Here is a 72,089-nt window from a genome sequence, read left to right as displayed (position 1 = left end):
TAACGAAGAAGAAATATATAAAGCCACAAAGCTTCCAAATTAGACCATTTTCTATTTTTTGTGTTTTTAATTATTTTTATAGAAGGAGTTCAATTTGTAAGACTAAGTATAGAAAATTACTTTTAATCTACTTTTATTTAATTTTTAAATTAATATTTTAGATTAATGATAATATGTTAATATTTTAGATTAATATATGTATCGTGTTTCTCTTTCATAAAATAATTTTATGAAAATGTGTCTTGTAAATGACAAGTAATGAATTTTATTTCTCTTTCTTCTCCTCATTAATCAAATACTTAATATATGCTAGAAATTAAGATAAAAGAATTGAAAATATCATTCTTTCTCATTAACACATGTAACGGTTGTAAAAATAAAAATTAAAGACAATAAAAAAAATAAAATGTCGTCGCTATTATTTAATAAATAATTAAATTTACTTAAGTACTTAGTAACAATTTTTAATTACTATTTAAAAAAGTTGTAGTTTATGACATAAATTATGTTGAACAATCCAAATCAGATTACGTATAAAATCACATATTCATGGGCTAAATAATCTTATGTAGATAATATAGGTACAGTAATAAAACCTAAAAACATAAAAAAAAATTAAATAATTATTTTTTTATCTTGCATGTCTTATGTTGGTGAATATGTTTCTCACATGAAAATTAAATAATTCTTTATCTTGCAAGGCCTACATTGGTGACTATTTTGTATATTCCTGATATATTTTTCTTTCAACTGGTGACTTGATACACACACACACACACACACACACATATATATATATATATATATATATATATATATATATATATATATATATATATATATAATTTTTCAAATATACTCTTAAATCTACCATTTTAATATATATGTATATCTCTAAAAATAAAATGCAATTATTCATTTGTTTGTTCTAATGTGAAATATTAATACTTATTTTTAATATTTAACTATAAGATAAATAAATTGTCAACAACATTAAAATTTTGTTACATCTCAATTGCTCACTTTTGAAATTGGATAAATTATAAAATAACAAACTTATATGTCTTATGTGATTTCTCAACCAAATAAACTAGCATTTTGGCTTGTTGTCCAATGTTTCATTCTATTTCTATCCATAACATACAATTATATATATTTATAACGAGAAGAGATAAAAATTAATTATAATACATATTAATCGATACTATTTCGACAAAATGTTATTGTCATTAGAAAGAAAGAAAACATGTTTAATTATTCTTAATTAATCTATATTTTTAATTTAAAATTAAATAAATGACTTAAATTAAGAGCGTTTCTTTATACACCTTTGGAGACCATTTTCTATTTCTAGAACATTATTTTTAAACTCTCATATATGTATATATATTATTCATTTAATAATTTTATTTCATAATAAGCAATTTTTAAATTAGTCTTAAATTGAAAATGTTTTTGAAAATAAATAGTATAATTTTTAAAGTAATAAAGTAAAATTAAAATTTGTTTGGATTTTGTGAGCATAGACATAATCCTGACGTGTGAATTATTAATACAGTGGAGACAGCCGGCATCGGTGGCACACAATACGTGCTCCCCTTCCAAGCCTCCTTCAACCGCGTCAAACAGAACCACATGCATCATTCCTCTATATAAACTCACTCTCCTTCTTCACCTTTCACACTCTCTTTTCTCTTCACAAATAAAAAAAGGTAATTTCTAGCAGTACTCAGATCAATTCAATCACAGATTCGATTCGATTCCATTTTTCTTTTCCTTTCTGTTCCAGATTCACCATCATTCATATGTCTACTGTTTCCTTCTCTATAATTCTATTAAAACTTAATTTCATAATCACTCTTTCCACCGATTTAATTTCTCGCATCTGCATGCAATGGAAGAATTTCTCAAGCTTCTATGTTTTTTATTTCAGTTAATTGGATCTGCCACAGGAGCAACAAATGGCCGGACAGACATACGAGGAAGCCATTGCAGCGTTGACCAAGCTTATAAGGTTGATTAGGGAACCGTGTTTCAGTTCTCTTACTTTCTCTCTCGCCACCGCTTCCTCCGTTATGTTTTAATCAATTGATTACCGTTAAAAAAAAAACGCAACATCATTCTATCGTTTGGCGTCGGTTTCCCCGCCGTTACTGAACGAAAACGCGTTTGTTTTTTGTTTGGACGATGAGGTGGTCACAGTGGGCCCACCCTGACGCGTTAGTTGTGACTTTTCTTCTTTCTGTTTTGGCAGCGAGAAAACCGACCTGGGTGCCGTTGCCGCCGCAAAAATAAAGCAGTTGACGACGGAGCTGAAGAGCGACGCGTCGAAGCCATTTAACCCGGACGAGAGGATCCGAACCGGATTCGATCACTTCAAGAACTTGAAATTCCAGTGAGTTATATTATTGTACATATTACTATTTCGTTTAATTAATATTCAGAAAAAAATTAAAATTTTGTGAAATACCCTCAGTGCCCCTTGTGGGACTTCCAACTCCATGGATGAAGAAGTGAAAGGTTATTAAGTTTTGTGCACTTATCTTATCAGCATAAGTTTCTGTTTCAATCCAATTCATTCGGTGTGGGTCCCACCTCGGTTACAACCTCAGAATGCCGAGAGACACGTCTTGATGGGGTTTTTCCCCCCCCCTTAATATAGGTGTGATAAGTGACAATAGAAGTTGACCCGTAATTATTATAAAATGACATATCACATGGAGAGCATCTATTCATCCTTCAACGTGCTTTTTGATATAATTAAATCTGGCCAATTATAATATCTTAACTAAATTATAAGTGTTACTTTATTTTTTTCTATGATAGCTAATATATATATTTTTCTTTGCTGAGGTATTTTTAATCGAAGAAATGTAAAATATAATATATTTATTTTAAGTGTTTGCAAACATTTAATCAATGTTAGTAATAGTTAAATAATCACTCTTCTAAATTGAGGGCACATCTGATGTTATTAATAAATTTAACTTTTTAATTATATTGATTTAATTAATTGAATTTGGGAACTATTGGTAAAATTGTTTCGTATGCTTAAATTACGTAACATAAATGATGTGTTTTTTTTTAGAAAAAAAAATCATATTTATATATTTTTCTTAATTTTCGTGAAATTTTTTGAGTTGCATTCATTTTAAGAAGAAAATGATACATTTTATTTAATAAATTTTCAAACCACTGTCGTGTAAATGGTCAACAAATCAAATAAAAAAATATGTTTCAATGATTGCGAGTCATTGACTTGTGTAAAAGAGAATTAAATTAAATTTAGCACCTACTTGGAAAATCAATTATTGAGGTTGTAACAATTTTTAAATTTATCATATATCTGTATCAGGTCGACAAGATATATCTGTATCATTGAACATGATAGTTTTTTTATTTTTAATAAAGGTCAATTATTACTTAAAAAATATGTACTTACTCTAATTAGAGATAGCGCAAAAATGAAGGGTGCTATCCTGTTCCATTAGAAAAGTTGATTTTGTTTTTTGTTTCCTCAAACTTCTTTGCTGGTAAATTAGTCAATTTAGACATTTCATTTTGTCTTTTAAATTTAACTAGTAAGAAATACACTTTTACTATTATTATTATTATTATTATTATTATTATTGCATTGACTAAATAATTGAATATTATCATTTCAGGAAGAATCCAGAATTATATGGTGAACTTGCCAAAGGCCAGAGTCCTAAGGTCAGCCACGTTATTTGACTCAGCCATAACTTGGTTTTCATAATTGTCCATTGGGCGGACCGTAGGGTCAAAAATACACTTTCCCTAAACTGTTTAAAATAAAAACAAGCTTTATGTTCATAATATATTTTATTTTAGTTTAGTTTATTAAGGTTGTAATACTAAACTGTGTAGAATAAAAAAAAAAAACTTGTAGAATACAAAAGTAAACTGAGGACAATTTTAAAACTTTAATTACTTAAAAAAGAAAGTTTAATTATGAAGTACGTTGTTTTTTTCTCTCTCTAATTTGCCGTCAATAGTACGCATGCGTGAACAGCTATTCTACTATGATGCAATCACATTTATCTAATTATTTTTATATATGTAGTTTTCGATATTCATAACACAGTTTCCATTGATCTTCTATTACGCATTGACATGATGTTCTTTTTTAAAAAAATAGTGTTTGACTTATTAATTAAGTTTTGTAAATTAATTATGTTTTGTAAATTACTTATTATTGTGATGTTGCATTTCCCACACTTGCAGTTTCTGGTGTTTGCTTGCTCAGACTCAAGAGTTTGCCCTTCCCATATTCTGGATTTCCAACCGGGTGAAGCGTTTGTTGTCCGAAATATAGCCAACATGGTTCCTCCCTATGACAAGGTTTTCTTTGTCTATTAAGTGTTTGATTTATGTCGCGTAACAACAAAAGAATTCAAATGTACAGTGAAGGAATGTCATAAACATAAACCTTATACTTCAATCCTGAAGTTTGACTTGCCTTTTGTTTCAGACCAAGTATTCAGGAACAGGGGCGGCCATTGAATATGCAGTGCTGCATTTAAAGGTAAATAGCCATTCACTTTTTCTATAATAAATTAGTGGGTCGTGCATGTGAAAAGTAGAACGTTTGGTGGTGGAAAATGGCCTTTGCTTCATTATTTATTGGGAGCCACATGCATCTTGTTTTCCCTCTATCACATGAAAGAACTGTTATATGTTAAGAAAATGATCCAGAAAACATTTTTGGATAAGCATAATGAAGTGTTATTTAATATATTGTCTAGTTGATAGATACTGGTAAGACTTGTATTATCAACCTGTAATATATTCTTATGTTATGACAATTTATATGATACTTAATTACTTTCACGTATTCATCAATCTTCCTTTCTCTCTGGAACAGTGTGGAAAAAGATTGTGATGTAAAACATTCTTTATTTAATGTATGCTTTGTATAATACAGTATTGGAAGGTGCTTTATTACAAAATTTGCAAGTCTGGTTTTGTTTAATGGGTCTCATTATTTTATAAACATGAACCAATAATAAAAACACTATTAGGGAATCTGAAAGTCGCACACTCTTATATATTGTTTTGTAGTGTGTAACCCTTTCCAAATTAGGTGGTTCTGGTGAAATTTCAACACCAGTAGCTACCACCCACCACACCTTCCATTCAGAATGATGGAGAAAATAAAAGAGAAAAGAGAATAGTGGTAGTGGAGCCCAAATGGATGAACAAAATGTGCTCCTTTAAAACTAGAATAGTTGTTTCTTTCCTACTGGTGGCTCTAAAGGGAATGTGTTACAGGTGGAGAATATTGTGGTCATTGGACACAGCTGCTGTGGAGGTATAAAGGGCCTCATGTCCATCCCAGATGATGGGACCACTGCAAGGTATACCCTATTATTGCTTCATCTCATAAAACAAGGATTAAATAATTTTGCCAAAAGGATGATTACTCAAAGTACTTATTATGTTATGAGTTTATCTTATATATATATATATTTATAACCACAACACAATAATACATGTCCTTGAGAAAAAGTACGTTTCAAAAGTTTAATCTGTTCTGATAACTTTACAGAACTTCCAACTAACTTGGTGGTCAGTGACACTTTTGCTCAGTCCTAAAATGCTAAGTAGAGTCATTAGTCACATGACAGTCTCCAAAAGTAAATTAAAAGTTCTAATTCCCAGCTGATGTCCTCTTATATACTGAAAGTTCATGAGAAAGGATACATGTTTATATCAGAAAATTGATCATATAAAAGGCTTTTTGGGCATATTCTTGATTTGCATTCCTTGATGAATTTTGTTTTCCATGAATGAATTTAACTTTCCACTTAAATCCTCGTTGACTAAACTTCCTTAATGACCTTGTAAATCATTGCTTTCATCAGTGAATTCATAGAGAATTGGGTCCAAATTTGCACCCCGGCAAAGTCCAAGGTTAAAACTGAAGCAGGCACACTAGAATTCTCGGAGCAGTGTACCAACTGCGAGAAGGCAAGCAAAATTTATTTGGGGGCATAATGTTTTTTTCCAAGTAATGTTATACATAGTGGAACAGAAGGCCTTAACCGTATTGGCACTGAAATTTTGTCTGTGATGCAGGAAGCTGTAAATGTATCAGTTGGGAACCTTTTGACTTATCCATTTGTGAGAGATGGTGTTGTGAATAAAACGCTTGCTTTGAAAGGTGCACATTACAATTTCGTTAAGGGTACCTTTGAGCTGTGGGATCTGGACTTCAAAATCTCTAACTCTGTGTCTGTTTAAGATCGGTGAAGCACTAAACCAAAGTGTTCTTAACCCTGTATGCTTGTTGTTCATGTACATGATCTTCCCTTTGCAAGTGTTTCATATAAGAATCCCCTTTCCTCAAATCCCCAGAAAAAAGAGACGAACACTGCTCAAATAATGGTCTTAGTCTTGAGACCAATCCATAAGTTATTTTTTTCATCGTTTTGGTTACATTAGGCGAACTTCAGAACTTATCTAGCTACTAAAATCAAGCAATGGATTTGATTTAGTAGAAGATGTGTTCAGAATTTAAATGTGAAAATTCATAAACTGATTATAAGATTTTAGTTTAAAGATACTGTCAGATGTATGTTTGATTTTAATTGATGTTGTGTTTTCACTATAAAGTAGAGCCATTAAAAGAATCTAATTCAGTTAATTAAATAAGATCGATGAATTATTGTAAATATTTTATATGTATTTAATACCTACGAATAAAAAAAAACAAAAGTCGTAAAGTCTCCAATATAAATGGTCTTGAAAATGATTTTGAATGGACAATGTTAAATTTAAAATAAATATAAAAGGAACTGCATTCATTCTACGTGATAAGAAAGATATTATTATTTTTTTAAAAAAAGTCAAAATTAATCAGGTGATTAAAATTTGATTAGTAAAAAAACATTACAATTAATGTTTAGCCCGTGCAAGTTTGCTTTGCACTGGATAAAAAAAAGAGTCATTTTCTTAAAATGCAATGCTCTTTAAAATTTTAAGGGAATGAATTCTCCGTTAATAATTTTGCATTAATAGATTGATATAAAAATAGATAGACAAGATAAATAGCGTTAAATATTCTGTTAATGATAATTATATTAATTTTTTAAATGTTTTTGGAACAGTGGGAAAATAAACCAAAGAATAAAAGTTTAAGGATTTTATTACAAATGTTAAAGGAGATAGGTAAAATATGAGTCCAAATTGCGAAAACAAGAAAACTTAGAAACTTAAAATAACAATATGAAGCGTAAAAAGATCATGTTAAAAATTTGAGCAAAAGAAGAAAAATGTTAAATGAGAAAATCAATGCATTCTTGAAATTATATATATATATATATATATATATATATATATATATATATATATATATATATATATATATATATATATATATATAAAGGGGGAAATTAGTGTTCGTGACACTCCAAGTTTTTTATCTAGATTAGAAATTTAAATATACAAAGATTATAAACGAAGCAAGAATATTTTTAAAATCAAATTAATCATCAGAAAACAAAATTATCTTTAAAAATCAGGTTCTTTCTCATTCTGAAAAATGATTTTTGAAATCTGAGAATTCGAAAATTACGATTAAAAAATTCTGAACTTCTTGAAGAATATTTATTTTAATAACTACAATTTATTTTATCTGTAACTATATTTATAACTATATACATATGTTGATTTTTCAATTTTATTCTTTTAAGTATGATCCAGACCGACCTATCACCCGATCGACCATTCAGGTCGACCTATCACTTGATCGACCACCCAGGTCGACTTACTACCTTGTTGACCATCCACGCCGACCAACCACCAGGTCAACCACTCAGGCCGACCAACCATCCAGGACCGACCAACCACCAGTCCGACCATTACAAAGATAATAGCTCATTAAAGTCCTAATGAAGATTAAGGGGCGATTGGGCCGTCATTAGGCCGACGAGAGGTAAAAGCCCATTACAACCAGTATAAATAAGAGTCCCATGTATAATTTCTGGACGAGGCAGCACATTATGCACATCACATGCATCACTTGTTGTGATAGTCGTTCGGTCACTTTACTAACTTGAGTGTCAGAGTGCCTTTAAGAGGTACCTGCCTATTCAGCTTGGAGAAGGAGGAGGGAGAACGAACAACTTGGAGTGCGAGGAAAACTAGGGAGGTCGTCCGCCCGCTTGGAGGAAAGCCCACCCGATCTTAGCGAGAACGAGCAACGTACGCCCACTTGGAGCAAAGCCTGTCCGTCCGTCCGCTTGGAGCAAAGCCCACCCAGCCTTCAGCCTGAAGCGCTTCGAACAGAGTCTGTCCATTTGGTCTTCAACGTCCATCCAGTCTTAAGTACAACTAGGAGTGTTTTAGCAAGGGACCTCCAAATCCTACCGGAACAACTACTTTTAAAAATTTTTAAAATTTAGATTTATATATATTTAAGATATGATACATACATATGATAATGTTTGTTATTAAAAGAATTTTCTTTAATGAAGTTCCTCTTTAATTGATTATTTAATAAATTTATAAAAGGGATTTAATGAGAGATTATGATGTTAAGCCTTACAAAGAATAATGGAATATTAAGGTGCTTATAAACATTTAAGCATTTTGTAGGAGTATTTTTGTTTGTTATTTGTTGTAAAATTAATCTTAGAGTAGAATGATGGATTATATATATATATATATATATATATATATATATATATATATATATATATATATATATATATATATATATGCTTTTTCTATTCTAACCTATCTTTAAATTCACATATTTATGAAGATAAAAGTAAAATCCATAAATGATAAAGATCAATGAAGTTTTAACTATCTCATAAACTTTAAGGTTTTCACTTCACTTTCTCTTAAGAAATTCTATTATATTTGTTTCGGTGGGGATTTTGTAGGACTGAGAGACTAACCTTGCTGTCGTATCTTTGCCGCCTTTGGACGTCTATGCCGCTCGCTTTCCTTCAATATGAACTGCTCGCTTGTCCTTCGATGGGTTGCTCGCGCTCCTTCAGTTCACACCGTTCATTCTCCTTCACCAGTAGAAGGGGATGTACCTGTAGAAGGCACTCCGACGCTCAAGTTAGGCGTATGTTATAAAGCCTTAGCTCTCAAGAAAGTGATTTTGTTATCACTGTGGAGTATTTTCGAGTGTGAGTAGAACGTAAGTGGAACGTACCTGGCTTTTAGCCTTGACCATGTATTTATAGGTTATCACAAGCCTAATAAAATATAAACAGACTTACGTTAAACAGATTTACCTTAAAATCCGGTCGGTTGCTCATAAACAGCTTTATGAATATCTTTAATCAGATATCCTTGATTATTTTATCCTCTGCTGGATTATTAGCCCAATAACTTAAATGTTGACCCAATTGTGGTCCAACACCTTTTAACCTAGTTTGACCTGGTTGATGAGCGTTGTGGCCCAACATCATTTAACCTGGTTTGTTGACGAGCGCTGCTATAGTAGAGTTGACGAGCGCTGCTACAATAGATAGACCGGTCGGTCTTGGATGCTAACCGTTCGACCTAGATATCATACTATACAATATTGAATTTTAAAATTTTAAAATTTTTGTTTAGAAATTCTATTATATGATTTTATCCTTAAAAGTTTTCACGTTAGTGCTATTTCATTTTTGTTATCTTTATCCCTTTTATTTGCTTTCTATTTAAGAGTAAGTTTGTCGAGTCAACAAGAGCTAGAAAGATAAAAATAATAACTCATATTAATTATTTCTTTTATAAATAATATGAAAAAAAAGTGATACATAAAATAGAGAAAGGAAAAATTAGCAAACGCAAAATGTTTAGTGTGATAAATTCTCAATATGAAGTGTGGTGTAAAACCTCTTTTTCAAGTTAGTTTCTTTGCACAAATTTATACAAAATATATTGGTTGCTTTTTTTTCACTCTTTCTTGGTAGCTTCTTTTATTTTCTTACTAAAGTCACTCAAAGCTCTTTCTTTCTATCTCCCTTTGAAGTCATGACGATAAGGATGACGTCTTTTAAGGGTGTACTTGCTTCTAAGGATGAATTTGTGGAATGACGAGTAGATGAATTTGAAGGGATAGAAATAGAAAAGTGGGGTTATTTACTTTAAGAGATGAATATGTGATAGTGAAGAGATTTCAAAGTAAACTTTATGAATGATATAATGGATGTGAAAGATAAAAAAGAATATTTTAATAGATAAAATTGTTAGATTAAAATTTTATCCTTTAGGTTAAAGTTAATATAAAATAAATTGTGATCAATTTTCTCCTTCAAATCCATCAACACAAATCACTTGTGATCTTTGGAAAAAATGTGTTTTGCCCATCCTTATCCATCCTCTTTAATCCTCTCAAACAATAAATACCCAGAAGAAAACACAACAATAAAGAAACACATGGTTTTCTACATATAAGATATTTGTCATTATATCTTACTCATGCTTCTCCGTATGACTTTCTCTAATGATAATCGCTTTATCCTTAATGCATATCGTATTTAATGATATCAAACTTCAATATGTCTTAACCTTGAATGAAAGGTCAAGTTCTTGCTAAGATGAATTGCACTTTGACTATCACAATACAAAACATATTTTTCTTATGATAATCATAATTTTTGTGCGAATTTCTTCATCCACAATAACGCTTTATCAACTTTTGTAATATCGATATATTATGCATATGGAGAAGATAAATCAACACATTTTTCTAGTCTAAATTGCCATGACATGGTTCCCCCTTGCAAAGATCATACAATCCATTTTTGAAGAGGTTTATATCCTACATAAATTATAATCCATTTTTCCTTTTTACTATTTTTTTTTCTTTCCTTCAATTTTTTTTTTCAATTCCCTCCAAGATTTTACACTTATTGAAACTTTCCCCCAAATCAAAATCCTAAAACTTTCTCTCAAATCAAAACCCTAAGCATCAGTTCATCATTACCAAAGTCTTGTAAACACGACCTCCCCTACCTACTCCTTCCCTACTGCCATGACAAGTGCATCGACACCTGGCTCTAGTCCAACCTCTCTTGTCCGTTCTGCCACTCTTTGTTATACTCATTGGCAAGTGTATCAAGGTGTGCAAGTAATATAAAATGGTAAGACCAAGTGTCGTTTCCCAAGAAACTCATGTAATTTTAAGGAATTGTAATAAATACAAGAATATGTGCAAGTAAATACATGAATAAATAATTAAAGGTGGACTTTGATAGTTGGAGGTACTTAAAAGAATGGCAAGGTGAAGAAAGGAATTGAATGACATGATAACAGTAGAATTTACTAGCTTCACTCTCATGCACACATAAACTCATCTCCTCTCCATCTAATACTAATGTCAACCCACTAAAACATTCTAGCCCTAATCCCTTAGGTGGAAAAGCCTATGTTTTTTCACTAAGCATCAATCTCTTGATCATTCAATAGGCAAACCCACATTAAAATCTAGGGTTTAAGACAACTAACAAGTCATGTTCCATCCCTGGATACAAGTCCCCACTAGATGCCTTGTTTCAAGCCTAGGGTTTATTAAATTCTTCCTAAAATCTACCAAATCTGCAAATCAAGCCATGAACATTCTCATTACATGCAAACATTAAGAATAGAAACAAGAAACTAGCAGTTAAATAGAAAGACCATATATATATATATATATATATATATATATATATATATATATATACATATTCAAATCATTTATACAGTACAAGAGAGTTCAATGCCTACAAAATACTCTTAAAAAGATGGGTTTGACTCTCCATGGAAATGGAGCCTCAAGCTTATAAAATGGAAGATGAAAGAAGGAGACACAAGAAGGAAGTAGAGGATGTTCCCACAAGCCCCAAGAAGCCTCCATGAGCTCCAAGTGGTGAAATCATGCCTCCAATCCACTAAAGACCCAATTTCCTTCGAGAGAACTTGATTAAATAGGCAGATTTTGACACATCAGCATGCCACCACTCAATGCTAGGGCTCTAGCGCTCAACGCCAGCCTTCGTGGCAGCCTTGGATGCTCTCTTCCAAAGTGGGGCTAAAAGGTGGGAAGTGGCGCTTAGCGCTATAAGCCTTGAAAGCTCTTTGTAATGGCTTCGCTCAACGTAAGAGGTGGCGCTCAACGTCATTTAGGCTTCTAAATTTCCACCTTTTTACTGATCTTCTTGCTTCTCTGCATCATCGGGGTTCTTCAATGTAACATAGAGTCTTTCTAACACCAAAATAGATATCAAAAGAGGGAATTAAAGTCATATTTACACAAGTATAGCCTAAAATATAGATAAACACAAAAACAAGATAAAAGAGAGGATTTAAGCAAGTAACAAGCTAAAGAAGAGTTGATTTTGTCACTAAAATGATGCTCAAATAATGATAAGAATTAACGTTATCACTCTCTCATATTCGTTGCTCTCCCATCTCTTGGTCATATTCCATTGGTTCGTTCAATTATGTGGTGGACGATGAGTATGAGATTCCGTTCAGCCACACTCGCTGGAGGAGCGAGGATGATGCGAAGGAGTGTTTGGCTATCAAGGGTGAGATTTCATCTACTCACAAAGTATGGCCAACGAGGTCATTGACGTTAGGAGCTAGCTTAAGGTCTATATGGATATGTTTTTGGCTTCTATTTCGTTACGAAAGAGAAACAATGGCTCCAAGACTAGACAACATCTACCATAGTAGCCAAAATGCGGAACTTGAAGCCAATAGATACCATCCTTCTTCTTTGAGCCTTCTTTTTTACCCCTTCAAACAACAAACCATCCATATTACTTTAGGCTTGGGATTTACCCAGTGGAGGAGGATGCCAAGAAACCATACTTGACAGTTTGCAACTCCCAAAAGCCTCAAGTGGTGGAAGAAGGCATTACTTACTTCAAAAAATGGGTGCCACCAAGGGGCTTCCACTCAACAGAATCTGGAGCAACAACAATTGAATAATAGCAGTGGCATGAGAAAGGGTCATGGTGCTTTTGGGAATGCTGGTCTTGATTGTGGGGAGTTACAGTCTTTGAGTTTGTCTATGAGTTATGGTTCTCAATCTAGTTGTGTCATAGTTCTAACTTAAATCTCATCTTCCAAAACTGAACAGGTAGTTGGGGATGCCAAAATGAGAGGCTCTATTAAGCTTGGGCAGAAGCAACCTGTGCATAGGAAATCTGTTGACACATTTAACTAAAGAACTTCTCAAAATAGAGGTGTGAAAAAGTTGGTTTATTTCACCTAAACCCTCTATCTGTTTAAGAATTTATTTCTCCATCATGGCAAAAATTTGAACTTTTATGTAAATTAACAAAACTATTGTTGCTAGGCTGAATCTTATTCTTCGATTTTCCATATAATTGTCATTACCTGATCTTTCACTTTAGTTCCACTTTTTAATCATTTTGTACTTTATTTATTTAGTCAACTTCATGGTGGTTCTACTTTCTTGAATTAACTTATTGTTTTGTTTGCCTTATATTTAAGTCAATTATTTTGTGGTGATGTATTTGATATTTTTGCATTAGGAATTGATGGACTAGAAGATATGAAGCACATTTGTAGGATAAAAGTTGTAAGTAGGAAAGGAATATTAGGAAAAGACAACATTAATAATCTAAAAGCCTTCTTGTAGATATTTCCCTTCCTGTAAATAACATGATTTGGAGATAAAAAAATTCATTATTCACTAGAATTTGAATGTAGGGTGATCAAGGAGGCAAACAAACCATGGAAGAGGAACTCGTAGGGGAAATAAATGACAACACAACAGCAAAAAAATACATGTGATGTTCTTCCATTTGTTAGAATGTGAGTTTAATACACATATGTTGTTGTTAACTTTCTAGTGTTGAGTGCATGCAATGTTATTATTAATGTACCTGAAGACTATTTCTAGCAAGACTTTGTTATACTAATCTCTTTATTTCTTTCTCACAGAGTTTACTTTCCTAATGTTATGTCAAAATTCAGTTATCTCCTCTTTTATTGAAAAGAAATTTGCTTGTGAGAGGATTGAACTTGTGTGTAAAAGTTTAGATGAATGATGCCACATGTGGCAACCCTTTACATTTTCTTTTCTTAGCTTTAACTTTCTTTGTTTGTTTCATTCACATTACATATCATACTAATTATTATCTCAGTTACAAATCACATATTTTTTTTCTATTTCATAATGTATGAAGCATTGTGTAAATAATGTATCTTTTTATTACTTGTTTGCTGGCTTTGTTGCAGGCTTGCATTAGAAGATGCTCTAAAAAAATTAGTGGATTTCACAAACACTGTTGGAAGTACCTACCAAATAGTAAAAGTACCGGAAAGCTCAACAAACTCAATGAGTTCAAAATATATTGGTTTGAAAGTTAAAGCTAAAGCATGACAATGTTTTCTAATGACTTTGTTTAGGTCATCAACAACCCATGTGTTTTTAATTAGCTACTTGTTTTCGACCATGCTAGATTTTTTAGTCAATCTTGCAATGTTCTTTAGACATTATGTATTTTTTTTTATATTTATATTGTAATTTTCAATTAATATACTTTAGCTTAAATCATCAATAAAATTATTTTTAGTTAATTTTTGTGTACTGATACCATAGGTCATCATAAACCTTTGCAAAAAGGTTGTGGCGACTCTAACAGTGGAGGTTTAAAAAACCCTTGCAAATTAATTTGGAGAGGATAAAAACCCTCACAAATTGGAATAAAAACCTTCATAGAATATCAATTTTTTTTGTAGTGGAACAATCAATATGTCATCAATGTGAGTTATTTTTTAGTGCCATGGCTAAGTTATTCTCTTATGGTTTCAATTTTGAACACCCATTTATTTTCCAATGCTCTTGTTTGATGAATCTTAATGGGTTCTTTGAGAGGATTATCCTTGAAACATAATTAATGAGACATGTGTTTAACCCACATAAGTAAGTGACTCCATCTCTAACCCAAAATCCCAAGACAATCACTATTATGGTTCAATTTTAGCAAAACCAAAGCATAAAATGACATAGTGACATTTTCGCAATTTTTGTGAACATATGCCTTGGTTAAAAAAACCCAAAACAATATGTAGTTTTGGCCTCACTTAAAAAATAAGGGATTCCTAAAGGGTTCCAGATAAGCACAAATTTTCAAAAAAAATGCGTGAACAAGGCCTATGTCTTTTTTTATTTACTGAATCATTGTCTTATGGTCCTAAGAAACTGACAACCGCACTGAAACTAACATTTTAAACTAAAGGGACTTTAAACAAGCCTTTGCAACTCCTTGCCTAAAGTCTATTTTATTTTATTTATTGTCTAAATGATACCTATGGCCTCAGTGTTTATGAGAACCGGTGCCATAGAGACTTTATGTTTCGGTTTCACAAAGAACCTAGACTAAAACTTTGAACTAAATTTCAAAATTGTCACTGAAATTCTTAATTTTTTCAGCAGACTTTAGGCAGCAGTTGTTAGTAAAATTAATGCCATATACCTATGATTGCTTTGGTTATTATAATAATCGAGGCAATATGTAATTCTAGGGTTAAAAATTCGTGAAAAGGCAAAGACACATCTACACTTTTCTTCTTCATTGCTTCGATGTGAACTAGCGTCGTTATGCTTGTGCTTTGTCATTTCTCCGAACGTCGTGGTCATTGCATCAAACACCATTGTCACTGGTTTGTCGTCCTCATTGGTCCAAAGTTGTCTTGCACCTCTTTCTTTGTTTGTGACTACAACTCTTCGCCCGTACGTGGTGAGTTTTAGTTCCTTCGTTTGTGACCTTTTTTGTGCATTTTTTAGTTTGCTTTGGTTCTTAAGACTAGTATGTTGTTTGTATTTGTGTACTAGTATTCTATTTTTGTGGTGGGATTTTGTATTGTTCCAAAACATGGTTTGTTGCACTGTTCTTCATTGTTGTGCGCCTTTCACACTCATAGGTTCCTATTATTATGTTTAAAATTTACTTTTTAATATGAGCATGTAATTTATATAATATTATAGTAGGTTGTTCTTTTTTTGCATGTTGGATATGTGATTAATTGTATGCTTAAATATATTGTTGTATTGAATTAGCCTTAGTTTCCGATTTGAGATTTAATACAAAAGTTATTTACTCTCTCCTATTTTGTTGAAGAAATGTATTTTTTAAATGAATATAAAAGGATACGATACAAATAATTTAAAAGTATTGAATCTTGAATTGTTCGGTTGGATAGTTTAAGAAAAGTACACTAGTGCAATAACATGAAATGACACCGGTTATTATTGTTTATAGACACCGGTTCTACGACCGAGGCGTATACGAACGAGGTAAAAAGAGGTAGGTTTTATGCCTCGGTTATGAACCGAGGCGTAAAGGGATAAGATTACGTCTCGAGTCACTGTAACCGATCTCATAAGGTTTTGGTTTTTTTTTTATTAATCCCCTGCTATACTCTCCCACCGTTTCGAAGAGTCCATGAAAGAGTCCTCATCACTGAAAAATTGAACAACAAAAATGTCTCTGGATCAAGAACAAAACCAAGAACAAGATTGATAGTGGAGGATTTTATTTGAAAATGGTATTTCCAATGTCTCTGGATCCAAAAAGAAGACCAAGAACAAGATCCAAAAACCCAGGACAACGCGGCATGGCGGCAACAGAGACGACAGCGGGGAGGCAGCGACGGTGGATCTGGAGCGGTGGATCTGGAGCGGCGGATCTGGAGCGGCGGATCTGGAGCGGTGGATGAAGATGAAGATACAGAGGAGGCGCGAGCATTGGCGCGACGACGGGAGGAGGTGCGACAGGAGGAGGCCCGACCGAGGAGGCCAACCCCAAGCGGCAGGCGCGACGACGGGAGGAGGCGCGACCGAGGAGGCCAACCCCAAGCGGCAGGCGCGACGACGAAGGGAGGAGGCAGGCAAGAACGGGAGTGCAGAGGAAGAAGACGCTGCGCATAAGAATGTGACAGCACGAGAGGGAAGAGGAAGCTGCTGGGCTACGAAATAATAGCATATGGCACGAAAGTTATACCCGAAATAATAGCATATGGCACCGGTTCAAATCTACACCTGAAGTTGAAACGTGTATAGGCACCAGTTTTGTAGCTAACCGAGGTATAAATGTTTTTCAAAAAGCTGCCAGTCTGATTTGCAGTGTTATGTGCAGAGGTATAGGTCTCGGGTCATCCAGTAACAGAGGCAATATCTGCATTCTGCTTCGGGTCATCCAGTAACCGAGGTATATAAGTTTGTATACTTCGGTTTTTTTTTAACCGAAGCGTATTTGGCGCGTTAGATACCACTTTTTTTACTAGTGGTAATCACTTTTTCATAGTTTATTAATGCATATAAATTTTTGTATACATGTCTTAAATTTCATGAATATTTGCAACTTTGTCTTGTATTGACCTTTGGGTTAATATTTGATTGTAGTGTATAATCATTTTCATTCGTGTAACCTGAAGACCAATGCAAAATCTTGACAAAATTTCGTGAAATTTTAGATATGTTGTTTAAAATTTATATGTTCAATAAACTAAAGAAAGTGAATCGCTTGAATTAGCTAAAATCAAACATTGAATACAAAGACAATCAAAGTGATCATTCAAGATTATTGAAATTGTGTGAATAATTTTAGTATATATACCTATGGATCGAGATTGAATTAATTCACCACCAATCAATGTTGAATATGAGAGAGGAGTAGAAGAATTTATACAATTTGCGCAACGTAACGAGGGTAGAAGTGATGATGAAGTGAAGTTTATATGTCCTTGTGTAAACTTTTTGAATAAGAGAAAGTTGAATGCTACCAAAATTATGGAACATCTTATCTGTGATGGTTTTTTTCGAAGTTATACAACATGGACATGACACGACAAAATAATAGACTTTCCAATTGTCTCCTGAACTGATCATGTATTCAATTCCACCATGGAAGATCGACGAAAGAAGACAAATTAATGTACATGATTTGCAATGTTGACACAAAAGTTTTTGCCTAGATGCATGTGTATGAGACAATGTCCACTGATGCAATGACTCTTTTGTATGTCGGTTCAATTAAGTTCATATGGTTGTTCGTGGTGTTAAGGCTCATGAGTTTGAAGACGACCAATGGATTGACAAATAAGAGAACAATCTTTTAGAAAAACACAGACTTTAGACAACGGTTGTAGTAAGAACCAAAGCAGAAAAGGATCTATGACCTCGGTTACCAGCCTCTATCAAGTTCAAAGATCCTTAAATTAAATAATTATTTTAATTAAAATTCAACCTATGACATTGATTATCAAAATAAATAAAACATAAAAGACTTTAGATAACAGTTCTACGTACAACTATCACCAGGAACCCAATTTTTTTTTGTTTAATGCTTCAAATTATTTTAATGGAGGCAAAATCTTAACTTTTTTGTTTACTTTGTAAATAGTTTGAAACTATTAAGTTAACATTGAATTTTACTTTGGATTAATTCACATGCTCAAACTATAAATTTGATAGTGTTGACTTTTAAAATTAAAATTCCCCTTATGTTATCTTGTTATAATCTTGTGAAATAAATCTTTTTCTTGAAGTTTACTTAATTCATCTGACAATCTAGGATTATAGAATATTTCTGTAGATTTCCTACCCAATTCCATTGTTATTTGTTGTTTCCTAATTTGGTTTTAATTGGTGGCAATCCAATATGATGTTCACCATTCATATAAAAAAAGTGATTAATATAGAATATGAAGTTACTAGACATAGCAAAATTGTCTATCCCTTTTATCTGATTCAGGGGATGGGGTGTATAACAACCTTTCCAGTGGCTCGATTCGTTTCTAGATAAGAGAAAGCTTCAGCAAGCTGAGGAAAGGAGAATGGACCTTTGGGGTCTACAATTGCCTTCACCTTTCCACTTTCTAAGTAAGGGTTTAGTTTCCTAAGAACACCTCCATTCGAAGTTACCACAAATCTGAAACCAGGTGGAGTAACACCTCCTGTCAGTGCCACCACACTGCCACCTTCTTTCACAGCCTTCACTGCCCTCTCACATTGCCCTGCAAATCATCCTCAACCAATCAAACATTTTCTTTATCTTTACACCTTTTTATCAGCATTTCATAACCACTTTCCATATGAAATACAAATTTAGAATGCAAGTATTTCTCAAAACTTATAGAGGTGTTTAGACTTTTACCAATGGCATCAAAGACCACATCAAATTTTTCTGACAAATCTTCAAAGTTTTCTTTTGTATAGTCAATAGCCAAATCAGCTCCCAAGCTTTTCAATAGGTCCAAATTTCTAGTGCTTGAAGTGGCAGCCACTCTCGAAGCTCCAAAGACTTGCTTGGCTAGCTGTAGGTCATTGAAGATAACAATAAAATTATTTAGTCACCGATCGTTCATTGCTTAAGAAGCAAAATCTTTATATACCATTTGATATCATATCAAAAGTTATTTGATATGTATGATGCAAAGAGGGGAGAAACTTTAAAATACTGTTAGAAGTAATTTGGAGAGTAAAAACCTGAATGACTAGGCTTCCAACTCCTCCAGAACCATTTAGAACAAGAATAGATTTACCAGGAGAAAATCCAGTCCTCTCCAAACCCTCATAAGCAGTTTCAATTGCTAGAGGAAGAGCAGCAGCCTGAGCAAAGTCAATGTTCTTAGGTTTTGCTGCCAATAGTTTCTCTTCAACAGCGGTGTACTCGGCCAAAGACCCGAATTGCTTTGGCCCTTCTAAAGCTTTCTCATTTACATTTCCATACACTTCATCACCCACTTTAAAGTCCTTCACTTCGCTACCAACCTTCACCACCACTCCCGCAACATCATAGCCCGGAACAGTCTATGAACAAACAAAACCAAATTTGATTTCATTACCCAGTTAATATACACACAGAGAAAGAGAGAAGAGAAAATGAATAAAGTTAAAAGAAAGTGAATGACCGGAAGAGGAGAATCGGTGGCCTTAAACTTTCCCTGCCTTCTCTTGCCATCAACAGGATTAAGAGCAGCAGCAGCAACTTTGACAAGGACCTGATCCTCTTTCACATCAGGCACAGCAACATTGGAGTCCAGCTTCAAAACATCCACACCCCCATATTCCCCATACACCCATGCCTTCATCTCAGAAGGCACAGGTGTGAGTTTCACAGCCTCAGAAGAAGCAGGAGCAGTAGCCTGAGCCTTTACCAATACTCTTCCAGATCTTGCTGCAAATGGGTCCTTCAGAGATTTAACTGGGATTCTGTTTTCCCGGAAAGTGAAGGAAAATCTGAGAGAAAGCGGAGAACTTGAAGAGAGTGAAGAAGGAAGGGAAGTGAGGCGTGAAGTTGTGGTGGAGAATGAAGCACAGAGAGACATGTTTTGCTTATCACTTCACGCTTATCTCTGCTTCAACCAACCACCCTTTGGTTCGGTTATATCGTTAGTGTTTTTGTTTAGTACATTAGCTCCACACCACGCAAAATATACCATTTCACCTCATTTCTTTGATTAAAAACTAAAATAATAACGATTCAAAATGTACGTAATTATACCTCGAATGTGCGTAGAAAAGCGGGTGGATACAGAAAGTTCTAAATAACCTCAATGTGTGTAAAAACGACGCCGTGCTAGTAAACTACAAATAGGGATAACCTCTAGAAAGCTCCACGTCTAATATCAATTTACGTCTTTTTTTTTCATTTTTTTTTGTTAACATTTTGGTAAATACAATTAGAATTATTTAACTTTGTGACTAGTTCATGTTACTAACTTTTTTTGCATATAATATATATAGTTAGTATATTACAGGTACTGATAAATTTTAATTCATACAGGAAATTCAAATTATATTTGAAAAAAGCTAAAAATATTATCAAAAGAAATTAATGAATAATTTCGTTCAATTAATTAAAATCACTACCATGTAATTCTTTTTCAAATAAATGCTTAAAAAGTTATTTAAATACTCGATGTTAAATTCTAATGAGAGATTTGGGAAGTAGTATTTATAGTTGTATTTGAATAAAATATTTTTAATATGTTAAATTGCTAAAGATTAATTTTAATATATTTATTTGTTGTATTATGCTTGAATAGAATAGTGCATAATTGTAATTTCAAATCCTTAAAAGGGGTATGGAAAGTGATTCTTAAAATGAGATTTGATTAAAATTTATCTATATTTATACTTATATATATAAAAAATTCCTTATTTTTTGTGTTTATATTTATTTCCCAATTTTATTTTTTAAATAATTTTTTAAACTAAAGTTATTATTTTATCAATTTTATCTATTGTTTCATTAAATTTAATCATATTTTATTTAGTATTTTCTTTTAAATTAATCATTTTTTAATTAAAAATTACATACAAATTAATAGAAACTATTTACATTAAAATTATAAAAGTCATTTATATTTAATGCTACAATTATACGATTATAATAATAATAATTTCATTATTTTTTATTATCCTAAATAAAAATAAACACACATAGCCAAAGGCATGTGCTTTCACTTGTTGTTATATAAAGAGATTTCCTTTTTTTAGTGTATATATTTTGTTTTCAATGTTACCCTTTAAGTATTTTCTTTAAATTAAAATAATTATTTTATTAATTTTACCTGTGACTGTTTTTTTAATTTACTTGTTTTTTTCTACTAAACTCTTTTAACTATTTATAATAAAATAATTATCTAAGAAAAATAAACATTGCCTACAATAAAATAATAAATATTATTTTATTTTATTTTTATAATTATAATAATGATAATTTTTTATCATATAAAAAGGTGAGTACACATGCGAGTAGCGTATCTTTTTTCACTAGTTTAGTATAATAAGATTATAAAATCTTGATATATTAATTTCCTATAAGATAATTAATGGAAAATTTGTGTCATATAATATTGTTCTAAATATTTTCAATTAAACAATTGATAAAATAGAAAATGCTGAATACATAAGAGAGACCATAAAATTCATATTAATGAGTAGAGGAAAATCCATCATTTTAAATTGAAAACTAAAAGATATGGACAAAGTTTTTTAATAGAGATATCTCACTTAAGAATATAATTCAAGTTCCAATTGAGCAAATTTTGAGTCAAAAGTTTACAAAAAAAGTTTATATACTATAGACTTTATACTCATAGATCCAAACATTACTAAAACACATTTAATAAGCCTCTTAAAACTAAAGTTCAGAAAGTCTTTAATTATAAGAAAAATAAAAACAATACAAAACTCAATAAATACCCAATGCAAACAAATAGAAAAGAAACAATTATAAAACACAATAAAGATCCAAAACAAAAACATTACATGAAAATATAAAATTTTAATTCTAACTTCAAACCTACTCCTCATTCCTCTAGAATGATCATATCCATAATTCCATCATAATACTTAACATTAAAATATTTGTTAAATATTTTATTATTTTTCAAATGGATAATAAATATGAGAATTACTTTAAGAATATATATTTGAAAATGTTCTAACTAAACTAAGATTAAGTTATTTTTAATATAATAATACATGTATATTATTTCATTAGTTCAATTTATTTTATTATTGTTTATGATCTAATATAATTGATAGAAGTTGATTACTAATACCATGTGAATAAATGTTTTTTTAAAATGTTTTCATGTGATTCTATTTTATTTATGATACCAAATTCTAATAAAGAGATATTTTAAAGAGAGGTTTTAACGACTTTCTTTGGTCACATTTTTGCGTTTTGTAAGTATTTCTAGAGTTCTTTGTGATTGCAACAACTGTTGTGCATTCTTAGAGCTGTGGTAGTTCTTTTTGAGGTAAGGGAAGTTAGTGGTTTATTTAATTTTGAGTTATAAAGTATGGAATGATAGTTATTAGTATGTAAGTGGAATGAATGTTGAATATGCTTGAAATGAGTATGTTAGTATTAAGTGTGTTTGATTAATAGAATTTGGTAGAATGATTCTGGTTGAATGTGATTATTGATTTGAATGTGTTGTTACTAAAAAATGGTTGGTGATGAATTGGTTTGTGTTGATTAAAAATGGTGTGGGCTGAAACATGAACTAGTTGGTTTAAAACAGGTTTTAATAGGTGATTTTTAAAAGTATGAGTCTAAAGGGATAAATAGCAATGCGGGACATTTTGTAAGGTCAATTAGAACTTGTTGATAGCTTGAATTGATAAAAATATGAGATTGAAGTGACTATGAGTCAATAGGATGGTGTAGGAAGGTTTTAGGCTTGATTTTTTGGGTTTGGATTAGTGAGATTTTGAATTAGAAGTTTTGTGTCAAAGTGAAAGGTTTGGACTATGTCGTTAAGTCATTTATGACTTGGAGTCCTTAAGCTAATAAAAAATGAGATAAAACTTGTGAAATTCAATTTTGGTCTTTAAGGAGAGGATTTAGTTGTTTTAAGTTGTCACTTTGTTGCAAAATAGTGAAAAACTAGTTTAAGTTGGGTTATACACCTCTATTTAGAATCCAATCTAGGAGTGTTAAAAATTGGTAAAAATAATTAAACTAGGTCATGGGGTGGTTTAGGCGTGCTAATTATGTAGTTTTAGTGTTGTAGAATTATGCAGTGAGGTTGGGCAAGCAAAAGGGGCTCACTAGGCGAGTTTAGGGAAGTTTTACAGTGAATTCCAAAGGTTGAGCGAGCGAGCTTTCTGTTTTGGCTCTCGTGAGCAAGTGGAGGAGATCACTAGACGATTATTTGAGGTGTTTGGTAAGGAGTTGCAGAAGCTAAGTGAGCCAACTCACTTAGCTTGTGAGACTTGCTGTTTTTTCTCTTACTGGGTGAGTAGAGGCTGCTCGTTGGGCGAGTCTATGGTCGCTGATCAACCAGTTTAGAGCGATGGCCGAGTGGGTCTAAGGCAATTTGGGTGCTTTTGAATTCCTTCTTTTATGTGCATAATTTTAAATGGTATATTGGTTTGTTGTATGATATACGGTAAGGTTTAGAACATATGATTGAATGAAATTAGCTGTGTAAGAGTTCTAAGGAGAATTCTTAATGGTTGTATCAATGTATTGTTGGTATGAATGTAGGGAGCTCAATCTTGGGGGTTATCCTAACACTCTAATGATCATTCATTCTCAATTAGAGATGATTGATACATGTGGTCAGAGTAGCATGAGGTTTTAGTCTAAGTGCTTCTAGTATGACCTAAGATGCGGTACAAACAAACCTTGTGAGTGTGGTAGGATGAAACCCATTGGTAATGACTTTATAGAGCAGTAGAGACCACCACAAGTGCATGACCCGCCATAACTTGATATTCATAAATCCCGATAGTCTAGTTTAGGTCTTTGGCATGATTAAGATGTTTGCATTGCTTTATGTGAAATATGATTCATGTATGAAATGTTAATGTATAGTATGATTTGGCTTATATCACTAGCTTACCCTTTTGGTTGTGTCTTGTTGGTATGTTCTTGTGCGTTGTTTGTCTTGGCAATGATCATCTAGTGGGTGTGAGGAGAGGGTAATGAGATTTCGATGGAGCAAGCTTTGGATGGAGGACAACAAATGTCTAGTTTCCTTTAGACTAGCTAGAGATGTATATAGTTTTGATCTTGTTAGCTTGTATATAAAGTTAAATTTGTAGTTATGTTTAGTATAATTATAATGCAAGTTTTATTTCTCGTCTTGTTAATTGTTCTATTTTATTAAATATATAATAATTCCTTTATAGTATTGATACCATGTGAATGAGATGTTACAATTACTTCAGTATAATAAGTATTGACATATTTCATTATTTTTAGTATAATAAAAACAAATAAATTTAACATTAAAACTTTAAATCTTAGTTCAGTTTAATCTACATTAAATTTTGAAGAAATTAAATATATGTTTGAATTTTAATAATTGTTAGATGTTTTTAATATATTATTTATTTTGAACAAATATTTTATAATTTTGTTACATAAATTTAAATTTTTTAATAATTTTTTTTAAAATTATTAGTAAGAGAGAAAATTACAAGATTAATGAAATAAACGTTTATGCTATTGAATAATATTTGAGGGAAGCTGCTATATCATTAACATTCATCATTTGTCCTTCAAAGACATTCTTGTTCACATCAAAGTGCATGTCCTTAGGATAAATATGAAACAAGAACTTGACCTGCCTTAACACTTTCTTAAAACAATTGGCATGCTTAGAAAGGACAAACTATTGACATTTGTACAAGTCATCCTTCAATTTCTTGCAAGCCTTCTTCTCATCAACCAATTTCTTCTTTAACTTCTTCCTTAAGTCAAGGCACATAGTTTTCCAAGACTTCTTCCTTTCTCATTATCATTCGTTTCCTCTTCAACCTTCGCCTTCTCCTTAGCCTAGGCTTCCTAGTAAGCTTCATACTGCCTTTTCAAGTTGGCCAACTCATAGACCATTTTGGCCTTGCCCTCATTGGAAATCTCCTTCTTCAACAAGTTGGTTATTCTATGCCCATACACAAGTGTACGATTGTGAAACTTCATAAAGACACGCATAAGGGAGACTAAATCAATCTACTCCACCAACTTCATCTCATAATCACTCTGGCCTACCTGGACACATTTGCGTATACTAAGTTGAGCACTCTTCAACCCACCAAAGTCATTAGATTTGCCCCCCAAACTTCCAGCCTAGGCATCAAACTTAGCTTTCAGCCTCTCCCTATCCCTCCCTACACCCTGCTTCTTAGTAGGTTGGATCTTCTTTGGAGCACTTTAAGGATGATGAGTGTCCATAACAGGGCTTGTTAAGTTAGGTACTATGTTGGACACCCCTATCTTCTTTGCTTTAACCACCATCTTATTCCTAAGATTGCGAAACACATCTTTTTTCCCCAACATATCTTCATGTTAGGTCATGTAACCTGCAAATACCAAAAGGTCTTCAGATTAGCTCAAAAATACCTTCGTTATAAGAAATTTAAAACTTACCGAGCAATTCAATCATTGACTATGGAGGCAGGTAAACATTTAGTACTTTTAGCAAGAAGCTTGTGAAGGAGCTCATCTAAGATACTTATGATCCTTTTATCCTCATCGGACATAATGTCCTTTGGCCATTCTTTATATCTAAAAGGCTCATAGATCCAGTATAAGGAAAACTTGGGCTTGTTATTCTCATCATAAAAATGAGACTGACCAGTAGGGCTTACTACAACTCTAAAAATTCCAATCTTAAACTTCTTAAATGACTAAGAGTATGCACTAAGCAGGCAAGTACTCAACTGAAAACTAAGGATAACCAATTAACGGGTGAACTTGGATGGGTAAGGTAGAAATGAAGAAAACACTAAGGTGTCAACAATAGGTTAAGAGTTCTACGTATCAACCTAAAGACTTGGAGGTAACACAATAATTCAAATGAAGTTGGGTTGGTGCCCTAGTCATCGAACTCAACCATGAGGAAATCGTTCTCTAGGTAATAGTAGTTACGATGACTTGGGGATGGTTTTCACCATGCCTTTTTGTAGTTTTTGCAAATGATGATGTCAATTACTCTCATCGCCATCTTAAAATTGAGCCTAAGCTTGTCGATGGGCCAGATATGAGCATCATTCTATGCTGCGACGATTTCAAGTCTTGATCCTCCACACCTACACTATCAGGAAGTATAAAGAACACAAACACATTTTACTTGTGAAGGGGTAGAAATGGGATGATGGCGTCGACGTTCTTGATGACGTTGACATCATTAAGACGAAGGATGATGTTTAGGCTCTTTGAAAATAAAGAGACTTAATGAATCTTATTAGACCGTGCTCTTTAGTATGTTTATTGGACTGAGTAGAAACAATAATATTTTTTTCAAGCATTGTTCCCTACTAAAAAATCTTTGACTTAACTTAGACACATAAAAACATCTAAAATGTAAGTACATGAAGGGGTTTAAAAATAAAAACACTCATTTTTTAATATTAACACTTTATCCATTGTAAATAATGAGTTTGAAGAAATAAGATTGATTAAGTTTAGTGGAAAAGCTAACGTCATGAGTCATATGATTAGGACACTCATTGTCTCCATGACAAACTTCTTTGTTAATACTTGTTAACAAATATTAAATACTCCTCAATTTGTTCTCGGCACTCGTGAGCTTGTTGTACTTGTTTCTTTGTTTTGTTTTTCAAAACGTTTCTATATGATGAAATTGATTGCATTTGACTTTAGGCTTACACGAGCAATAATTTTCTATAAGATTTATAGTTTTACAATGATTTCAATGTAGAAACTTGTCTTTCCTACTTCCTCTTTTGTTGTTATCTTTTTTTCTCCTTTCCTTTCTTCCCACCAGAATGCTTTTTAATTGTTATTATTGCCTCGAGGTTTTCCAATAGTGTTAGCTACAAATCCAAATTCAACATTTTCTCCATGATCTTCTCTAGTCAATGACATGCAAAGCATTGATATGTTTTGTATAGTTACGTAAAAAGAGAAGGAAGCGGAGTAAAAAAAATTATCATTCAATTTCTAAATATAATACTTTATAGATTACAAAATGGTAAAAAGAAAATAACATATGAACACCTTTTAATTGTTTTACACCTATTCAACATCTAAAAAATCTATTGTATTTACTTTTCTATTTAATCCTTTTAAGCTATTTTATATTTAAAATTAAAAATTTTAGTAGTGTTAAGTAGATGCAGAACAAAAGTGTAACATCCCAGAATTATATAGTGAGCAACTATATAATAGAATATTTACATGTATTAATATAACAAAACAGTCTTACAATTAAAGAGATAAATCTCGCAAGTGGCCGAACGGCCTTACATAGTTACATATAATTTTACGAGCGTTCACTAAATAATAAGAACAAACGGTTTACAAAAATAAATACCGAACGTTCAAGTATTTAACATAAAGCAAAAAGGGCGCTCTCTCTGAAACGGCCCGCTATCCTAACTAAACTAACATATAACCGAACGTCCTACTATTCGGCCTTCACTTCAATCTCCACTAAGTTCTCTTCAGCCAGAATTCCTTCTTCAAGCGTTTCTTCCAGAGACGCATCTCCCTCTGCTCACATCCACACGGATGATCATTGCAAGGACAAGACGGACGTACAGGTACAGACAACACAATGGAAACAAAGGGTAAGCTTATTGAATTTAATTCAAGTAAAACATACATTTCATAACATATCAAACACATCAAATAATGCACAACATATACTTCAGTTCATTCATTAACTCAATCAATTTCCTGATACTAGACTGACTGTCCGGACTGTATGAATTCTGTGTAGCTACGACGTTTGTGCACCCAGGTGGAATAGCTGGAATTCTCATCAGCTGCCACCTGAGGTTAGTCCGTTCTGTCCAAGTTACAGTTATGGACTAAGACCTCCTGCCATTCCCACACATGACATACTCCTCTCTACTTGAGAACGAGCACTCACGGAATATCAGGATGAACCGCCAGCTAAGCTTACCACATTCATACTTTACAAATCTCAACTTTCATCCAAGAGTCGTTCCTCCCTGGAACGCTCGTTCAAACTCCATAACCATAATTTCATTTCTTATACTGTTCACACATTATAATACATCATCTTAATGTTGTTTTCATCTTCCGTTCTATTTCCATAAAAGGACGAGCGTTCAGCCCTCTTTGTAATCGAGGACGAACGTTAACGTAAGACCAAGAAAGACTCATTCACGAGTAGAATGAAACCAACACAGGTTATTTGACGAAACTTCATTTCCACTTGAATCAGTTAAATGAACTGACTCTCGTACGATCTGGATAATACTTAGAATAACTTAAGTATGAGAACTCGAGGCCGAATCCAAAAGAATGTGACCACCAAGAGAAGAAATAAGAACTTTACCGAAATCAATTCGTTTAGGAAGAACCGACTGCCAGTAAATGACCGAACGCGGTAATACGTATTTATTCAAGTTCTGGACGAACGCTACTGAATCTTGGACGAACGCTATTTAAGTTTTGGACGAACGTTATTTCTACTCATTTGGTAACCACGGAAAGAACGAGCGTTCGGTATAAGACCGAGCGCTACTTATAACGTACGCTTTGGGACGAGCGTTCGGTATAAGACCGAGCGCCACTTAGGACGTACGCTGTGGGTCGAGACCCTTCGCTGATTTGAGTTCATAATAAAGAAAAGTAGTAAGGGTACTATACGATGGTGAAATTAGATTTCAAAATGACTAAGAGTCCAAAGATATATTTATAAGCTTCTCACTTCTCACAAAGTACTCAAGATAGTTACGTTCGGCCGATCGCTCAAATGTAAGACTAATATAAGAGGGCGTTCGTCCTCAAATAGAATTCTTTCCAAATGAAAGGATTCCTTTTCAATTGAATCTGACAACAACATCGAACGGTCAAAGACCGTTTGATGACGAACGTTCAATATCATATGAAAATTTATATTCAAAATTTCATTTACATTAATTACATTTCTCAGCATATACTTTCATACATTCATTTCATCACACATCTCATATTTCAGTTTAACCATACCATAGTACATTTCATCATTTACATACATCAGTTCATGATCATATTCATATACTAAAAATTCAATATCATAAATCATACTTTATACAATTCACAGCACGTGCATGCAGTACAGTGCAAACATAGGAATTAAATTTAATAAGCTTCCCTTACCCGGATCAGGGTGAACGTCCTAAGAGAATGGTTTTTGCTTCGCCCAACTACAGCTTTCTATCCTCAACGATTTACTCTAACCATAAGATCAAAGAATAATTTAGGTGGTACCACTGCATGCAACACCAGAAATACGCTTTGCATGAAACCAGAAAACGAACGACTTGAGTTGAGGACTTACCAGCTTCAGACTCTGAAACTGTTCGGTCCAAACTGAAGTTTAAGGTGCTGGGATCGCTTCTATGGTGTCTGAACGGAGAAAAGAGAAGGAAAGAATGAGTTTTAGTAGAAAGAAGGAAGAGGTTTCTAGAGAGAAGGAGGAGAAAATGAAATCTGAGTTTTGGGAGGGAGAAGGTGCGTGCAGGAGAGTAGAATGGTTTTTCAGAAAAACAATTTTATTCAATCCACGTCCAAACGGACGAGCGTTCCCCTGCCGACACCTGTATCCCCATTACTGACTTCAGAATCTTCTACTGCAACACGTGGCTTAGGTGCATGGATTGCTAAGTGAGTTTTAAATGCACTGAACGTGTGGCGTGGGTGCATTTATGGAAGCTAGCAGGTGACTCATCGTTTAATTAAATGAGACGTGACAAAAAGTTGTAGTGTACATGTAACATTACTCATGATAAATTACATAGATAAGAGCCAATATTTTTTTCTGGCTAACCATTCGTCGTATACTCACTGTTTTTGTTGAAGAAGGACTGTGTCTAATTTCACAATCAAATGGAGCAACCAGATAAAAATAAATTCTTGTTTTCACTTTAAAATTAGCCACCGTTGCGAACCATCACTACTTTCCTCAATCAGTCAGCAACGGTCCAGGTCATGTCATTCTCGAAGATCCAATGGCATACTTCAAGGACCCGATCCAAGAGCAACGAATGCACCGTGGGTGGGGCTCCATGCCGTGGTGTTCAAGTGACATATAGCAACACCGTGGTTAATCTTGGCCTTGGATTCCGGATCCAAGAGATCCGCTTCGTAAACCCGAACCTTAGGAACAGAGTGGCAGTAGTAAAGCAGATAAGGGAACAAGCTATGATGGCAGGAAACGGATTTGGTTACCTTGCCACCATTCATCCCTTTGACCCGACCCACCATTACATTCTTACTGAACCCATTTACGTTCTGAGTGGTCCAAACCCCCACATTATGGCCCAAAACAGAGGTTGCAAAATCAATCATATACTCGACAGACCCCACACAACGTTTGATCTCTCTGACGCTGGGTGCTCTCTCGCACTCACCCAAAGACTCCATCATCATCTTCTCCATGGAGGAGTTATCAGACACCTTGAACACGCTCTTCAGCTCCTCGATCTTTGAAGAAGAGAAAGGCAATTTCACCAGAATAGAGCAGGGCAAAAATGATCTTTGGGGCATTTTATGTCTTATGTCTGGCATGGCCATCACGGTTCCTTCCTTCAGCATACTCTCTCGAAAGAATTTACCCGGTTCCACCCACCTTTCATTCAAACTGCCACCGACAGTTGAAGAAGATGAAGAGGTGTTGTAAGAAGCGAAGGAAACACCTTCTTTTGCGTAATCCTTAAAATTTGAGTTGGTGTTAACGCCGTAGCCGATGAAGCCAACTTTGTGATCCCCTTAGGCTCCTTCAGCATATCCTTGGAAAGTGTCGAAACTTGGGTTGGCAGAAATTCCATAGTTGTTGAAGTTAACTTGGGTCCCTTCTTTGGTACTCTTAGCATAGGATTGGAAGGAGTCGTCACCCACGTTAGCCTGTACCCTATAGTTTGAAAAACTCTCTGACCCACCAATAGTTCCGTCTGCATAGCTATGGAAAGTCTCTTCAGGAACGTTCATCAGCACACCATAGTTCGTGAACATGTCGTTGGGACCGGTGCCTTTCGACCTGTAGTTCGTGAAACTAGAGACGACAATGTTGGCTTTTGTCCCATAGCTGGAAAACTCGTTTCCGACGCCAGCGGAGTTCTTGCCGTAGCTGGTGAAATTCTGCCACCAGAGTTGCCGTCCTCGCTGTAGGTGGAGAACGATTGCGTCCTCCCTCCGCTGCTGTCGGAGTAGGAAGTGAATTGCAGTTCGGGGAAGTTTGCTCGAGTTGCGTAGTGTTTGAACTCGCCGGTGCCGCCGACAGCGGAAGTTCCGTAGGTGTTGAAATTTTCGTAGATGTCGTTGGTATCGTTTTCGTAGTTGTGGAAGTGGTCAACGTGGCTGGCAGAGCGGCGGCTGTACCACCGGAAATCGTTCATGGGTCGACTGAAGAAGGTGGTTGCGTAGTTTTTGAACGAGTCGGTTCCGCTGGGTCGACTCGTGCCATAGTTGGTGAAATTCTGGCCGTCGTCGTAGGTTTGAAAATTCTTGTCTTCGGTGTGTTTCTAGAGGCTTGGACGGACCTCCGGGAAGCAGAGTAGGTGCGCAGCGGAGCAGAACTCTGGCAAGCGAGTGGAGAGAGTGTTGGTGGCGGCGAGGTTGGTGAAGGAGGCAGTGTCGGCGGCGGTGAGTGGAGAGGCTTTGGAAAGAAGGAAGGATGGTTTTGGGAAGGTGTTGCGGACGTGTCTTTCCCAGTAACGTGAGACGTAAGCCTTTGGCGTGAAGGGGTTTTGATCTTGTGAGTTCCCCCCACCGTAAGCAACCTGCATTGGCGATGTTAGACCTAAGAACGAAGATGATGATTATGATGATTGGATGAAGCAGTGAGAGTGAAGGAGAAGTATTATAGATTTATGCTTACAGTGAGCGTTAAAAGGAGGATGAAGAGAAAGAGTGTACTCATTTCTTCCCTCTCCTTCTTCTTCACAATTCCAACAGTTGAATGAAGAAGGAACAAAGATGTCCTGATTAATGCTATCACATTCACACCTGACCAATTATGTCATCTCATCAACCTTGGTTACCCGGTGCTTGCATCTCCATGAACAGCCTAAATATTTTTTTTTATCGCAGCCGCCTCTGATGCCCATCCCATTATCATTAATGAACAAGGGGAACAGGGGAAGAATCCGTCAATAAAAACTCACTTGTTTTTCTTTGTCTAGATCAAATGTAGAATCCTCTAAATATTTTATTTTGTGTGAAAAAAACATTTAATAAACAACTTTATTCACAGTGTTTTTTAGTTTATTCGGGTTTAGTAATAGTATCGCGATATATTAACAATTAAAATTTGAAACAATTTAACAACGGTCACATGTTAGCTTTTTATTGGATTATAAGATTTTTTTTTTGTAGTCGTTGTGGTGAAAAGACACGCAGATTTACTTTTTTGAGATTCTGAAATTACCTCTGTGTGCACCCTCCATTTTCAACTCAGATTTCATTCCTCTCTCCCTTTTCATTTCGGTCTTCTCTCTAACCTCCATCAAAACTGTACTTTACCCAACTCATTATGGAGCAAAGACCCCATGTGGGTGTTTCAGCAAGGTAGTTCAAGTGCCTCAATATTTGAAGCCAAGAGATGCTCCAATAATTGATTACATGGTGCCTGCAACCGATTACTAGTGCCTTAATAGGTACCCCAATTGGGAGAACGTGACCCTCCATGGTGATTTTTCTGTGCTTAAGGCTGCCTTTGTCCATTTTTTTCAATGGATGACTCCTGTTAGTCATGGTTGATGGTTGCAAGTGCATCAAAACTCATCTTTGTCCAGCCTATTATGGAGCAAAGACTCCATGTGAGTGTTTCAGCAAGGTAGTTAAAGTCCCTCAGCACTTGAAGCCGATACATGCCTTGGTAATCAATTACATGGTGTCTGTAATCGATTACCAGTGGCTTAATGGCTATTTGTACAAAAACTTGCAAGTCACTCCCCAGTTGGGAGAATGTGACTTTCCATGATGATTTTTCTGTGCCTTAGGCTGTCTTTGTCCATTTTTTTTCAATGGATAACTCGTGTTGGTCATGGTTGATGGTTGCAATAGTTTATAAAGAAATAAAATAAAATAGAATAAAATAAGAAACATGAAGCAATAACTTGGAAGTAAACTCATTTAGAAAGCTTAAAAAAACGTGTTTTCGGGAAATTAACTGCATCTAGTACAGTGGTCTAAAAATTATGAGTTAATAGTCATTTGAAAGATCTTTAAGTCTAGATTCCAAAAAAACAAGAATCAACTCATTTGGAGTTCGGTGAAGAAAGTTATCAGCAAAAAAACCAGAAAAAGCCAGACCTAACACGAATATATAAAATGTTAACTTTAAGGAATTAACTGTACCTACTCAAATGTCCAAAAATTATAAATTAGTAGTCATTTGAAAGCTCTTTGAGTCTAGATTCCAACAAAAAAAGAATCAACTCATTTGGAGTTCGATGAAGAAAGTTAAGAGCAAAACAACCAACAAAGGTCATAGTTGACAGGAATATGTAAAACGTTAACTTTAAGGAATTAATGTACCTACTCAGATGTCCAAAAATTACAAATTAGTAGTCATTGGAAAAACTTTTGAGTCTAGTTTCTAATAAGAAAAGAAACACATCATTTGGCGGTCTGTGGAAAAAGTTATGATTAAAATAGCTAGCAAAAGTCAAAGTTGACAACACGTTATCTTATACGTATATCTTTCCCTCTTGTTCACAAATCTATTACTTATTGAAATTTCCTTTTAAAATTTGTGCACTGTAACATATTCATTGTTGCACTAATCACCACTCATGACCATTAAACTCACTCACTCATCTAAAATAACAAACATGAAACAATAACTTGAAATTAAACTCATTTAGGAAGCTTCAAAAAACGTTATTTTTGGGCAATTAATTGCACCTAGTACAGTGGTCTAAAAATTATGAATTTGTAGTCATTTGAAAACTCTTTGAGTCTAGATTCCAACAAAACAAGAATCAACTCATTTGGAGTTCGGTGGAGAGAGTTATGAGCAAAACAAGCGGCAAATGTAAGAAAAACAGAGTTGGGGAGTGTTATTCATCTAGCTGTGGAGTATAGTTGAAGGTTCTGCACAAATGGCCATTTTTCCTCTGGTAATCGATTACAAGACTCTTGTAATCGATTACGAGGGTAGAAAATGGACAGAAATGCTTATGGAGCTCATCTAACTTACATGAAAGCACCTAAATCACATTTTTTTCTCAACAAGTGTAAATTGGTGAAGTAAACACCAACCATGATTAATAAACTCAATCATCCATCAATAAAAGTGGAAAAACTCGCCCAAAAACACAGAAAAACTATAACAAAATTGAAATTGTATTAATCAAAATTGAAATTGTATTAATCAAAATTGAAATTTTATTGATATGATATTTAATAAGTACATTGTTGGGTACAAACAAAGTCCCACATCAGATAAAATAAGAGATGAACATGAGTTTATATACACATAACATATCTCCATTGTTAAGAGGCCTTTTGGAGTGGTACTAAAAGCAAATCCGTGAGGGTTTGACCCAAAGCGGACAATATCTTATCACTGTGGAGATATCTATGTGTATGTGTGTGTGTTGAACCTCCCTACAAATGGTATCAGAGCCCATGGTTCAGGTCTAGTGACCGGGCTCAATCGAGATGAGTATGTCCCTCCATGATCAGGTGGTTTATATACACATAAGATACCTCCATTGATAAGAGGCCTTTTGGAGTGATACCAAAAGCAAATCCGTGAGGGCTTGGCCCAAAGCGGACAATATCTTATCACTGTGGAGATATCTATGTGTATGTGTGTGTGTGTTGTCCCTTCCTACAAATGGTATCAGAGCCCAGGGTTCATGTTTGGTGACCGGGCTCAGTTGAGTACGTCCCTCTATGATCAGGTGAAGCCTTGGCAGGTGGCCAGTGGCAGATAGCCTGGAAGTGAATCATGAGAGGTGGGGAGCAAGAGATGCTTAGTGTTTGACCATGGATTGTGAAAGAGAGAGTGTTAACCATGGTGTACTTGAGGATAAGAAAAATACTTCTGTTGTAGGGGAGGTGGTCCTTTGTTTGAGGGGAGGATGTTGGGTACAAACAAAGTCCCACATCGGATAAAATAAGAGATGAACATGGGTTTATATACACATAAGATACCTCCATTGGTAAGAGACCTTTTGGAGTGATACCAAAGCAAATCCGTGAGTGCTTGGCTTGTTGGGATAAACTTAAATTTTAGGGTTTTATTAATAATTTTGTTTTAATATTATTTTATTAGTTTCTAGGTATAGTAATATTTAGTTTGATTTGATAGAGATAAAATAGATATAGGTAGTTTTGGTTTTCTTTTTATTTAGGAGAGTATTATTTTATTTTATTAATATAAGATAGAGATAGATTAGGTAGATTTTATTTTAAGTTAGTTGATATTCTATTGTTAGTTTTTATTATTTGTACTTGGTCCAAGGCCTTATTTGCACCTATTTAAAGGTTGTCAAGGTTCAATGAAAAATAACCCTAGTGAATTGAAGAGTATTATTATTTATGTGGGTCACATTTTTCCCAACAGTGGTATCAAAGCTTTATGCTCTGAGTACCGAGAGAGAGAAAAAGAGAGAGAGAGAGAGGAGAGAGTCAAACATCGTGAGAGAAAAAGTGAGTTCTTGATTTTTTTGTGAGAGAGATGACAAAGGTATTCAATGGGATGAGTGTGCCATAATTGTCAGAAAATACCAATTATGACAATTGGTCTTTGCAGATGAAGGTTCTTCTTGGATCCCAAGATGTATGGGACATAGTGGAGGATGGGTACAATGAACCCGTGGATGATGAGCATCAGAAAAAGAACCAGATTGTTGCATTGAAAAAGACACGAGTGAAAGACAAATCGACTTTGTACTTTCTGTATAATGTAGTGGATGAATCTGGATTCGAGAAAATAGCTAATGCAAAGTCAGCAAAATAAGCATGGGAATTTCTGAAGGTGGCATACAAAGGAGATACCCGCGTGAAGCAGGTTCGAGTACAAGCTCTTAGAAGAGAGTTTGAACATATGGAGATGGATGAAAATGAGGGAGTTGTCGAGTTTATAACTCGAGTGCAAAAGATGGCTAACCAACTCGGAATGAACGGAGAAGAGGTTCCTCCTAACCAGGTTGCAGAAAAGATCTTGAGAAATTTAACGGATGATTTTGAGAGTATCGTGGTCACTATTGAAGAGACAAAGGATTTGTCAACTCTGACTGTGGAGGAGTTAGCTGGGTCATTAAAAGCCCACGAATTGAGGAAGAAAAAGAAAAAGAGGGAACCCAACAATCAATTACTACAGGTACAATTTGACTCGAATAAATCTCGGATTACTCAGAGCCGAGGTCCTGGTGGCAGAGGACGAGGTGGACGTGGCCGAGGCAATGATAATGAAGATCAAACCGGTCAGCAGAATTGGAATGACCGAGGACAAGGAAAAGGTCGAGGAGATCAGTCAAGAGTGGAGTGTTTTAAGTGTGGCAAGTACGACCACTATGCAAATGAGTGTAGGTCAACAAAGTGCTACAACTGTGGCAAGTTTGGTCATATTGCAAAGTATTGCAAGACCGAGATAAAGGGGGAGACGAATCTCGTTACTGAAGATGTTGAAGAATAGTGTGGAATCCTGTTGATGGCAAAGAGCTCGGATGCAATGGAAATGGAGAGTCCAATCCCAACAATGGATGAAGTGATCTTAGTAAAGGATGCAACAATTGTGGAAAAGGAAAACCTGGAGAAAGAACTCAAACAAAAGGATGAAGAGATTCAGCAGATAGGGAGACTTCTAGAGGAAGCTAATGAAATTATGAATAAACAGAGGGTTGAGCTTGAGGAGCTGAAGAAGGTGACTCTTGAAAAGGAAGAGGGAGTATCTAGTGTTCTTGAACCAGACGAAGAGGAAGATGAAGATGTTCAGAAGAACCCAATGAAGAAGTCGGCAGAGATGGTTGAGAAATCGCCTAAGGTCAGGAACGAGTTGGTTAAGGTTATTGAGAAGTCGGACATAACAAAGTCAATCAAAGCATTAAAGACGTCAACCAAGGTAAAAGATAGGAGGGCAATAAGGAAAAAGAAGAACTCAAATTTGATTGAAAGAAGCAAACCAGGAGTAGGATGATGCACATGGAAAGTCGAACGAAGGAAGAAAGAATTTAAGTTTATGGGGGAGTTTGTTGGGATAAACTTAAATTTTAGGGTTTTATTAATAATTTTGTTTAAATATTATTTTATTAGTTTCTGGGTATAGTAATATTTAATTTGATTTGATAGAGATAAAATAGGGATAAATAGTTATGATTTTCGGTTTATCTAGGTACAATATTATTTTATGATAGATTAAGCAAATTTTATTTTTAAGATAGTTGATATTTTATTTTTATCCCTCGTAATATTGTAAGTGTTATGGCTATTTAAAGCCCTTCAATTATAATGAATAATAAGACTCAATTTCAGGAAAATATTTGAGTCTGTGTATCGTGAGATTTTTCCAACATACATATTATCCATCATTTTTAATGTCTTTTTCTATACTAAGAAGGTTTACAAGTCTCATACAATCAAAATCTCTACACAACAACTCAACGTCCTATAATAATTGTAAGTCTAGCAGCACTTGTTCTCTTCACACGTTGTCGTTGTCTAGAATCCAGTCAGTTACATATTTTTGTTTAAATCCGAGCAACAAATCAACACAATCAACTTAAAGATATTACCACAATACTGAAACCATCAACACATTCATCAAGTCTTTTAACAGATGTAGTGTTACTTACATTGGTGCTACCAACCTTGACATTGCGAAAAGTCGAAACCTTGAAGAAAGGACAAACCTTTACTCCTTGATGGACATTAGGACAACCGGTGAGATTCTGGTCAAGACATAGTGAGACCAATGGTGGAGAGAGACGACGGAGAGAGAGTGAGACCATTGAGACCAATGGTGGAGAGAGATGGGCAAGGGAGAGAGAGTGAGACTGCAAATGAAAATAAATGTTTGCTTCCTGTGAAAAGGAGAAAACCAGTTTCTCTCTGCCTTCCCAAAATACCCTCAACGTACATTTCATTTTGAAAAAATAACATTTGAAATGGACCGATTGTCTGCATTGTAAAAAAGATGACAAATTTTGGTTATTAAAAAACTTTATCCTTAGTGATATACGTGTCTAAATTATAATTTGCGTATTTTTGTTTAAGTTTATATTTAGAACAATTATACTGACACACATTAACACATCATATAAAAATAAAAAAGATTATCAAAAAATAAATTTTTATAATTTTTTTGAAAAAAAAGAAAAAATAATAATACCAAATAAATATAAAAAAATTATGTGGGTTAAAACATAATTTTTTTAATCTTTATAGAACTGTTTCTAGCAAATTTAATGGATTATTGTGCTGCATGATATCTCTCCTTTTTTGAACACGAACATTTTATATAGATATAGCGTTATCTTTTGATTTGTTTTATTTTCATTTCCATGTCATGAACTTAACCTTTTAGGATGAAGTATATGGAGTCACAGTTATTCGCCCACAATGAATAGGCATTTCAACTCTACTATATATATATATATATATGTTTCGGATGTGAAGGGCTGTGTTGGTCCCACGTCTCCACGTCACTCTCTTCTCGTATTTTGTACGTTTGGTCTTCAGTACTCGCTCCTCGGTGATTTCCTCAGTCTGCCGGTGGGAGACCTGCAAAAGATTCTCCGATGCCAAAGTCAGTTGAGAGCTATGGCGTTTTTCTCAGACAGTAATAAATGTACAGTAAACGCAACCTATCTACCACTCACCCTGGATCTGTATTTATAGTTTTCGCTATGGGCTTGGGATTAGTGAAAAGTTAATCACGGTCCAAATCAGCCCAATAGCTTTTAAACCCCTACGTACCTTTAAGTTAAGTTGGTTAGCAACTCGGGCGGCCGTCCTCGTGGGAATTATCCCCATGGCCGGCCGCCCTTCTTCGTGCAAGTTGTTTTCCCCAAGTGTTGAGCGGTAAGTGTGCATGATCATGGGCATACGGGCGTCTGCCCTACCATGCCTAACCCTTCCCAACAGTAAGTAAAAGGGTACAATATATATATATATATATATATATATATATATATATATATATATATATATATATATATATATACACGTTCGATGGTCCAATGACGTGGGCGGCCGTTCCGTACGGTGCCCAGTCCCTGCTGGTACAATATATATATATATATAGTTATACGATAATTTAATAAATTTTAAGTTAGATTCAAATTTAAATTTTAAGAAATTATAAGTTTATTTTAATAATTATTATCGAATTAAAATCATTATCGGGCCATTCATGTTTGTTAATTAAGGTTGAGTTCGATATAATACTAACATTTATTTAATTTTATTTAACTTTTTTTAGTACTAATACTTCAAATAAATTTAAATTGGGATAGACTCCATCCTGCATCCTAAAAAGTCAAGTTTGTTAGACAAAATTAAGACTAAAAAACAACATCACTACAACAGCAAACTGAGGTTCGTTATCGATAACTGATAATAAATGTTCGTGTTTTAATAAGGATAAATACATAATCCAACCCAATAATTCATTAAACTTTTTTTTTTAATTTCAACTTTGAGAGTTTAACTCAAGACTAGCTAACTAACAAATAAAAAAAATAAGTAAAACTTATGAAGATTATGTGAAAAATCATATAGTCACAAAATAAATAATAATCAAACTAAGAAAATATAAATTCTAAGGTATCAAATTTGTTTATGAAAATATTAATGTATTTAATGATGTTGTTTTGGTTTGGATTCATTTCAAAAGAAAAGGTTTTGGTGTCTTTATATGTAGATTCATGTTGTGTTCACTTTGAAAGAATTTACTATTTACACACTAGTGTAGGAGAAACGATAACGGTTATTTTCGTCCATAGGCAACGATACCTTAATGTGTCCCACTCCGTCTGCCGAACGGACGACCATGTCGTCCACGTACACGTCCATGCACTTTCCAATCTGCTCCTGGAAGATCCGGTCCATTAGCCGTTGGTAGGTGGCCCCAGCATTCTTTAATCCAAATGGCATTACTTCATAACAGAAGTTTGCTCTCTCTGTGATGAATGCCGAACATCGGTATCTGGTTATATCCGGAGTATACGTCCAGGAAACTTAGCATCCGATGCCCAGAGGCGCCGTCACCAAGGCGTCTATACTGGGTAAGGGAGGAGAATCCTTCGGGCAGGCCTTGTTCAAGTCGGTGTAGTCAGTGCACATGCGCCACTTCCCACTGGTCTTTTTCACCATCACCATGTTGGCTAACCTAGTGTAGGTGACCTCCCGGACAAAGCCTGCGTCCTTCAACTTTCTCACCTCCTCTTCAACCGCCTTCCGCTTCTCCTCGCCCATCCGTCGCTTCTTCTAGGCCACCGGACGACCCTCCTTGAACAGAGACAGTTTATTGCACATGACCGTGGGGTGGATCCCCGACATATCGGCCGCCGTCCATGCGAACAAATCCCTATTCTTTCACAAGAGCGACCTAAGCCCTTCCTCTACACCAGGCTCCAGCCCCCGGGCCATGGTAGTCGTCTGGGAGGGGCTCTTCCCTATCAAGACAGGCTGGGTTTCCCCTATCGGTTCCAGCTGGTCCTCGGTGTTCGTTCTTGGGTCGAGGTCGGCCATGGCTACCTCAGTACCGATCGCCCGCCGCTTTACTTGTCGTGTGTGCAATCTTAAGCCGGCGGTATAGCACTCCCGGGCCGTTTTCTGGTCCGCCCGGACAGTGCATATAACTCCTTTCTTGGAGGGGTACTTCATTGTGAGATGGGGCGTGGATACGATCGCCCCGAAAGAGTTCAAACACGGCCGGCCGAGCAACACGTTATAGGAAGTGTTGGCTTCGACCAGCAGGTATCGGATTCTCCTCTCTTCGGTGGACCGCCCGGTCCCTAGCCTCGTCCTAAGCTCCACATAACCCCGGGTGTCCACCCTTTCCCCCGCGAAACCTACGATTTGTCCGTTATAGGGGACTATGAGATCTTCCGAGATGTCCATCTACTGGAAGGTTTTCCAGTAGAGGATATTCACCGAACTTCCCAGGTCCACCAAAACTTTGCTGACGCCGTAGCGAGCGATCTCGGCAGTTATAACCATTGGGTCGTCTTGGTCGGGGTCCGGCGCGTGGAAGTCTTCGTCCGAGAAGGTGATGGGCGGCATCGTGCGCCGCGGCTTGTCTACCAAGTATACGGACTGCAGGGCCCGCACGTGGCTCCTTCGAGCGGACGAGGACGACCCCCCTCCAGCAAAACCTCCAGAGATGGTGTTGATGTGTCCCCGTAGGGGATGTTCGCGACTTCTGCTGCGGCTTCGGCTGCGTCGCCGCTCGGAGCGGGGTTGTTCGGTCCTATTGTTCCTGGGCCTATGCGGGCGGTAAGTTGTGCGCTGGGCGGGCCGTTCCGCAGGTACCTGAGGACGATCGTCCTGAATGTATTTCTTCAGCTTCCCCGCTCGGATCAATTCTTCTATCTTGTCCTTAAGGGTCACACACTCTTCGGTGGTGTGGCCCATATTCTTGTGGTAAGTGCAATGCTTGTTCCCGTCCGCCTCTTTAGGAGTCGGTCGCTTCATCGGTTCGGGGAGCAAATCTGCGCTTAACGCTTCTCGGAGGATCTTCTCCCTTGGGGCGTTCAGGGGGGTATACTGTTGGAAACAGGGCCCTCGACGCCGCTCCTTCTGCCTGCTGCCGCCCGGTCTTCCTATCGAATTGTCGGGTTTCCCCCCGTCCGCCTTCTCGCTCCTAGGCTCCTGGCTTTCCTTTTTGTAGGATAATTTCATCTCCTCAACCGTTATTTCGTCTGCCGCGCGTTCCCTTAGCTCCTCCATAGTCTTAGGGGCTCGCCGACAGACGCTGTCTTTGAACGGTCCTGGCTTGAGAGCAGGCAGGATGTAATGGAGGGCGAGCTCCGGACTTAACGCCTTCACTCGCCGTACGGTTTTCTGGTACCGATCCATGAACGCTCTCAGGGTTTCCTCCTTTCCCTGTTTTAGGGTAACCAACTCAAACACGGTCAAGTCCTGTGTGCTGTTAGCCACGAATTGCCGGATAAATAGCTGCTTTAGTCCGGTGAAATTGTCTATGGAATTGGGTGGCAGGGTGTTGAACCATTCGAGGGCCTCGTCTTCCAAAGACAACGAGAACGCTTGGCACCAGATGGCGTCGTTGCCCGTTCTGAACGCCATCGCGTTCGAAAAGGTCTTGATGTGGGCCTCCGGATCGGTGGTCCCGTCGTACATTTTGAATTGTGGTGCAATGAACTGTTCAGAAATTTGAACGTCCATTATGTTTTGGGCGAAGGGGAGTAATAGCGTGAAGGGAGGCTCCGGCTTAACCACCATCCGCCTGTCCTCGGCCGCGCTCTCCGCGTGCATTGACTTGGCCTTACTACCTTCGGCCTCGGTACCAGTCGGCCTCCAGGTCTCATCGCGTTCGGTATTCTGTTCCGAATGTTCCTCAGCGGCGGCCTTCCCCTTCTCCTTCGCCCGCTCGTCCCCGTCCTTTCTGGCAATCTCCTGGCTTATCCGGACTTCACAGTCGGCCTTCACCGCCGCCAACTCATCTTCATGGCGCTGTTGCATCTCGTCCATCTTTTGTTGTAGAACTCTGATCATCTCAATCGGGTCGTCCATGATCATATTTCTCGTGGTCACCATTGGGTTTTTAAAATCACACGGCCCCCACGGTGGGCGCCAAATGTTTCGGATGTGAAGGGCTGTGCTGGTCCCACGTCTCCACGTCACTCTCTTCTCGTATTTCGTACGTTTGGCCCTCAGTACTCGCTCCTCGGTGATTTCCTCAGTCTGCTGGTGGAAGACCTGCAAAAGATTCTCCGATGCCAAAGTCAGTTGAGAGCTATGGCGTTTTTCTCAGACAGTAATATATGTGCAGTAAACGCAACCTATCTACCACTCACCCTGGATCTGTATTTATAGTTTTCGCTATGGGCTTGGGATTAGTGAAAAGTTAATCACGGCCCAAATCAGCCCAATAGCTTTTAAACCCCTACTTACCTTTAAGTTAAGTTGGTTAGCAACTCGGGCGGCCGTCCTCGTGGGAATTATCCCCATGGCCGGCCGCCCTTCTTCGTGCAAGTTGTTTTCCCCAAGTGTTGAGCGGTAAGTGTGCATGATCATGGGCATACGGGCGTCTGCCCTACCATGCCTAACCCTTCCCAACAGAAAGTAAAAGGGTAATCTCCTGGGTCCCATACGGTGGCGGGGGCGTCCGGTCCGTTCGATGGTCCAATGACGTGGGCGACCGTTCCGTACGGTGCCCGGTCCCTGCTGGTACAATATATATATATATAGTTATACGATAATTTAATAAATTTTAAGTTAGATTCAAATTTAAATTTTAAGAAATTATAAGTTTATTTTAATAATTATTATCGAATTAAAATCATTATCGGGCCATTCAAGTTTGTTAATTAAGGTTGAGTTCGATATAATACTAACATTTATTTAATTTTATTTAACTTTTTTTAGTACTAATACTTCAAATAAATTTAAATTGGGATAGACTCCATCCTGCATCCTAAAAAGTCAAGTTTGTTAGACAAAATTAAGACTAAAAAACAACATCACTACAACAGCAAACTGAGGTTCGTTATCGGTAACTGATAATAAATGTTCGTGTTTTAATAAGGATAAATACATAATCCAACCCAATAATTCATTAAACTTTTTTTTTTTAATTTCAACTTTGAGAGTTTAACTCAAGACTAGCTAACTAACAAATAAGAAAAATAAGTAAAACTTATGAAGATTATGTGCAAACTCATATAGTCACAAAATAAATAATAATCAAACTAAGAAAATATAAATTCTAAGGTATCAAATTTGTTTATGAAAAATATTAATGTATTTAATGATGTTGTTTTGGTTTGGATTCATTTCAAAAGAAAAGGTTTTGATGTCTTTATATGTAGATTCATGTTGTGTTCACTTTGAAAGAATTTACTATTCACACACTAGTAGGAGAAACGACAACGGTTATTTTCGTCCATAGGCAACGGTTCCTCAACCGAAGCATATACAGGCGAGGTAAAAAGTTTACCCCTTTCTGCCTCGGTTGTGAACCAAGTCAAAAAGCAGTAGGATTTCGCCTCAGTTCCTGCTGAACCGAGTCAATATCTCGGATTCTACTGCCTTGGTTGGGACCTAAACCGAGGTAGTAGAGTGGTTTTTGGGCAGTAGAGCTACAACTACAGAAAATGTTTCAAGAAGTTGGTTGTTGAAAGCACAAAGCACTGAAGCAGGCTTATCTCCACTGTTCTTCTGATAATGCACCAAACCTTTCGGGAACACAAAGATTTTCTTAATGGACTTTGAGATGAGCTTGTTGGCTATGGTGATAAACCCCACGTCTAATTGATCATCCAACACAAACAAAATCTCAGTGGCACGAAGGCGTGTGTGAGGTGGGTTAAGTACCCCAACTTTATAGTCTATTCTAGAGAAAGACACTCCCAATGTGTTAAGTCCTGGAATTTTTTCCTCATTGGCTGCAGTAACCAAAGATCCTAATGTGTTGTTGATAACTCCAGATTTGGCTAAACCAGCAAAGAAGAAATAGGCTTCTGTCACATTCGTTTATGCCTTGCAAGCAAATCCATCCACCTTCACACCTGAACACAATTAATTACACACCACTAGTTACTGCACTATTTTCCTAAACACAACTTTGGCATATTTATTTGAACTATAAGAGCAGAGAGAGAAAACTAAAAGGGCGGTGAATGCGACACAAAGGTCTTGAAGTGTGCAACACAACAGAAGATGACCAAAATTGCATAAGACCCAACTAAGCTCAATTCGCCCCAACCCAAGAGTCTACTATCATCCAGTCTGAACCTGTTCATCGTCACTGGCTACTTGCTACCTCAAAGGTGGACTTCCTCATGGTCAAACCCAACGCAGATGCAAGGAAGCTCTCAAAGAAACCCAAACGCAGATCAAACAAAAATCCCATACCCAAATTCAAAAAATGGAAAATCTCACCTTCTCAAATCGCAAAAATATAACAAGATCAGAACTCTAATTTCATTCTTTTTCAATTTCGGATACACAACATTCCTAATTAAGAACGCAAGAACAGGACCCCAACGTCCCAAATCGAAACCCTATAATGCAATGCACCGCCACTAAACTCTGACAGACCGAGACATTCTCCGCCGCAGAGATGCCAGTGAACGAATCCACGCGTCACGGAGATGGGTCGCGCCATAATTTCGAACTCAATTTCCCTCCTTGCGAGCAAGAACCAGAACTGAGAACGATTTGGGGAAGAAGGGAGGCTCCTTCAAGGCAAAACCAGAACAGAGAGAAGAAAAGATGAAGGTTGATGCCTTCCCTTCTTGTGAAGCAGGGAAAGAGAAGAGAGAAGAAAGAAGCTGGAGTTTGAACCCTGGCAGAAACACCACCGCTGCAGGACGCCCTCGTCGCGCCCTCACTACGACCTCGCCACGACCTTGCTGTGCCTCGCCGCACTCGCCATCAACGTTGAGTCTGTCTTGATGAAGAAAAAGAGCATAAGCTTTAAGCTTTTGGATTTCGAATGAAGAAGAGAAAAAAAATGGAGGATACCCAAGGCTCGCGAGAAAGGATACCTAAGGGCAGTGTACAAAAACCTTTCTGCCTCGGTTGGTCAGAGAACCGAGGCAGTAGGGCAATTTAAAAAAGTTGTCAGTTGAATATCCAGTTTTAGGTGGTAGGTGCAGAACATTACGCCTCGGTTTGGCTTTTAACCGAGATAATTTGGTTTTTATGCTTCGGTTCCCCTACAACCGAGGCGTATAAGTTCGTTCAAATTGCAAAAATGTCACCGCCTTTACATATGCTTCGGTTTTCTAGAAATCGTGATGTATGACCCGTGTTCTTAGCCCCATTTTGCACTAGTGACAATTGTTTGCACAAATAAATTTTTGATTTTATATGTGTTCATTTTATGGCATTTAAAAGGAAAGAAAGGAGTGGATTTGCAGGATTCGTGGTTAATTTCATCTTCTCTGTCCAATAGAGATTTGAGAGGATTTATCTAAAAAACCAATTTTATCCCTGTAAAACTATATATTCTTTTGATATTTATTTTGAAAAATACATACTGCATAATATGGTAGATTGAATTCCAATAAAACAGTATTAGTTCCAACTAAATTGAAAAATTCATTTATTAATTTTATTAATAATAATATAATAAAATAGTAGTAATAATAATAATAATAATAACAATATTAATAATAATAATGTTAGGGTACAAACAAAGTCCCACATCGGATAAAAGAAGAGTTGGACATGAGTTTATATACACATAGATACCTCCATTGGTAAGAGGCTTTTTAGAGTAGTACCAAAAGCAAATCCGTGAGGGCTTGGCCCAAAACGGACAATATCTTACCAGTGTGGGGATATGTGTATATTAAACCTCTCCAACAAATAATAATGGAATTTTAAAAATTAATTTTTATTTTTTCTCTCTTTATAATAATTTTTATAATTATAAATATATTTTTCTCTCATTTTATATTACTTTTACTACTAAGGGTATTTTGGTAATCTTCAATTTCTACCAATTACACCATTTTTTTATCTGTCACATCGATCAAATCCTATACTAATTCTCATAAACTTTACTTCTAAATCTACTCTCGAGTGATTCTCCCTGCACCTCACTTGTTTCGTCCTGCACCTCCAATTTTTATTTAATTTCCATCTTTGTCCTTGCCGCACTTCCAACGTCGGTTTAATGTTATCACATTTCGAATTGTGTTTTTTTTTTAAATATTAGAGTGAGTAACTTTGTTTAAATATGAACATTTGCCCACCTGACAAATAAATACATAAATTTCTGAAAAATTGTGGCATCAACTTTCCTAAACCTTGTTGCCTTCAAACAATCCTAGGTAATTCCTATGACTAGGACAAGTGCAACAACTCTAGGGCTTCACTAGTGTGCATCTTGTTGGTAACTTTGAGCTTCCTATAATCTTCGTAAATAAAAGGTCGATATAAACGAGGATGATCGTGGTTGACCAATTCCTTTGGAGCCTCAACGTTCCTATTCCTTGGTGTCAACATAAATGTAGCAATCGAAAAATGTTTGGTGGCTTCCTTGCATTAGACACGGTGTACCAAACTAAAAAACCTTCCATTGCTCCACACCTTCATATGCATAACAATTGCATGCTCAAGTTCATGTGTAAGAGAAAAGTCTATTTACTGTTTGGTCAGTGTTATTATCTTATACAGGTAATGTCTCCAAAATTGACTAAGAAGGTCCCAGGAAAAGGAGGAACTGACATGAATGAAGTAGAAGGGTCCAACACTTCAAGACCACCAACTTTTTCATCATCTTGAAGAATGGTTAAGAACCCTGAATTTGTGTGTTTTTGAACTCCACTCGACCCTACTACTTATGGGGTGAAGTTATATTTTTTAATTATAAACTAGCATGGCCAATCCTTAAAATCATCAATCACTATGACCAGTGATTCGACTATCCTTTGTCTTATTTTCACTGTCAAGAAAAAGAAACGCAATTCAAAATGCGGTGACATTCAACAGACGTTGGAAGTGCGACAACCAGTGTTGGAAGGGCAGCAAGGGCAAAGATAGAAATTAAATAAAAATTAGAGGTGTAGGACGAAATAGGTAAGGTGTAGGAAGAAACACTCTCCACTCTGACTCACCTCCAAATCCACTCAAATAAACAACAATTAATTCACCATCAAATCTCCTCAAATTCATCCATTCACCCTCCCCAAATCTTTCCTCCAAATTAAACAAAGCCTTAGTCTTACTTACTAGATGAGTAACAAATTAATTGGGTTTGAACAATATATTTAAATGAATTGTGAGTGAATGATAATCTTTAATATATTTTTTAATTTTATAGGATTTTTAATTGTTTACAAAATTTTTCACAAATAAAAATTAAATATTTATATTTTCAAAATAGTTTAATAAAATTTTAATCATTTAACAAATATAATATAAATATTAATAAGAAAAAAAAAACAATGATAATGACCATTATAAGTTAGTAATCACAATTATTTTGGTAAATCAAATTTACTAATTACTTACCGTAAAAGTTTGTTAGTAAAATTCTTGTTAGTAATTTTTTTGACAGATAAAAAAAACCAACTACAATTACGGATGGGAATAAAATAAAACCAATAGATTTGATTTCATCAAGGCGACAATCAAATAAAAAATAAAAAATCAAAGACAAGGTTTGGAAGATTCTTGGGCCAACACTACCACATTTGGTTTGGTATAATGGGAATGAATATATTTCAGGAAAACCTACAATGAATCGTTCAGCAACTTACATTTTAAGTATTTTAAGAAATATAGACAATACCTTTAAACTTAATTTAGTTTTAAAAAGGTAAATTATTAATTTAATTTTACTAAACAAATTATAAAATAAATGAGACTAAATATTACTAATAATATGATAATAGATGAGATAATAAATTTAATAAATAACATATATTATTAGAATAAGATTTAAATGATTTTTGTTTAATTTTAAAAATTTTAAACTTAATTCAATCTTATAAAATTGTTCTGTGAGATTAAATTCATTAGTATATTATAAATCTATCATATTTGGAATCTCCAACAAAAAAAGAAATATTTTTGTAATAGTATTACAATCTTGTTTATATAAATAAATGTTATGAATTGGGTACGAAGGGACTGAAACAGATTACAGATTACAAATGGTATAGTAGAGTGTTGTTAGAGAATGAATATAAAAGAAAAAATGGTTACCTACTAAGAAATACAAGTTCTGAGATGTCCTCAATAGTTTCTAGATTTAAGCATGAGTTGCTTCGCTGTACACAACAAACCATCACAAAATTGGTAGAATGCAGAATGCAAAGGTTGACCCACCATCTAATGTATTTGTTTCAGTTAAATATATTCAAGCTCCGTAATCATCAGCTAGGGGCTTTTGTAAGATGATGAAAAAAAGTAGCAGAAAATAATGAATTCAACAACAATAACTAAACAAAAATCGTGTTTTTATCGTGCGCAGGACTTAGTGCGGCCAAGATCATCATGCACCTACTTTACCTCTGTTGGATGAAAATTTCTTTTCTTTTCATCATTATCCTTATAAAATGTTGAACTGCATAAACAACAATGGCAGACACCAGTGAAGTTTCAAATTGTATGAATTAAGTTTAAACTGTGTTTTTTAAAAGGCCAATGTATGCCTGATTCTGAAAGTTCTCATATTAATAATCAAATTGCACAAAAGTTCTCATATTCGAAGGATGATTTGAAACTTAGAGATTTTGACATATGATTCTGAAAATGCTTACAATGATTGGGGCCATAAGTCGTACTAGGTGCTAAATGCCTGGTTTAGTAAAAGCGGGTTTAGGAAACTATATGTTAAAGGCCGTTGGGAGAGTTATCAAGTTCCTGGGTGGGGAGTTTATGTTTTAAAGAAAAAAGTGAAGCGTTTGAGGTTTGATTTGTTAAAAACATGGAATAAGGAGGATTCTTGAAATATTTGTCAGAAGATATAAAATCCTATTACAAAAGTTAGAGATCTTGACATGTTCTATGAGAATGAGTATCTAGATGGCTATTTTTTGTCCTTTTTTTCTTCGTTTGGACCAACTGCATTGCATTTGTTTCCGCTTCAAACTTCAATCACTGTCTTTGATTTCATTATCTACATTGAACTTTCAATCAACTGCATGGCAACATCAATTATTTTTTAACACTAGAAATCTATTTCTCACTTCACCGCACAAAAAGGCAAAACAAACATTATAAATATGATAAGTGATTTATATACTATCTGATAAAAATATAAAAATTATAAATATTTTTATTTTATACTACATGTACTGCATGATCGGACTGACCTAGATAACATAAATGAATGAATGACCCCGAGTGCGACACATGGAGCGAAGCGAAACCATCAGAGAACTGTCTGGTTCGATGTGAGGAAAAGTCGGACGACCGACCTCAATAACAAACTCCCCCAAGAAAAGACATCAAGGAGCATAATTAAAGGTAAGTATCAATTAGATACAATGTGATGAGATTGAGCCGTGATTAAGGTTTTGCTAATCTTAGGTCCATCTCAAAAACTATAAATAGTGGTCAAAGATAAGAGGTAGGTGATCACATTTACTGTGCATTTAAGACTATTGCTCTGACCCCGTACGGAATATTTTCTTACTTAAGCATAGGAGTACCTTTGGCAGGTATCCCTGGTCGGTTGGAGTAAAGACGAAGACATATGACGAAGATACAGTTACCCGAGCGACCTTGGAAGGAAATAGTGAAGGTGTTTGTAGAAGTTGCTTGACCCTACACACGAAACATTTTGGTGCCCACTGTGAGGCCGAGTGACTTAACGAAGACCCAATGGTGACCACGAGAAATATGATCTCGGAAGACCCAGCATAGATGATCAGAAATCTTTAGCAGAAGATGGAGGAGATGTAACAGCTACGAGGGGGGAGTTGGTAGCCCTCAGAGCTGAACACACGACAAGGGCCGCTAAGGAGAAGGCTCCGGTCGAGGAGGGGGACAAGGCCGATCAGGCGGAACAAATGGAGCAGAACTCTGTACCTACCGACATCGTCCAGGTTATCGGCACTAAGGTCAGAGAGAGCACAACAAAGACTGTCCCCGAAGAAAGTACTGTCGTGAGTAAGGAGCACCCTCCGGTAAAAACGGAGCATACGATCAAGATGTTACCGTTCGTCACGGCCATAATGAAAGTACATATATTCGAGCAATTCGCCCCTCAGTTCAAGATGTATGATGGTTCCACGGATCCGGAAGACCACATCAAGATGTTTACTAACCGGATGGCGTTCCACACTGGGAATGACGCCATCTAGTGTCGCGCCTTCTCCTTGTTCTTGGAAGGAGAAGCGTTGGACTAGTTCAACGACCCCCCCTCCCCCCCCTCCCAATTCAATTGAGAATTTTGCAAGTATCAAGCGTATGTTCGGACATCAGTTCGCAGGCAGTTGAGCCCAAGACTTAATGATTTTCTCGCTAGTGAACCTCAAGCAAGAAAATGAGGAGTCACTGAGGGCATTCATGAACCGGTATCAGAAAATCGTGCAGCAGGTGAAAAGCCTCAACCCTGAACTCGCCCTACAATATGTGCTCCCAGCCCTCAAGCCCCGAAGACGAAGGAGGAGTTGAGAGAGCGTGCGACGAAAGACATAAGGGTGGAAGAGATGAAAGAAGCCTGTAAGAAGAAAAACCAAGAAGCAACAATTGATAAGAGGGAAGGAAAGAAATCATGCAGTTTCGGAGAAAAGCCTGAAGGTTATAGGCAGAAAGAACTACCTCAAGGACTGTGTTATCAACAATATACTCCATTAAACGTAGCCCAGACCAAGATACTATAAGAGGCGCTTAGTGCAGAGTTGATGCTCGTGCCAAAGCGGCGCCCAACGCTACCCAATGCTGATGGGAATAACATTGTCCATACCACAAGAATATGGGTCATATGACGGAGGAGTGTGTGACCCTTAGTCTTGACTTTTTACCTCGCCTGAATATACCTCAGTTGTAAAATCATTATCATAAACCCAAAACAACTAAGGCAATATCCCTTCGTTGCACCAGTGGAAAGACCTTTGACAAAGAGGAGATGAACATTAAGAAAATAAAGGTCTAGTATTCAAACAATAAGCTTAAGAATGAATATAAATGGCTAGAAGGTAGAATAGAGGTTTTAAATAAAGAAAATGAGGATTTGAAATATAAACTACAATCTCTAGAAAATGCACCCAAGGACAATGTGCATAAAAACAAGTAATGTATTCAATAGTGCAAAAATTGCTTAAGCCAAATGGAAAGAGTGAAATACCTTATGAAAACCCTATCAAAATTCACTTAGACAACTTTAAGTTGGATGCTCTTCTTGGCTCACAAAGAAGTGTATTAAACAAACAAGGAATTAGATATAATGTTCAAAATAGTAAAATGAAAGCTAGAAAATTTGTTGATATTAGTAAACCATCATCAATTGCATGTTTCTACTGCAATCATTTAGGTCATGCATCAAATTCTTGCTATTATAAAAATGTTGGAGTTCCTAAAGGCAAATACAAATGGATTCCTGAGGAATCATTTAAACCTCCTAACATGAAAGGACCCAAATTAACTGAGTACCTACCACCAACCTTTAATCTATGATGCAGGAAAATAAAAGGGAAAGGAGTCCATGTGGTATTTTGATAGCGGTTGCTCGAGACACATGATCGGAGATGCTAGGAAATTAAGCTACATATCTCATAAAGCTAGTGGACATGTTACCTATAGAGACAATAATAAGGGAAAGATCCTTGGCATTTGAAAAGTACAAAATCCTTCCTCCTTTACAACTGAGAATGATCTATTAGTTGAAGGCCTTAAGCATAACTTGTTAAGCATCAGTCAACAATGTGATAAGGGTTTAAAAGTCACCTTCAAAGCAAATCATTGCTTAATTTTTTGTGCATCATCAAATGAATTAGTATTAGTTGGTAAAAGATATCACAACATATACATGGTTGACTTTGAGAATACCTCTTTTGAATATGTTGTGTGTTTGTTATCAAAAGAAGATAAATCATGGTTATGGCACAAGAGGCTTGTGCATATACACATGTCTCACCTAAATAAACTTGTAACAAAGGGTTTTGTGCTAGGTTTGCTAAAATTAAGTTTAAATGTGATAGGTTGTATGATGCATGTCAAAAAGGAAAACAAATAAAAACCTCCTTCAAATCTAAACAAGTCATATCAATTACTAGACAACTAGAGTTAATACATATGGATCTACTTGGCCCATCAATCGTAAAAAGCCTACGAGGAAACTACTATGGACTACTTCTTATTGATGATTACTCAAGATTCACTTGGACATTCTTCATTGCATCTAAAAGTGAAACTTTAAAACTCTTTAAGAAATTTTCCTCCATAATTCTAAAAGAGCTTAGAATAAAGTCTATTAAGGGTGACCATGGGAGGGAATTTCCAAATGAAAACTTTGAGATCTTTTGTGAAAACTATGGCATTTCATATAATTTCTCTGCACCTAGAACACCACAACAGAATGGTGTTGTTGAAAGAAAGAATAGGTCCTTAAAAGAATTAGCTAGAACCATGCTCAATGAAAGTGTTTTTGGGATGACGTTGTTAGTACATGTTATGTGCTAAATGGGACCCTTATAAGACCAATATTAAAACTAACTCCATATGAACTGTTTAAAGAAAGAAAGTCAAAGATAACACACTTCAGATTATTTGGTTGCAAATGTTGTGTTAAATAATGGAAAAAGCAAACTTGGTAAATTTGACTCTAAAGCAAATGAAGGAATCTTTCTAGGTTATTCCTTAACAAGCAAAGCCTATAAAATCTATAATAAAAATACTTTGACTTTAGAAGAATTTGTCCATGTTGCTTTTGATGAAAATATTGATAGCTTAACTAACATTTCAACCAAGGAAAAGTCTAGATATGAATGACAAATGCAGATATTACAAAAGACATGCAAGATACTCAAGAGGTACAAACACCAACTGAAACTATGAATGAAAGCATAAAAGATCTCCCTAAGGACTGGACAATTCCAATGGATATGTCCATAGAGAATGTGATAAGAAATATCTCCAAAGACGTATCCATAAGAAGACAATTGGGACAATTATGCATGAATGTAGCATTTTTGTCTCAAGTGGAACCAAAAAGTGTAACGAAGGCTTTACAAGATGAAAATTAGTACCTAGAAATGCAAGAAGAACTCAACCAGTTTGAAAGAAACAGTATTTGGGAACTTGTTCCATGAAGCAACACTCATAAGGTAATTGGAACTAAATGGGTGTTTAGAATAAAGATGGATGATTTTGGAGCTATTGTAAAGAATAAGGCAAGACTAGTGGCTAAGGGATGTAGTCAAGAAGAAGGAATTGACTATGATGAGACATATGCACTAGTTGTTAGGCTTGAAGCTATTCGAATCCTATTAGCTATTGCATCCATGCTTAACTTCAAATTGTTCCAAATGGATGTGAAAAGTGTCTTCTTAAATAGATATATCAAAGAAGAGGTCTCTATAGAACAATCTCGCGGTTTTCAAGACTTTGAGTTTCTTGACCACATATTCAAGCTAAAGAAAACACTGTGTGGGCTAAAACAAGCCTTTCGCTCATGATATGAAAGGTTAAGTGAATTTCTATTTAAGAATGGCTTTCAAGGGGTTAAAGTTGATTCTACACTTTTCATTAAAAAATCTAGAAATAATTTGTTGTTTGTACAAATCTATGTAGATGATATTATCTTTGGTTCCACTAACCCTCACTTGTGTCAAGAATTCTTTAAGTGTATGCAGGAGGAGTTTGAAATGTCTATGATGAGGGAGTTAAACGTTTTCCTTAGATTACAAGTAAAGCAATGCTCTGTAGGAATATTCATCCACCAATTCAAGTACTGTAGTAAACTTCTAAAGAAATACAAAATGGATGGTTGCAAAGAATCATCAACCCCCATGGCTATCAACTGCTATCTGGACAAGGATAAAGTAGGTAAAAGCGTGGATTAGAAACTATATAGAGGTATGATTGGATCCTTACTCTAGTTAACTGTCAGTCGCCCTGACGTTATGCATAGTGTATGTGTTTGTGCTAGGTTCTAGTCTTGTCCTAAAGAGTCTAACTTAACAGTTGTAAAAAAGTAATGAAATGCTTAAAAGGGACTATAAACACTAGGATTATGGTACCCTAGTGGTGCAAACATCTCATTGGAGGATGTAAGCTTGATAGGAAGAGCACTAGTGGTACTTATCATTTGCTAGGATGTTCCCTAATCACTTGGAACTCAAAAAAGTAAGCTTATGTGGCTTTATCTACCATATAAACTAAGTATATTGTAGTTGGGAGCTGTTTGCTCAACACTATGGATTAAGACTCAATTAGAGGATTATGGAATTCATTTAGATAGAATCCCTCTTAGGTGTGATAACACTAGTGTAATCGATCTCACCAAAAATCCCATTTTACATTCTAAAACCAAGCACAAAGAGATAAGACACCATTTTATAAGAGATCATGTTGCTAAAGGAGAATGTAAGGTTGAATTTGTTGACACATTACATCAATGGGCTGATATTTTCAAAAAACCACTATCAAAGGATAGATTTTATACAATTATAAATGAATTAAGCATTCTAGACATAGGTTACACATCCTAGTAGCAGAAAATGTCTTAGCATTACATAAAATTATCTTTGCATTACATACATTAAAATAATGTATGGAAAAACTCTTAAAAAGAAAGTCTGTCAGTATTAATTGATTAGATAAAATACTAATTGATTAAGGGTTTTTCTCTATTTTAATTGCTTAAGGGCCTATCTCTGTATTAACCGAATTAGGGTAAAAACTTAATCGATTAGGGTAGTGTTTCTATTTTAATCGATTAGATTAAAATCATAATCGATTAAAATTGCATTAGTTTCTCTGGTTTTTGACACATTCTGATATTATTAGGGTGTACATTGCATTTTAATTCATTAGGTAGATGCTTTAATCGATCCTTGCTACTTCACTCTCATCTGTTCTACCAAACCCTAAGAACCAAAGGTAGTTTCTCTCCTCCATCTTCCAATTGGTAACTCCTTTCAACTTCTCTAATCTGTTTTTCTCCTTCTCATAACCTCCATTCTCACATTCTTTAACCCTAGAAATCAGTTTTCTTGGTCTTAATTTCTCAAACCCTAAAACATCCTTACCTGGTTGAACTCCAATGGCTTCATCCTCAAAACCAAAGATAACGAAAAGGGTTGCCAAGAAAATCTGAATTATTGATCCAAACAAATGGATTAGTGATGAAGAGGCTCAAACAAACTTCATCTATTACCGGAGAATTCGAAACATTGTGCCTTACAAGCACCTGGATCTTAACTAATTCCGCAATGAGGGTTTTGGTTTTTAAGATTGGTTGGCATATCAGGGACTGAACAAATTTGTTGAATTGATAGGGGAATGGTACCCTGATCTTATACAAATGTTTTATGTCAATCTCAAGGTTGTTGAAGGTGTTGTTTGTTTTAGGGTAAAAGGACTAAACATTAAGCTAGATGAAGATGTCTGGACATATATTATTGGTTTTCGTCGAGGAGGGGAAAGATCTCACCTGGGTATTCCTAGGTTAAACTAGCTTGCCATCTACAAGGCTTGCTTAAGATATCTTGATAAGCCTCGGGATTACACTCTATATCGGGCTGAAGGCATGAAGTGTGATGACAGATTGTGTGCTTTTGTTTTCGCATGGATTCCTCTTCCCGAGGGGAGCCTTCATGCTCAACTCACTACTGAAGAGGACTGAGATTGATGATGATAGCATTTACTGATGAATGTTATTTGTAGTAGAACATGATGTTTCTTATCTTTGTTTTATGAACTCTATTTTGCTTCGGTTTTTAGAATAGGTGTTTATGTACTCAAGTTTAAGACCTATATCTGATGTGATGGTTTGATATTGATTTGTGTGTGATGAGTATTGCTTGATGATGCTTTGATATTGATTGATGTTGAGATGTTGCACAAGATGCTTGATATACAGGTGATTGTTCACAAACTGTGTGAACAGATGCATGATGTTATGATTGTGGTTATGATGCTAAGCAGGATGTGTACTTAGTGTATGTGGAACATTGAATTAGCTTGTGTGAGGTTTGACCTCCAGAGTATTTGTTTGAATGATTGCTATTCTTTTGCAATCATGAATGATTTTGCCCAGGTTTCTATGATTGAACTACTTGTTTACTTGTGTCATATGATCAAGGCCATTTTTTATTACCCTTTCTCATAGCCAATGCATGATTTGTACCCAAATGAAAAAGAGCATGAAGTGTTCTAACCTTTTTGAACCTCAAGCCTTAAACAGATCCCTTGTGAAAATCTTTACCTTGAGTTAAGTTGAGAATCATTGTGTGGTATTGATAAAGGTTCAAGTTTGGGGTTGATTGGGAGAATTAAAAAGGAAAGTAATGAAAAGCATTAAGCTAAGTGTTGAGCAAGTATGAAAAGAGAAAAAGAAAATAAGATGCAAAGAAAGAAAAGCTCAATGAAAAAAGGGAAAAGTTGAGAATGAGTGAGATCTGGTTTGTCCAAAGAAAGATTGAACTTGAATCATAAATTTATGAATGACTCTCTTAACTCAAGGATTTTGTGATCTTGAAAAACCAATTTTCCTTCTTAGCCCAACCACATTACAAGCCATGAAAAGTCCTTGGGCTGATACTTGTCTGTGAGTATGATTGATTGTGTGAAATGAAAGGCAATTTTGTTCTATGTGACATTCGGATTGTAGAGTGAAGGAGTGACCTCTATATACACCTGTGTGATTGAGTGAAACACTTTGTCTGGTAAGGAAGAGTTCCATGAACACATGATTACATCTATGCTTAGTTAATTGATCATTCATGAGAATAGCATCTATTGGATAGTAGGTGATTATGTGAACATCATAATGAGTGATTATTAATCAAAGCATGTGCACATCTTGACTGAATTCTGTTTGATAAGCTGATTTGAGTAATTACTTGTTTTGGAAGAAAGAGTTTTTGAATGTGTTGAATCATTTCATTGATTGGTGGAAGACTGAGTTATATCTTGTTTGCTTGAGGACAAGCAAAGTTCTAAGTTTGGGATTGTGATAACGGTTGAAAAACCGTTACTTTTATACTTAATTTTGATATTAAAAACACCCTTTATGACTTAGAAACTAGCTTGAAATCATGCTTTTGATTAAGTTATGAGAATAAGATAGTTGAATGGGTTCTATGCTTATTTTTCCTTGTTTTGACAGGAATTAAGATGAATTGGATGAAGAAGTTGAAGTAGCAAGGAGCTAGAGTCATGAAAGGCTGGAAAAGTGGCACATAGAAGAACCACTATTTTACGCCTGGGTGCCACCGCTGAGCGCCAGTTTGGTTTTGAAAGCATTGTTTCACGCTTGGGTGACACCGCTGAGGGTCAAAAGAGTGTCGCAGCTACCGTTGAGTGCCCTTTTGGGGCGCGGAGCACTGACGACGTGGGCTTGGGCTATTTTTCTGTATTCTTAATGAACTATTTAAGGTTTTGGACGTTCTAGGGTTCATATCTTTGGACAGAAAGAGGCGAAAATACACTTCTTTCACCCCTTGGAAGCAGATTTTGGATGCAGAAGCTCCTATCTTCAACTTTTAGGGTTTTATCTTTCATTCTTTTCATCTAGTTTCACCATGTCTATGGTGAACTAAACCTCCATTGTTATTGGGGAAACGATGTAATCCTTTGAAACTCTCATGTATTGAATTGATTCTTATTATAAGTGCTTTACTTCATTAATTGTTAGGGTTTTTCCTCTTTACTCTATGCATGCTTTGTTTAACTCATTCAATTGCATGATTATTGATTTTGTCACTATGGACACATATGAGAAAATCTAGAATTGGGGAAATTCTCCCAAAAGCAATATTACCTAGACATAGGGATAGGAGGATTGATTGCCTTTAAGCTTTTGTGCGAATGTAATGCATGATTAATTGCTAGGGATACAAGACATTGTGAACTAGTAATTAGGAGTAGGCTTTCTTCACCGAGACATCGGGTTTAAGGTAAATTAGAAAGTGACATTAACATTAATGAAGAAGATGAATTCATAAATACATGAGAGTGGATAGGATAAGTCAGAAACCCCAACAACATAATCATTCCATATTTTATATCAATCACCTTTGCATCTTTCACTCCAATTGATCAACACTTGCATTCATATTTATTTTTCGCAATATAAACACAATGATTTTGTTTACAAGTCCTAATTAATCAAGAAACCATATGAATGTTTAGGCCGTGAGTCTCTAGGGAAACGATACTTGGTCTTACCATTTATTATTACTCGATACGATTCGGTACACTTGTTGAAGTGTTAACAATAAGCCATAATCAGTTAAAGCACATAAGAAGCAAAACAAGCCTATATTGCAGGTTTTAATCGATTAAGATAATAATTTAATCGATTAAAATAGAAAGATAGGCCAAATCGATTAAAGTTTTAACGTAATCGATTAAATACATCAGAATTTCATATCCTACATATATGTGTGATCTAACTTGTTTTTGGCACAAAGTACTGTGCAATCTTTTGACAAAACATGAAACAAGAGCTCAAGAACACATCAAGAAGTTGTCCAAAAACATTCTTGGAGAAATCACTCAACCCTTTGAAGAATCTTCAAAATCTCCAAGGTTTTAAGAAAGCAAGAAGACTTGTAAGATCTGCACATAAGTAGTGCATCCAGGTTACATCTTTTTGTATAGATTTTCTTAGTCACCTTAGTTGTGTAGGCAAGGTGTGAGAGAGTGTGAGTTTAGACCTCTCTTTGTTAGTTTTGTGTATTGGAGTGTGTGTGACAATTGAGTGAATTCTTTGTATTCTTGACTATTGATATATAATGGATTCCCTATAACTAAGGTTATTGGAGAAAAATTGGATGTAGACTCAATTTAAGAGCTGAACCAGTATAATCTTATTCTAGTTTTTGTATTTTATATTATTGATCATAAACCTTTGTGAATTGATTCCAAGAACCAAGATTTTCAAACAACTTAAAAAGTTGTCTTAAAACCCAATTCACCCGTTCTTGGGTTGAGATATAGAGCCAATATTTCTAACAATCCCCATCAGAAAAGAAAATCAAGAGGGAACCTAATTAAAGTGGTCTACAGTTGGAAGACCATATACTAGTTAATTTAAGTTATTCCCAAATGATCAATCCAGGTATGTTTCCACTTACTGTTCTAAGAAAATTGAGAACTACTTTATCAATGAAAAGGTTTATTTTTGATTAATAATTGATTTTTTTTGGTTTCATAATTTGGAATTGGGATTGTTTCTATATGGTTTATAAAAGAAGTTTACATTATTTGATAGGAGCTTGGTATCTCATTTCATGGAGATGAACTCTTCCGACAAACATATATAAGAAAGAAAGTGAAGAATCTAGATAAACACAAGTGACTTTTTCTCATTTTTTTTAACTTCTTTTATAACAAAATATCATGTATTAATAGGAAGATTTTGAAAGCAAATATTTTCCTTAGCTCTCTCTAAGTCTACTTCTAATTAATGCTCGTGTTTCATAATGTAATCCTTTAGACCCTACTGAGAGTAGAGACTAAAGAACTAGAGTTGGTTAAAGATTACATATGGAAGATTTAAGGAACAAGTATATGGAGTTAGATATGTCAATCCTCATGCGAATTGTGCTTATAGTTAATTGTAGTAGAGACTAGCATGTTCTCGCCAACAAGTTTATTTATAACAAATAATGAGTATTTGAAGGTAATTGGGAAAGACTAATAAGTCGTCGAACAAATTATGTCAATTCACTCAACTATTAATGTTTCTTTTTTATTTTTAATTTAATACAATCCAATGTATTAAATTGGTTTCAATGAATTAGGTTAAATTTTTCAAAAATATTTAAAAAAATTAATTTTCAAAAAATTTTAGATTTTAAATAATATTTTCAAAAAATAAATTGTAAGTAAAACTAAACCAACATATGTAGATTAAGTAGTGAAATTAAAATAAATTAAAATAATAAATAGTTAATGGGATATGTTAATGTAAGTCTTGAACTTTGAAATTAGAGAGAAATAACCTCAATGTTCAAGTTAGTTCACTTAAGACAGTGACATTAAGACATAATGAGATAAAAAAAAAGACTCAAACAAGTCCAACTAGAGAGGAGAATGATAGGCAAAGATTTTAGATCTTAGCTGAAGAAACGTGAACATGAACATGTATGATATAAACAATGATGTGTCTGAATTTGTATAAGTACTTTAGACCACAAACTCTTAATCAGGCCAGCTATTTAGCAATCCATATGTACACACAATAGGCCTCTTTCCTTCAATTTGAAATTAAATTTGAAATGCAGAAAAAAGATGTGAATGAACACTGAAAAATCTGAGTTCAGCTTGATTAGTAATTGCTTTCAGAAATTCAAACCTAAAAACAGATACCACGAGAAACACTTCTAATTTAGCAACTGGCTAAGCTATAATTCGCAATAATACCAAATTTGAGGTATAGATGATCATCACTGTACAGTTTAATCTTGTTAAAATTTTGAAGAACCTCAATTATAAAGAAAATAAGATCACTTGCGTTCACAATAAAGAATTTAGAAAATTATTTGATAAGCATGATGAACAGAGAAAAAGATATCTGACATATCTTATAACTCGAGTTTAGATACATTATGGTAATATTTTTCAGTAAAGTTTCCATTTTAACAAATAATGCATAATAATCCATAGAATACCTTTATTTCAACAGAGACACCAAATTACCAGAACCAACAAGCCCTAAGGAGGAGACAGTGTCAAACGAAATGGACTAAAAAAAAATCTACTTACCTTTATTTTGGTGAATTCTATCACATGGAATATATTAAGAATCTTGGATCAAAAACATCCACCACAGGCTTTATGGAGGAAATGGAAGGAAAAGATTCCATCATTAGTGACATAAAACCTCCAATAACAGAGTAATGTATGGCAATGAAAGATTTTTTTTGGGTTTTTGTTTTCAACATGCAAACCTTTGGATGATGTTGGATAATATGAACTCTTTTAATATCAACTATGAATGAAAATATTTGTGATCAATATTGTTTATGTGATGTGTCATTTTTCGCATTAGAATTCTTTTAAAATAAATAAATTACGATAGTTTTAACTATATCACTATTTGTACAATCAAGATGCTAATTTGAACTGCCATTATTTACGTAGGACATTAAGTGGTGTGTTTGTGATGTTTCACATATGACCATCATATTATATTTTATGACGAAAAATTATATGGCGGTATTGAAGCCTCCACACGGTCATAAGCACCATTTTATATCATAAAATAATTGTCTGTCATATTTAAAAGATTTTTTTTAAAGCGACAAAGAAACTAACTATTTAATGTTTATTACAAAAATTCTAAAAATTACTTATAAAAATAAATTTATCGATAAATTTAAATTGTTAAAAATTTTATTAATAAAATATGTCGATAATAAATATTTCATTTATTAACGATTTTTTTTGTCGATAAATTTATTGATAATATATATTTCATTTATGGATAGATTTTTTTTGTCACTAAATAAAATTTATCATACAAAAGAATTTTTTGGTTAGTAAAATCCATGAAAAAAAGAATAGCAAATTTTTTACCCATTATCTCATTCTCTTTCTCTTTTGGTGAGCCAACCATTACCTTTTCCCTTCTCCCTCTTCTATGAGACATTGGCAGAATCTACTATCATACTCACTGTGAATGAGACGTAGCGGAAGTCATTGCGACTCTCAAAACCACCACCACCACATAGATACACGCCACAAGCTAGACTCATCGTCCAAAAGAGGCGAACCACCGCAACGAAGAGTCGTCTCGCTTCCATCACTGACGATGAACCAGATCGTGTGATAGAGAGACCATCATGAGCTCTGAACTTAGTAATCATTACAACAAGGGCGCCATTGTTGAAAGAACTTCGTTATCGTGCACACGTTGCTTGGGGGAAGAAGCCTGCACTACCACCATCAATCACCTAATTGTCATGAACCCTAATAAGTTTTTCCCCAAAATTTTATCATTATATATAATGATTCAGTTGGAAGATGGACTACCACTTTCGTTTGTAACATGTTGATTTTCCTGAATTGGGAAAGGCAAGAGAAAAAAGAAAGAGAGAGGAGGAAGAAGATGAACCAAATCACGAATTTTACCAACAAATTTTTTTTTATCGATAGTTACTGACTAATTTCTCTTTTAGTAATTATTAACGTATATGTACATGCAAATTTAAAATTATAGACTCTGACTCATTAGCGGCATGGACTTTGAAAGATTGACTTTATTTAGCATCAAGTCGTCTTTAATTCATCATTAGTTTTAAATTGATTTTTAATTAAAGAAGCTTAATATGAATGATAAATTAAATAAATTTTAAAATAAAAACGTATGTGTATTAACTTGAATGATGCTAAATAAATTTATTTTTATTATTAATTTAATTTACATCGATTTAACAGACAATATTAACAATAATTTAGAAAAAAAGTTTTTCGTATAAGGTTTTCATCTTGAAGAAAAAAAAATATTGGATGGAGTGTGAATGAAGAAGATGAAAAGAGATGTTTATTATAATATTATCAGCTTTTACAAAAGTTTTTATTTAAATTTCAAAATTTAGCTAAAAATTCAACTAAGATGATAAATAAAATTGTGAGTTTTTTTTTTCTTAATTCTCTTTCATGTTTATTTCTTATAAATACAGAATTTCAAAAACTTATGATTTTAAAACAAAGGATTTCTTCCACTTGTTAGATAGTATATATATAGTACTGAACTGGCATATGGTGTAATAAAAATACCGACAAAAAAACAATATGTGAATTTCTTTAATAGGCGAAAACATTCGTTAGATAGAACATTAGAAGGGCTCAAATATATAAATTCTTTTAAATAAGAATAAAATAAAAAGGATTTATAATTGTAATATTTATATTTAATAATAAATATATTTTATTTTTCTTTGTAAATATTATTGAAAAATGATTGTTCTAAATAAACATAAAAATTAGCGACGACCTTTCCTATATTCATAATCCGAACGTTGTAAAACAAAAAAAATGTGATTAATATTTTTTCTGAGAATTATATAAAAAAATTATTTCTGAATAAGTTTGACAAAGATATAACATCTATAATAAATATAGTAAAAAAAAATAAAAAAAGTGCCAATTGAAGATTTTATTATTGTTTAATCAATATAAAATCTAGATGATATCAATCATAAATAGTGAACCCTAGTGGGTAACCTCGTTTTCTCTTCGACGTTTGATTTGTCAACAATCTATAATAAGAACGTGCCTATTTTAAACAATTTGGCTTTTAATGCTCACCGACTTTCTTTACTATCTCTAATATGATTAAGATACATACAAGTTTTTCTCATTTTTTGTCTATAAATTTTAATGTTAACCTCTACAAACTTGTAAGATCCTTTTTTTTATAATATAACCGCTCTCCTTTTTATAGTTTTAGCAAGTAAATATAACATTTTTATTTTTCGATATTTCAAAGATTAAAAACGTCACCAACCTTTTATTTTTTCTGAGGAGCAAAAGATTTATATATGTAACTCTCATGCATGATGACGTTGACGAATCGTAAACTGTGGAGCTTGTTACTTGCTTTGATGTTGATGGGTATTCATGAAAAGTTGGGCGAGCATAAAGGACATGATAATGGAGAGGGTGTGTTGAGCTAAGTTGAAAGGCTAAAAGGAGTTGCAGAGCGTGGTATAATGGAGGCGCATCGACAAGATAATGAAGAAGATGCATGTGGTATGTATTTTGTTTGGGTCGTGGACCTCACTTTTTCATTGTCATGAGCTGGTTTTGGTGGTTGAAAACTTCAATTCCACTACCAACAAGTTTATCAATTATGAATTATGGCTTCTGGACAACATCAACAAATTACCTACTAAAGCTATGTAAACATAATCCAACTTTATCCTTCATTCAAACCAAGTCTTTCATGACATTCCAAAATCTATATACCTTACTCTTGTACAATGGATATTTCTTTTGGTTCATTTGTAAACTCATTTAGACTCTCTAGTTATATATATATATAGGATCATTTATTAGAAATGTAAAATTTATGCTCTAAAACTCTTGCTCGTCGCTCACAAATTTTTTTCGTTGTTATCTGACAAACTTCTATAAGTTTACAAATATTTTTCTTCATAGATTCTTATTTTAGTCTAACTTTTGCTCGAACTTATGACTCTCTTATAAAAGCATATTGTTACTATAGTCTCATTGTCGACTGTCAACCGAACGATAAAGATGAAGGAGAGTCTCTACGTTACTTTGAGCTCATACACTACCGATCGGTTAGGATGACATACGATCCTAAGGAACCGAACCCTCAACATGCAGGATAAAGCCTCTCAACCGTTCGAAGCCTCTCAACCGTTTGGTCCCGACAACCATTAAGCAGAGTTAATGCAAAATAAATGTTATAACGACTACCGTTAAATAGTTAAGGTTTGTATTAATGACCATTTAGAGGTAAATTAATTGGTTAGATTCCTTTAAACTATATAAATAAGAGTTTAAGTTCGAGGTAAAATCACGTTTTACTCACTACTAAATTATAAAAGGCCTACAGAGAAAATTTCTGACTTGAGCATCTGAGTGTCTTCTGCAGGTCGCCCCCATTCGGTGTTCGGATAACTAAAGCTAGAAGAAGCAAGATGCTCGACAACGACAGCAGGACACTCGACAACGACTACAAGACGCTCGGCAGCAATAGAAGGACATTTGGCGGAGAGCCTCGTCCCATTTTAGAAGAAACATTTTGGTGCCCTAAGATCTTAGGAGTTCACTTGGAGCGTGCCCTGAGATCAAGGTGAGAATTCACGAAGAGCATTCCTCACCGAGCGGTTTAGATCTTAGGTGTTCACTTGGAGCGTGCCCTAAGATCTAAGTAAGAGTTCACGAAGAGCGTTCCTCACCGAGCGGTTTAGATCTTAGGAGTTCACTTGGAGCGTGCCCTAAGATCAACGTGAGAGTTCACGAAGAGCGTTCCTCACCGTTCGGTTTAGATCTTAGGAGTTCACTTGGAGCGTGCTCTAAGATCAAGGTGAGAGTTCACGAAGAGCTTTCCTCACCGTTCGGTTTATATCTTAGGAGTTCACTTGGAGCATGCCCTAAGATCAAGGTGAGAGTTCACGAAGAGCGTTCCTCACCAAGTGGTTTAGATCTTAGGATTTCACTTGGAGCGTGTTCTAAGATCATGGTGAGAGTTCACGAAGAGCGTTCCTCACCGTTCGGTCGACACTAGGAGTTCACTTGGAGCGTTCCCTAGGTCGAAAATGCCAATGTGAGCAGTTGATAAGAGTTCTCTTTAGAACTTAGTTCATTTTAGAATCCTTTCTTTGAGCCGGACAGTTGATTGAAGTTCTTTTTAGAACTTTTTCCTTTGGTTGAACGGTTGACATAACTTGCTCAAAATTTCGATGGAAATCATTTGATACTAATATCAGATTTGCAAATTACATCACACTTTTTTTAAACTTGAAAAAATCAAGTAGAAAGCTTATCTCTATTCTTGCCACGACTATGTCATTCGGTCCTGCGTGCACACGCACTTGCCCTCATTTCGCTCTTGGCCTGCCGAGGGTGAATCATTCTCTTTGTATTGCCTTTCTTGGACAGCCCGCATCTCCCTGATTCAAATGAACTCAGCGGCCCTCTCCTACACTTCTCCCATGGTTAAAGGTGGCCGAGCAAATAAGCTATCCACAAAGGAGCACGGCCTTAAGGCTGTTGACAGAGTGTTGATGATGAACTTCTTGCAACACCCCTCACCTGTCGTGTGGTCCGGTTGAACCGGTCCATGAAGTCCCTCAAGTCTTCATATTTTTCCTGTTTGATTTTAGTAAGCTCAATGTAGGTAAGGTCTTGCGTCTTACTAGAAGCGAACTGTCGTTCAAACAGGCGTCTCAAAGTAGCAAAACTATCAATGGTCCTGGGACAAAGAGAGTGAAACCATTCCAAAGCTTCTCCTTTAAAAAACAAGAAAAAAACCCTGCACCAAACCCTTTCACTGGGTGAATAGATTGCCATGACGTCAACAAATGACCTCAGGTGCTCCTCTAGGTCCCCCGATCCATCATACCTTTCCAGAATTAGGAGCTCCCTTTCCGGCATTTTCTCTTCCATGACTGTAGTTGTAAAGGGATGAAGTGCCCTGGCCTGAGCGACATGAACCGGACGGGCAGGACTCCTCCGAAAACTGTTTTCTCCCTGATCAGTGCCTTCCTAATAAAAGTTTGGGAAATCCACTATGGGCGTCCGAGTGGGTGCAGTCGACCTTTGACTGGGCGGGGCCCTCCACCTTGGGTCACGGTCCCTACGTGCTGCATCCCGCTTGGCCCTTAGAGTTTCAATTTTAGCCTGTATGGCCTCCATCCTCCTTTGCATCTCTTGCATAAACGCCACTAGGTCCTGAGCCATCCTTATGGTTTTGCTAGGGTGTCTTCGAAAATCCTCGGCCCCACGGTGGGCGCCAAAATGTTTCTGCTGAAATGGGACGAGGATCTCCATCGAACGTCCTTCTATCGCTGTCGAGCGTCTTATTGTCGCTGCCGAGCGTCCTGCTTCTCCTAGATCTAGTTATCTGAACATCGAATGGGGGGAACCTGCAGAAGACACTCTGACGCTCAAGTCAGAAATTTTTTCAGTAGGCCTTTTATAATTTAGAATTGAGTAAAACGTGATTTTACCTCGAACCTAAACCCTTATTTATAGAGTTTAAAGAAATTTAACCAATTAATTTACCTCTTAATGGTCATTAATGCAAACCTTAACTATTTAACGGTAGCTGTTATCACATTTATTTGTGCATTAACTATGTTCAACGGTTGTCGAGACCGAACGACTAAGAGGCTCTATCATACACATTGATAGTTTGGTTCCTTAGGGTCGTAGGTCATCTTAACCGATCGGTAGTGTATGAACCCAAAATAACGTAGAGACTTTCCTGCACCTTTATCGTTAGGACAACAATGAGCCATAGTAACACATATATTTGCATAGTGAACCTTGCAAGTTTAGGTTTCACATTAAAAATTATAAGATTGACATATTAGTAAAAGTTTAAAAGGATAGTAGAATAAGTTATAGGTTTAACTCTCTTTACTATATTTAAGAGATATAAGATTAGTTTAAAGAATTAAAAAAAAAAAAGGAAAGATTTGGGTTTAACTCTTCTCTCTCTTTCCTCTTCACCAACAAAAAGTAACAATTAATATTTATTAATAATAAAAAATTCACATTAATTAAATAAATAAAAAGACTAATATTATATAAGAAAAAAAATATAAATTTATTGTTAGGTTCATGTCTAGTTGTAATATTGTATTTTCCAATGAATTTCTTTAAAATATCTTTAAATATGAATATTTCTATCACTTTTCTCTATTGTTGAATTTTTTTAATAAAAAATATGTATAAATCAAAATAAATTATTTTTGTTCTCGGACCACTTTTAAACAAACATAAAATATATTCAATGATAATGAATATCGACACAATTAGAACAGAATGTAATCTTCAACTTTACTAAAATAAGAATACAACCATGCTTTCGAAAATATCTTAAATGTGTGTAAAATCTTATAACACATAATTGGAGTAAAATATGATGTGCACGTTTCATGTTTTCCCAAACCCTAAATCTACCACTTTTCCCAACCTTTCTTTCTTACCAAAATTTTCTGGAAATAGCAAAAGTAAAATATAATGTGCATATTTCATGTGTTCACTTTAATTCAGTGCAGAAACTATCTGTCTTTTTATAATACTGCCACCAAAAAGCCCTAATCATTAGTAGGATGTACTAATTATATTTGAAGACATTATGTTTTCTCCTTCGTGACTATCATATCATATTACACCAATTGTAAAAAGAATTCAAATCATTCTATATAATGAAAGGGAGGTACGGGTCAATAATTCAAACATTTATAGAAATTTACCTAACTTTTAACTAACGGTACGTTTATGGAAATATATACTTTCATTGTATTGAGGAAGTGGTCATTAATTTATTCATTATATATTTTGAATCTTACTATTAAAAGGTGCCCTCAGGTGTGAGTCAATCCTTACCAAAATAAAATATAAAATGAAAGGACGTACGGGTCAATAAATCAAACATATAACGAACTTGATTAAATTCTTTACTTATTTCACAATTCAAAATTAATTAAAGTCTATATATTTCTTATAAAAAGTACTATATATATTGTCTTGGTAGATATTTTCGAAACCGAGAGACTAACCTCCTAACGTGTCTGGGCCGCTCGCTCGCTTTCAAACTCCTGCTATTGGCCAGTCGGTGTTGGCACAAACCAATCGATCTCTTTCTTGACGAAGGAGGATGTACCTGCAAAAGATACTCTGACGCTCAAGTTAGGTGTGTGATTTAAAGAGCCTCGGCTCTTAGTTGAATATTTAGTGAATGATTATCACTGTTGAGTATTTAAGAGTAGCCTAGAGTGAATAATGCGTAAATGGAACGTACCTGGCTTTCGGTCCTGGCTTTGTATTTATAATTTACCTCATGGATCCTAAGCTGATATAAGCCCAATAAAATATAAACAGAATAAGATATAAACAGATTACCTGAAAATCCGGTTGATTGTTCATAAATATCTTAACCGCTTAAAATATCTAAGATATTTTATCCAATAAATATCTTACTATACAAATGCCCCCCAAGTCCGAATTAAGCGTTCGGCTTTAGCCGTGGTTAACTATAGGACTTATGAGTTTGAGGGAGGTTGTGTTTGCTGTATTGGAAAGCTTTTGTCGCTCTTGTCGGTGGTTGAGGAGAGCTCTTTTTTAAAACTTTTTCCACGTAAAGACAAACCGAGGGCGTTTTACTGCTCGTCCTTCAACATGAACCGAGAGGGATTTACCTCTCGTCCTTCAACATGAACCGAGAGGGATTTACCTCTCGGTCTTCAACATTAACCGAGGGCGTTTTACCGATCGTCCTTCGACATTAACCGAGAGGGATTTACCTCTCGGTCTTCAACATTAACCGAGAGGGATTTACCTCTCGGTCTTCAACATTAATCGAGGGCGATTTACCGCTCGACCTTCAACATTAACCGAGAGGGATTTACCGCTCGTCCTTCAACATTAACCGAGAGGGATTTACCTCTCGGTCTTCAACATTAACCGAGAGGTTACCTCCCGATCTTCAACATTAACCGAGGGCGTTTTACCGCTCGTCCTTCGACATTAACCGAGAGGGATTTACTGCTCAGCCTTCAACATGAATCGAGAGGGATTTACCTCTCGGTCTTTGACTTTGACCTAGGAGTACTTCCTAGTGAACGGGCTTTACCGTTCAATTTTGAGAGGGCTTTACCTCTCTGCTTTGAGCTAAGAGTGCTTCCTAGTGAACGGACTTTACCGTTCGGTTTTAAGAGGGCTTTACCTCTCTGCTTTGAGCTAAGAGTGCTTCCTAGTGAACGGACTTTACCGTTCGGTTTTGAGAGGGCTTTACCTCTCTCCTTTGAGCTAGGAGTGCTTCCTAGTGAACGGGCTTTACCGTTCGGTTTTGAGAGGGCTTTACCTCTCTGCTTTGAGCTAGGAGTGCTTCCTAGTAAACGGGCTTTACCGTTCGGTTTTAAGAGGGCTTTACCTCTCTACTTTGAGCTAGGAGTGCTTCCTAGTGAACGGGCTTTACCGTTCAGTTTTGAGAGGGCTTTACCTCTCTGCCGAGTGGGATTTACCGCTCGGTCTCGGACTTGAGCTTCTTGGCGAGAGAGATTTACCTCTCGGCCGAGAGGGATTTACCTCACGGTCTTCGACTTTGACCTAGGACTTCTTCCTAGGAAACAGACTTTATCGTTCGGTCTTTGAGAGGGCTTTACCCTTCTACCGAGCGGGATTTACCGCTCGGTCCTAGACTTGATTGTTAACTATGAACTTTGCTGACGAAATTGGCAATCAGTGTTTGCAATATGAGACTTCCCCTTTGTTAATTGAATTCCATGATACTTTAAGCATGAAGTCCCCTTTGTTAATTGAATTCCATGATACTTTAAGCATGAAGTCCGTTTATGACAAGATCTTAGTCTGCACTTGCATAGTTGATGCGTGGATTTTGATATATATTTCTTCGAGATGTTGTCTTGCTAAAATTCTCATGATGATATATATTATGGTATATAACCGTATAATAAATGATTTGGTTACCATATATTATGAATTGCACCGAATAAATAACATATATAATAAACAAGGTATCAAAACCGTCTTGAGATTTTATAATATTGTTGTTGATAGTTATCTCTAACACGACAATTTCTTTGACTATTTTAATCATGCCAAAAAATGTTTCGGTTACAATAATTAGATAACTATATTTATAGTTATATGCTATATTATATATAATATATCATATATCATATAATATATTATGGAATATATTATATATATTTAAAATATCTATATAAAATAGTTGTTATAATATCTATTATCAATTAGATATTTTATCAAAGGTTTAATTGCTTCCTTTGTCCCCAGTTTGGTTGAATTGTGTCAAATTCATCCTCATTTTTAAAAAAGTTTCATTGTCGTCCTCACGTGGTACAAAAGTGTCAATTGAATCCAAACATAGAAAAAATTTGTGTCAAAGTAGTCATTTTTCCTATATATCTGTGTCTTCCTTTCATATGTCACTTCTCTGGAGCTATGAAAAGCCTTAAATTGGATAAGGTAAAATGAATATCTGTACTTGATTGTATGAAAGGAAGACACAGAGATATAGGAAAAATGACTACTTTGACACAAATTTTTTCTATGTTTGGATTCAATTGACACTTTTACACCACGTGAGGACGACAATGAAACTTTTACACCACGTGAGGA

The 72,089-nt window shown here is 35.3% G+C and overlaps 4 protein-coding genes and 3 pseudogenes across 4 annotated transcripts; 2 read left to right on the top strand and 5 right to left on the bottom strand.

Annotated features, from left to right (window-relative positions):
- Positions 1-1,558: 1,558 nt before the first annotated feature.
- Positions 1,559-6,611, top strand: LOC124843396 (carbonic anhydrase 2-like). Its single transcript, XM_088104181.1, has 9 exons — positions 1,559-1,712; positions 1,934-2,014; positions 2,255-2,395; positions 3,666-3,714; positions 4,246-4,362; positions 4,493-4,546; positions 5,293-5,378; positions 5,886-5,991; positions 6,100-6,611. Exons 2-9 carry the CDS (start codon positions 1,962-1,964, stop codon positions 6,262-6,264), a joined length of 771 nt encoding a protein of 256 aa, XP_087960307.1. The 5' UTR covers positions 1,559-1,712; positions 1,934-1,961; the 3' UTR covers positions 6,265-6,611.
- A 12,062-nt stretch (positions 6,612-18,673) lies between these two features.
- LOC124843394 (NADPH-dependent alkenal/one oxidoreductase, chloroplastic-like) lies at positions 18,674-20,403 on the bottom strand. Its single transcript, XM_047320136.2, has 4 exons — positions 19,909-20,403; positions 19,484-19,807; positions 19,152-19,311; positions 18,674-19,011 (listed from the first exon to the last, which is right to left on the bottom strand). The coding sequence occupies exons 1-4, from the start codon at positions 20,323-20,325 to the stop codon at positions 18,746-18,748; spliced, it is 1,167 nt and encodes a 388-aa protein (XP_047176092.1). The 5' UTR covers positions 20,326-20,403; the 3' UTR covers positions 18,674-18,745.
- A 10,006-nt stretch (positions 20,404-30,409) lies between these two features.
- On the bottom strand, positions 30,410-32,417 carry LOC124827720 (polygalacturonase-1 non-catalytic subunit beta-like; annotated as a pseudogene).
- Positions 32,418-36,132: 3,715 nt separating this feature from the next.
- On the top strand, positions 36,133-37,092 carry LOC148206249 (uncharacterized). Its single transcript, XM_088107428.1, has 3 exons — positions 36,133-36,141; positions 36,208-36,324; positions 36,433-37,092. The coding sequence occupies exons 1-3, from the start codon at positions 36,133-36,135 to the stop codon at positions 37,090-37,092; spliced, it is 786 nt and encodes a 261-aa protein (XP_087963554.1).
- Positions 37,093-41,519: 4,427 nt separating this feature from the next.
- On the bottom strand, positions 41,520-43,589 carry LOC148206248 (uncharacterized). The gene is made up of 2 exons (XM_088107423.1): positions 43,533-43,589; positions 41,520-43,337 (listed from the first exon to the last, which is right to left on the bottom strand). Exons 1-2 carry the CDS (start codon positions 43,587-43,589, stop codon positions 41,520-41,522), a joined length of 1,875 nt encoding a protein of 624 aa, XP_087963549.1.
- A 1,092-nt stretch (positions 43,590-44,681) lies between these two features.
- On the bottom strand, positions 44,682-45,747 carry LOC124843399 (germin-like protein subfamily 2 member 1 pseudogene; annotated as a pseudogene).
- Positions 45,748-47,435: 1,688 nt separating this feature from the next.
- LOC124843398 (2-oxoglutarate-dependent dioxygenase DAO pseudogene) lies at positions 47,436-48,076 on the bottom strand (annotated as a pseudogene).
- Positions 48,077-72,089: the final 24,013 nt, after the last annotated feature.

The sequence above is a fragment of the Vigna umbellata genome, chromosome 1 (assembly GCF_029865625.1).
Source record: "Vigna umbellata cultivar VRB3 chromosome 1, Vumbellata_1.0, whole genome shotgun sequence".
Classification (NCBI taxonomy): domain Eukaryota; kingdom Viridiplantae; phylum Streptophyta; class Magnoliopsida; order Fabales; family Fabaceae; genus Vigna; species Vigna umbellata.
This window is presented reverse-complemented; position numbering and strand designations above follow the sequence as displayed.

Coding starts and splice junctions, on each gene's coding strand:
- LOC124843396 (XM_088104181.1), top strand. CDS start 1,962: ATGGCCGGACAGACATACGAGGAAGCCATTGCAGCGTTGACCAAGCTT. Junction 4,363..4,492: donor TGGTTCCTCCCTATGACAAG/GTTTTCTTTGTC, acceptor CTTTTGTTTCAG/ACCAAGTATTCAGGAACAGG. Junction 4,547..5,292: donor ATGCAGTGCTGCATTTAAAG/GTAAATAGCCAT, acceptor AATGTGTTACAG/GTGGAGAATATTGTGGTCAT.
- LOC124843394 (XM_047320136.2), bottom strand. CDS start 20,325: ATGTCTCTCTGTGCTTCATTCTCCACCACAACTTCACGCCTCACTTCC. Junction 19,808..19,908: donor CCACCGATTCTCCTCTTCCG/GTCATTCACTTT, acceptor GTTTGTTCATAG/ACTGTTCCGGGCTATGATGT. Junction 19,012..19,151: donor TGTGGTCTTTGATGCCATTG/GTAAAAGTCTAA, acceptor GATGATTTGCAG/GGCAATGTGAGAGGGCAGTG.
- LOC148206249 (XM_088107428.1), top strand. Junction 36,325..36,432: donor TTGCATTGAAAAAGACACGA/GTGAAAGACAAA, acceptor GAATTTCTGAAG/GTGGCATACAAAGGAGATAC.
- LOC148206248 (XM_088107423.1), bottom strand. CDS start 43,589: ATGGGGATAATTCCCACGAGGACGGCCGCCCGAGTTGCTAACCAACTT. Junction 43,338..43,532: donor CTAACCAACTTAACTTAAAG/GTAAGTAGGGGT, acceptor AATCTTTTGCAG/GTCTTCCACCAGCAGACTGA.